The sequence below is a fragment of the Enhydra lutris genome, unplaced genomic scaffold (genome assembly GCF_002288905.1).
Source record: "Enhydra lutris kenyoni isolate GAN:26980312 unplaced genomic scaffold, ASM228890v2 scaffoldscaffold2, whole genome shotgun sequence".
Lineage (NCBI taxonomy): Eukaryota > Metazoa > Chordata > Mammalia > Carnivora > Mustelidae > Enhydra > Enhydra lutris.
The window spans coordinates 75294558-75366646 of NW_019154086.1; positions in this window are offsets into that span (position 1 = coordinate 75294558).

The window sequence follows — 72089 nt, forward strand, 5'->3', positions numbered from 1 at the left end:
TCTCTTCACAAGATCTTTGCCAAACAAAAGTATTAAATTTTGATGATGTTCAAATAATCTTTTTTTCCTTTTATGGAACACAATTTTGTTTTCAAGTCTAAGATCTCTTCACTTAGCCTGAGTTCCCCCAAATTTTATCTTTATCTTTCTTTTCTTTATAGTGTGATATTTAAGTCTGTGATCAATTTTAAGTGAATTTTTGTGTAATATGTGTAATATTATTTATTATTTATTATTTATTATTATTTTTATATTGCACAAAAAGTGAATTTTGTGTAATATGCATTCAATGATGGCTCAAACTCAACAGCATTGTGCTGAGTGAAAAAAGCCAATCTCAAAAGGCCACATAGTGCGTGATTCTATTTTTATAAAATTCTTGAACTGACCAGATTATAGAGATACTAAGTAGAAAAGTAGCTACCAGAAATTAAGAACTGAGAGGTGGAAGGAGAGAAGGATATGGCTATCAAAAGGCATCCTTGTGGTAATGGAATAGTTCTATCTCATGATTCTGGTGGTGGTTACATAAATCTACATATGTGATAAATTTGCATAGAGCTAAATGCACACACAATACATATATGTAAATGAGTACATGTAAATTTAATAAAATCTGAATACAGTCACTGGACTATGCCAATGTCAATTTCTAAGTTCGGATACTGTTTAAAATAAATATGTAAAAGTTAAGAAGTCATTCTTTAGATTCTATTTGCATCCCTTTGGATTGCTGTAACAGAATACCATAGAGTAGGAGGCTTATAAAAAAAAGAATATATTTTTCATAGTTCAGAGGCTGGGAAGTCCAAGAACAAGATGATGCAGATTCAGTGTCTGCTGAGGGCTATTTTCCTAGTTCATAGAAGGTTTTCAAATGTCAAATGGGGAAGGAATGTACTGAGATCTTTTAAATAAGGGCACTAATCTCATTTGTGAGGGCATCAGCCTTATGACTTACTCATCTCCCAAATGCCCCACCACCAAATACCATCACATTGACGATTAGGTTTCAACATATTAATTTTGGGAAACACAAACATTCAGTCTAAATCCTCAAGTTAGGACAGAAAGACAAAGAAATCTAACAAAAGAAGCATTTCTTAAAATCAAATTATGATATAATATTTCATTGCTCCTTAATTATAAGTTACTAACCAACTAATAAAGTTGGGGTTAAGGATTTCTGACTGGAATATGGGATACATACATTGGAAGGTAACTGATGATACAAGTCCTACTTTCTACTTGCCCAATGACTGGTTCTGGCTGTGAGAGCATGAGTTTTATTCTTATTTATTTATTTATTTATTTAATATTTTATGTATTTATCTGTCAGAGAGCAAGCGAGTTAGAGAGCATAAGTTGGGGGAGCAGTGGCAGGCAGAGGTAGAAGCAGACTCCCCACTGAATAGGGAGCCCCATGCAGGACTTGATCCCAGGACCCTGCAATCATGACCTGAGCTGAAGGTAGATGCTTAACTGACTGAGCCACCCATGTGTCACTGTGAGTTGCATGAGTTTTAGAGAAAAAAAAAAAAAAACAACTAAGCCTTTGTGATTATAGAATAGTTGGAAGAGCAAAGACTGATTTGAAAGGAATATCATTCAATATAAAAATTGTGCAAATAAAGTTGTGCCAATTTTTATTTGAAGGGTAGTAAGTGGTCGAGTGAATGTAGCTCATATTGAGAGCAGTGGGAAATTAACTTTGCAAAGGATTGTTGAAAACAGATACTGAAGTGTACTATTTTTTAGCAATTCTCTCTTACCAGCAATATTATTTTAGGCAAAGTCTCAACTACTTATTAAATGGTGAGCATGATGGAACATAATGTTGGAAAATGTTTTTTTTTTTTTCAATGTAAAGTAAAGATGTTAATTCACTATATCACCTTGTTTTTATATCATGTTAGATATTACCTGTCTTCTTACTAGGTTCTCAGAGATCTTACCTATCTTCAGGGTACAGTGTGGGGCGATGGTGTGGAAGAATATAAGGGGAAATAGCACCCTTTTCTTTTTTTATATAAGTTTCATTCTCCCAGGACTAAAATCTCCTCTCTGCAGAAAGTCTGCTTTCATAAAGGGATTAGATTGAACCTTTCATCTTTCAGAGCTCCATGGGCTGCATCCTTTCTTTCAAGGTCTTAATATTATTGGTATCTGTTGTGTTCTGGTCACTGACTATATTTTCCTCAGTCTCCACCAAGAGTCTGTAGCTTTTTTCTAGTGATTTTTCATTTTATTCTCAACTATCCCCACCTACCAATTAAAAAAAAAATCACTTATCAAGATTACTTTTAAACACAACCTCCCTTTCCATTATCTCTGGACGTCTAGTGGAAAGATTGCAGTACAAAAGGCCTTCATGCTTGTCTTCACATTCTCTCCCAACTTTGACCTGAAGCCCCCTTTCCCACCCATGTGTGAATAGGATTATCTAAAATCATTTCAGTAGTTGGATCCTGAAAAATTTTGTGAGTTTAGATTTTTTTTGATTATTTTATTTGCCATATAAAAGAAGAAGAAAGAAGGAAAGAACATCCTTTTGATTCTAATACCCACAATAGCCATTTTATTTCTAAGAAGTGAGGGTCTGTTTTATAAAACTCATCCAAAGTGTAACTCTAGAACCATGCTAATATTGCAAAAGTTGGCTAATGCTTGTACACTTTATTCAATTCCAAATCTGAGAACAAATAACTTAATAACTTAAACTATAGTCCTCTTAGTGCACATGCTGAATGAATCCCAACTGTAACAACCTCCCTTGTTCACAGGCATGGATGCAGTCATCAAACATGAGTCAGTGTGCAACTTGGAATTTACCCTCATTGTTTAATACAATCCATAGTGGTTTGAATGAAGAAAAGAATACTCATTAAATTTGTAGCTGATGCCATGTAATAGGCTCAGTATGAGTACTTGTGTCTCCTTTCCATTATTCCTTTATTTATTAGTGTGTGTGTATGTATGTCTATGTGCTTGTTGAGGGGGAAACTGCACAAATTAGACTGAAGCTTGCTTCTTGGAGTCAGAGGTTCCAGGTTCAACTCTTCCACTTTCTATCTTTTTTAAAAAAACTTTATTTATTTATTTATTTATTTATTTATTTGAGAGTGGTGTGGGGGATCAAAGGGAGAAGGACAACCAGACTCCATTCTGAATTTGGAACCCTATGCGGGACTGGATCTCATGACCCTGAGATCATGACCTGAGCCAAAAATCAAGAGTTGGGCACTTAACAGACTGAGCCAGCCAGGTACCCTGCCATTTTCTAGCTTTATAAACTTTGGCCAGTAAATATTTTTCTGCTTCACTTGCTTCATCTGTAAAATTATACTAATGGTTTTATCTCACACAGTTATTATAAATATGGAACTAACTAAATGTTACATAAAAATGTGCAGAAATCTCCAATTCCTAGTATTGACTTTGTCTTTATAACCCTGCTTTATTATCACTGTCTATAAGATCATCAACAGCATTCATAGATAAAACTACATGATATTTTTAAGTCCATATTTTTTCTGTACCTGTTAATCATTCCTTCCAACTTTCAACTACCATGATATTGCAATCAACTGTGTTTTCTTTTTATTTCCCATTCCTTTGTCCCCTTAAGAGGCTCTTATTCCTTCACTAAAACTGCTTCTATTTATTGTTCATTTATTATGAGTTGGGCTTTCTGGCAAATACTGATAAAGATCCCAGCCTCTGCCATGAACAGGCTGCTTCTGTAGTGAAATACGTGGAAAAATGTACAAAGTGCTCTTGCACAAACCAGGGAGATAGGAAGGTTTAGAGTAAGGAATGGATCCATACAGATGAGACATATACAGTGAAATAAAATTGGTGATTTACTACTGATTAGTGATTATTAGGTGAAAAGATTGGCAAAAAGTTGTTCTGGTATGGGGTACCTGGGTTGCTCAGTTGGGTGAGGTCTGCCTTCAGCTCAGGTTGAGATCCTGGAGTCTTGGGGTCAGATTCCCCATTCATCAGGGGAGTCTGCTTCTCCCTCTGTTCCTCACCCACTCGTTCTCCCTCTCTAACCCTCTCTCTCTCAAATTAAAAAAAAAAAAAGTTTAGTGGTGAGAGAAACTGTGAATTTGAGGGACTAAAAAAGATTCCACAGGACTTAATTTAAATATTGTGTTGTTATCAAGTGTGGAGGAGGGGCAAAATCAAGGAGATGAGATCATGTTGGTACCAGTCATTCAGAATGATTTTTCACCGTTTTCAAACAGTGATATTTTATGTTAAAAGCAGTGTGGAAAATTGAAGGGTTTTACACACCATCGTTGTTTCTGACTTGGATTTTTGCGATTATTTTCTAACTCATTTCCTTGCTTCCTACTAGACCAGAGGGATAAATTTATAAATTCAATCTTGACCATGTTGCTCTGCTGTTACACAGATATTCAGTGTCTAAATCTTCTGTGCCTCCCTCTATGAAACATTGCATAATAATAACCTCTGCATATGCTTTTCCCACCCAAGACCATGGACCTCTTAAAGGGGACTATTAACCAGTGTATTACTAGCGTCTAGCTCAATACCTAACACATGGTAGTTGCTTATATGTAACAATGAATTCACCATCAGGAATGATTAAAATTTGAATTACAGAACTAGATGAAATACCTTTAAGATCTTTTCAAAGCCATGACTGCACAACTCAAATTATTGATAATCAAAGTGTGATTCTTGGACCAGCAACATTAGCATCATTGAAGAAGTTTCTAGAAAGACAAATATTGTGTCCCTCTCCAGTCGTACTGAATCAGAAACTCTAGGGGAGTGCCTAGTGACCTGGGTTTTAATAAGCCCTCTAAGTGACTCTGAAGCCCTGGAAAGCTTCAGAATCACTGTCTATACCATTGATCTATCAGTGGGGAGTGGGGTTGTCTTACAATTTGGCCATAGGTGTATCACTGCTGCTGATTTGTTGGTCATTCTGCTTCAATATAAGGTATGATGCTTCTCTTCTTCCGCTGGTGCTAATTGGGATGTGTTCTGTGGTTTATTAAGGAAGTCTTTTTTATACATTTTAAATTTGCAAGTTGAGTTAATTTATTTGCTCTCTTCCATTATTATTCTTTACAAAACTTCAGGCGGAGTTAAACAGCTGATAAAGATTCAGAACCTGTCACCTTAACTCAGTTACTTATCAAACTATCTCTGCAAATGAATGAAGAAATGTGCTATAGAATGGTTTGAAGACTACTAATTAGCAACAAAACAGATAAAGAATTAGAAATGACAATTTGAGACCTTGAAAGCAGTAGAAAAAAACAGTCTGTCTTATTGACACAGGCATTCCTTTGACATCTGGATTAATGAGTCAAACATAACATAAAGTCATAACAATGTTTTTTTTTAATTTTATTTTTAAAGATTTTATTTATTTATTTTGACAGAGAAAGACATAGTGAAAGAGGGAATACAAGCAGGGGGAGTGAGAAAGGGAGAAGCAGGCTTCCTGCGGAGCAGGGAGCTCCGATGCAGTGTTCGACCCCAGGACCCAGGGATCGTGACCTGAGTGGAAAGCAGAGGCTTAAGGATGGAGCCACCCAGCTGCCACCATAACAATTATTTTATATTTCCATAACTAGTTAGCAGTATTTCTGGGTTTTATTTGCTGCTTTTGCTTGTTTGTTTTCACTCAAGAGTACAATATGACTTTTTGTCCTCTTGATTACTTTAGGAACATTGTTTAGAAAGCTAAATACATTTAGATCAAATTAACAGAGCAGTGTCATATTGAATACAATGGTCAATATCTAGTTACAAATTTTTATTCCATGGTGATCATTGCAGGTAGATAATTTCTACTCTAGAAAAGTCTTTTCAAAATATAATTGACAAAATACTTAAAGTTTCTGTTCATAATGGTGCATATGAATCAAACAAAACAAACAACAAAGACAGCATGGAAACCTTATTCTGTATATTGGCATTTACTTTTAGAAATACACTACACTATGATGCTTTAGGTTTAATTAGGGAATTATTGGCGCACCTTGGTGGCTCAGTCGGTTAGGCATCTGACTCTTAAATTTGGCTCAGGTCATGATCTTGGGGTCCTGGGCTTGAGCGCTGAACTGGGCTCTGTGCTTAGTGCAGAGTCTGCTTGTCCCTCTACCTCTGTTCCTCCCCCCTGCTCTCTCTATCTCTAAAATAAATAAATAAAATCTTTAAAAAAGATAAGAAATTATAAAACATAGTCATTCATAATCATCCAGATAGACTCAAAGCATTTTAGGTTGGAAGATGTTGTAAATTAATTCTCTGCTTCTTCTATAATTTTACATGAGTCAGTTGAATTCAGAGAGGTTAAGTGATTTGGTTGGGGATAGATAATTTGTGGCAGTGTCATAAGTATGAAACAAGTGTACTGACTCCAAGTTGAATGGTTATCAACTTGATTATATAAAAAGGTTTATATAAAATATATAAATGTATCGCTCTCGTGGTGTTCTTAAAGAGAATATAACTTGAATATAGGATGTATATTATATTCAAATATATTTTATATATACACGTTATATATACACATATATATATTATTATACATATATTTTATATTTTATATATAAACACATATATACGATATATAAACTTCTGTTAACATTTAAGATACTAGAGTTAACAGAAGAAAATTGGGAAGTAATTTTTTAAATGTTGGAGGGTTTGATAATTTGCTATAAACATTTCTAGAATTTTATTTTTGTTTTTTATTTTTTCTAGGATTTTAATAGTAATTGCAACATCCTATTCTTAAAAAATCTGTATTTAAGGTAGAAGTTATGGAGAGCAAAAAGGAAACAAATAATTTAGAATATCACATTTCACTTCTGTATGTAACAAAGAGCCAGATTCATTAAATATAGCATCAAACTTTCAGAAAAGGAAATATTGATTCATTCACTTTTTCTTCTCTATGTTTGTAAAGCTAGTATCTTTCACTCAGTCACTCAATAAATATTTATAAAAGCCTAAGAAGTCCCAGGTACTATTCATGGTGTTGAGGATAACTCAGGGAATAAAGCAGGAAAATTCCTGCCCTAATGAAGCTTGCATTCTGGTGGAGGAAGTGAGGTAATAAACAAATACTTTAGGAGAAGGTATAATACGTAACATGGTTGCAGCTGGAGAAAGTAAGGCAACGGAAAAAGAATAGAGAGCACAGAAATAATCTGGGATGTACCTGAGACAGAATGGTTAAAATGATATTTGAAAAACACCTAAAAGAGGTATAAAAGCCATATATATTTCTGCGTTAAGTGTATCTTAGAAAGAAAAGCAAGTACAAAGACTTTTAGGCTGGTGTGGCCTGCTGGGTTCCCAAGGGTCAGAAAGGAGGCTAGTATGGCTAGAAAAGAGGAAGTGAGAAGGAGAGTAGAAGATGAAGTCCAAGAGATTTCAACTGATTACTGCCTTTCTCATGTTCTTTCTGGTTTCTTCTCTTTCCTTGAATTAGTTGTTTTATAACCATTGCACCGGCCAACTGCTTTCAGTAGCCATACTCTCCATTGATAAGGCAAACTTTGAAACTTGAGGGATTCAGAGCAAATAATAATGGGTGTGGCTGAGGCAAATTACTTGTTTTCTAGATTATTTTACTTCTACTTAATGTTATTCCAGTGTAGAATCTCTAGATCAATTTTTAGAATTCCATGGATGCCAGGCAAAACCAAAAACCAAGATATAGACAGTATATTAAATATAGCCTTCCAGGATAGGCTCATTTCTGATTAGATTAAAAAAAAAAGATTTTGCAGAAAATTCTGTCTTGTTTTACATGTGCATCTGGAATGAAGTTCCAGAGGATTAAAATTAGATAAATTTCAGAAAATTGGAATTTTATTTGAGATGTAACAAAAATGTTGAAACTCCACTTTTATATTATTTCAAGAATGTTCTTGCATGGATGTAAACATTGTTAAGAAGTTGAATCTAATAAAATTAGTCAGTATGAAAGTATCTCATGAGAGATACTTTCAGCCAAATTTTAGTTTTTCTTTCTCATGTCATGCATGTTACACAATACTTTTACTAAGGTATTTAAAAAAATAAGAATTAATATTTTAATCTAAATTTCAGAGCAGTTTAAAGTTTACGGCAACATTAAAGGGCAGATATGGAGATTTCCCATATATCTTTTTCCCCTAGACATATACTACCTCTCCCATTATCAACTTTCCCTACTAGAGTGGCATATTTATTACAATCAAAGAACCTACACTGACACATCATAATCATCCAAAACATAGTTTACATTGGTGCTCATTCCTGAGTTTCAAATTTCATGGGTTTGGGCAAGTATATATTGATATGTACCCATCATTATGATATCATACAGAGTATTTTCACTGCCCTAAAAATCCTCTGTGCTTTGCCTATTCACCCCTCTCTATCCCTAATTCTTGGCAACTGCTAATATTTTTGTCTCCATAGTTTTGTCTTCCCCAGGATGAGATATAGTTGGAATCATATAGTTTGTAGGCCTTTAAGAGTAGCTTCTTTCACTTAGTAATAGGCACTTAAGTTTCCTCCATTTGTTTTCGTGACTTGATATCTCATTTCTTTTTAGTGCTGAGTAATATTCCATTATCTGGATGTCTCCATTTTTTCCATTCATCTACTAATGGGCCTCTTGGTTGATTCCAAGTTTTGGCAAGTATGAACAAAACTGTTAAAAACATACTTGTGTGGGCTATTGTGTGTACATAAATCTTCAGCTCCTTCTGGTGAATACCAAGGAGCACAATTACTGGATCGTATGGTAAGAGTATGTTTAGTTTTGTAAGAAACCACCAAACTGTTTTCCAAAGTGTTTGTATTGTTTTTCATTCTCATCAACAATGTATGGGACTTCAACTCCTCTTCAGCATTTGCTGTTGTTGGTGTTCCAGATTTGGGATATAATAATAGGTGTGTAGTAGTGTGTTAGTTTGCATTTCCCTGATGTCATATGATGTGGAGCATTCTTTCATAAGCTTATTTGTCATCTGTACATCTTTTTTGGCGAGGTTCTATTAAGGTCTCTGTCCTATCTTTGAATCAGATTGTTTTATTATTGTTGAGTTTCAAGAGTTCTTTTTGTATTTGGGATAACAGTCTTTTATCATCAGTATCTTTTGCAATTTTCTCCTAGTCTATGACTCAGTCCTCTCATTCACTTGATAGAGTCTTTTACAGAGAAGAAATTTAAAATTTTAATTTCCAGATTATCAATTCTTTTGTTATGGATTATGCCTTTAGTGTTGCATCTAAAAAGTCATCACCTAAATGTTTTCCTATGTTAACGTCTAGGATTTACATAGTTTTCTATTTTATATTTAGGTCTGTAATCCATTTAAGTTAATCTTTGTGAAAGGTATGAGGTCTGTATCTAGATTCTTTTTTTTTTTTTTTCATGAGGAGGTCCAATTGTTTTAGTACCATTTGTTGAAGAGACCGTCTTTGCGCTATTGTATTATCTCTGCTTCTTTGTCAAAGATCAGTTGATTATATTTACATGAGTTTATTTCTGGGGTCTATTATATTTCATTGATCCACTTTGTTATTCTTTTGCCAATACCACACCATCTTGATTACACAAGAGCATTTTAAAAAATGAATTTCAGCATACTTAATCTTGTTCTTGTATTTTATTACTACATTTGAATACTAACATACTAGATTGGTAAAAAAGAGTATATTTTTATCCTATCAAATGCTTTCTTAGATGGTAAAAGTTACCCGCCACCTGCCACATGGAGGTCACAGAAAATAAGGTGAATTTTTTGAAATTTTTTGAAATTGTCCCAGTCATCCAGCTCCTTTTTTTTTTTGACAAGGGCTCATGACCTTAGTTCTAGAGGAGATTTTAAGCTTCTGCATCATAAATACTTACATTCAAAATGAACTTTTGCCTTATAACCTTCAGAAAGTTATTTAGATTCTTTAAGTCATGGTCTCATAATTATGAAATTGGTATAATGATACTATCACATTCATAGAGTTAATATAAATATTAAATGAGGTTGTATATAATGTTATAAACATCAATGGGATATGATGCAGATTAAATAAAAAATGCACATAAGTGGTCACCATAGTGTCTTGCATGTGGCCAGGACTCAGTAAATAATACCTATGATGATGTCTTTCTTGTTAAATATTGAGCTTGTTTTAGCACATTAGACATCTTTATTTTAATTATTAGATATATCCCAATGCTATTTAGAAACAAAATCTTTATATCGTGTTTTTCTCAATTTAAACAATGTAAATTTCACAATGTAAATCAGGCATATTTTATTCACAATATGCTGGCACCTGCACTAACCTTTGTTTGCAGAAAAGAAAACGAGGCCAAAAATAGGATGATATCCCAACCTCAGACATATTAGAAGTCATGTTTTATTTATTTATTTATTTATTTAATTTTATTTTTTTAAAGATTTTTATTTATTTGACAGACAGAGATCACAAGTAGGCAGAGAGGCAGGCAGAGAGAGAGAGGAGGAAGCAGGCTCCCTGCTGAGCAGAGAGCCCGGTGCGGGGGCTCGATTCCAGGGTCCTGGGATCATGACCTGAGCCTAAGGCAGAGGCTTTAACCCACTGAGCTACCCAGGCGCCCCCATGTTGTTGTTTTAATCACCAAGCCAATAGTCACACTTCAGAAATATGAAGCCTTTTGCTTTTCCCTGTAAATTATGACTAATATATTAATAACAAAATACTACCATTCAACACAAATTCAAAGGTTTTCAAAGCACTTTCACATAAGATTTTATTTGATCTTCTTAAGAACTTTGTGATTCCCAGAATACAGATGCTTTCTTGGGTGAGTGGCCCAGAGATGAACAGGTAATAACCAGTGCAGCTAACATGGAAACTCCCTACTATCTTCTGATTCCCTGCCTGGATTTCTTTCTACTATTGCTTTCACTTCTCCTACAATAGGGGATTCCTGGCATCACCTAAGGACAAATTGAATGGGCTTCATTTTCTGAATGGTAAAGTAATCTGAGGAGGAGAGTCTTAACAAAATTATAAAGTTTCACAGTTTTCTCCAAAGGATACTTTATAGTTACACCTTGATATCCTCAGATTGTCTTTGAATTAACGGAAGGATAGTAAGAATATACAAATCTACTAGGTTGAACTTCTGTAGTCATTTAAATCCTTAAGAAATTGTTAAATAGCTTATTTTTAAATATTTAATTGGAAATGTGTATACACAGATATGTGTGTGTATATTTACTTTTAAATAAAAGCATACTGTGAGAAAGAGTAAATTATGCACCTCTTTGAGTCTTCTTAAAAGATTTTTCAAACTTCATTAAGTATGGCTGCTTCTGTAGTTTTTCCTCTTGACTGTTCTGATACAGAAGCATTCTTCCCTCTAAAAGTACAGTTGTTTCAAAGCAGAAAGGTGAAGCTGGGGATATGTATATGTGAATTATAAAAGATAACTCTTGTTTCTAATTCATTTTAAATAACTGGCAGTGAAAATACAAACAAGGAGGGTGCAACTAAACACAGTTTGGATTGAATCTTACATGACATACAAGCAGCTCATTGAGTGATTCAATCGCAAGTTAGCCTACTGAAATTCTTAATTGCAGTCACTTTTAATGAAACATGGTCATTGGAGCTTAGATGTATTCCATCAATTAGAAAGGAGCAAAAGGAATTTAAGCACTATGTAGGTTATGTGCTTCCCCCCCACCCCTGTGCTTATATTTTTGCATGAATCACAAAGCAGACATCTGTAAATTGATTTAAAATAGGGCAAAGTCATTCAATAAACCAATTCTTTAAACAGCAAAGTTTCAAATATACTCAACAATAATTCCATCAAATAACCTTTGAAAAAATAAACTACATAATGAGAATGAAAAGTTTCAACAATACCCATTAGGGTATTCTCCTGCACCATTGATTCCACTAGTATCAATTGCTTTCAGTTAGCTGAACTCTTGAGTGTTTATTGGAAAGCACTAATAAGCCACGATCAATTTTCTTTTTAACTTCACAAGGATAGCTTGAATGAATTAAATGTTTTCTCTCCCTTTCACACCCTGACCACTTCTTTCCATTTTGGACATATAGTAGGAATATCTTGAGCATTTATATTTCTTTTCTTCCAAAAATAAAAACAAGGAAAGGCATATTAATATGTTTTGTCTCTTATTAACTTCCCACCATACTTTAGATTATGATTGCACATATGAAATTCTAGGGATATGCCTCCCTTTGTTTCAGATTAAAAAAACAATAGGATCAGACTTTCAAATGCATTTGCTGTTTCTCATTAATGAATTCCATTTGCCTCATTTTTATTGAGATGCCATGCTACACCATATTTTAAATACATATAGATAGATAAACAAATAGATAAATAGCTTACGTGCCCAAGATCAATGCTCTCAAGTGCTTGGTAATGCAGAGCAATAGTGCTTAAAACCAATGATCTTAAGCCTTTAATCCTTTGTTCAAAGCTATTCTGTCACCATGTCAAAGGACAGATCTATTGTCTCTTCTTTTTTTTTTTTTTAAGATTATTTATTTATTTATTTATTTGAAAGAGAGAGAGAGAGATCACAAGTAGGCACAGAGGCAGGCAGAGAGAGAGGGGGAAGCAGGCTCCCAGCTGAGCAGAGAGCCCCTATGAGGGGCTCGATTCCAGGACCCTGAGATCATGACCTGAGCCAAAGGCAGAGGCTTAATCCACTGAGCCACCAAGGTGCCCCTATTGTCTCTATCTTTAAACATAAAATTAAAATGAATTTATAAGATGTGATAAAATATTATATTAAAATTACAAGAAAAAAGGTATATAGATGTTATAAGAAATTGATCTTATTTTCAATCCTAATTTGTTCTACAATAATATAACATTTAAGCATTAAACAAATGCTAAGAACGTATTTACAAAATACTGAAGAGAATTGGAACAGAACTAGTTAAGCATTTTTATTATGTCTTGAATGATTTGTATTGCTTGAAAAGTGTAGCTGTTATTAAAAGTTATTCTTTGCTGAAGTCTAGATGATGCCATTTTGTTGTAACTGAGGTATAGGTTTTTCAGGTATATTTGGTGATCTTTCCATGAAATCTAATTTTAAAACATTTTAACACACTATTTCTAAATTGTATGTGTAACTATAAAACTGTATTATTACTATTACTATATATTTATTTACTTTTAAGTGAGTTCCTTGTCCAGTGTGGAGCCCAATGCAGGGCTTAAATCATGACCCTGAGATCAATACCTGACCTGAGGTGAAGAGTTGGATGCTTAACCGACTGAGTCAACCAGGTGCCCCTAAAACAATTTACTATCAACAAATAGAAAACACTGACTTATGGTAATCAAATGAAGGTTTAGAGTCAGTCAAAATACTACCTAATACTTCTTGAAAGGGAAACATTTGGTTTAGGCATCATTTTTGAGATTTGGATGGATTGATGTTCACGCACATTTCTGATTTTAGAAAGTTCATCCTTCCCCAAATATTTACCCAGAGAATTCATTAGAATCTTGAAGTAAATTGCAGTTGCTCATTAAACGATCAAATCCTTGTGGACAAATACAAAACGTGTGTCTCTGAGGCCCAGAATGTGGCTGGTGCTCAGGAAATTCTTCTGGGTTGCTGCTGGCATTGACCCTTCAAAACAGTGATTGTTAATGATACTTAAGAATTTGTGAGCGTGTGTGTGTGTGTGCGTGTGTGTGATTTGAAATGGTATGTTTAAAACAACATGTAACAAAATGTGACAAAATACAATATGGTATAACTTAGAGTGATTCTCAACTTGAGAAAACTCTTCATTAGGACACATTCAGTGGTATGCTAGCAAATGTTTAACAACAGGCTGCCCGGCTTACCTCTTCTCTCAGACCTCCCACATTTGTGCTCAGAGTCCTGGCCTACTAATTATATAGCAATTGATTACCTATATACATGTATAAGTAATGGATATGGATTACTTCTATGGATATATATATATATAGCAATTGAGAGGTAGAACATCACATGTAGATATCAACATGAGCATGTATTTAACATGCCATCATTCATGCCTATATGAAAGCTGATCTCTATTTAATGAGAGAATTAATATAAATTTTATAATAATCTCTGACGTATAATCACACAATATTAATACAATTTATCAAATAGGTTAACAACTAACTCCAAAGAAAACTTTCAAGGACTTTTCTAAACACACAGGACAAGGTTTACTACTGAGAATTTACTCATTGAAATTGAGAAACTTCATCCACTTTCCATAAATAAATATCACTGTGGTGACAGACAGAAAAGTAAATTTCTATCTATACTGAATAATAAGTCGTTAGGAAAACTGCCATTTGGTAAAATGTCAAGCAGTTCATTTAAAACGAACGTAGTCTATGAGGTGGTAATGTGAGAGAAGTTGTCAACAATTTCTTCAAAGACAAATATATTAGTCTTTGGTTCTCCCTAAAGCTTCCTTGTCCTACTCAGTCACACAGACTGCTTCTGCCCGTAGGGAAGAATATTAAGATGGGTACAACATCTTGAATTTTCCAAGGAACGGCCACTGTAACAAATGAATGCCCCCAGTTAGCCCCGCTCACAGTATACGTGCAGAAGGACTGAATCATGGCTGTTATAAGGTAATGATTTTGCCTCACATTATTTCAGGCCATGCCCTGCATATGATCCCTTTTAATCTGTGGTGGCTAGCAACGCATGAACCGCTGTGGCATCAGAAGACTTTGCTGAGCCTGTATTGAGATGGGGCAGATAGTAATAATAAGTAATGGTTCATTTACTATCTCTAAATAAAAAGAAAGCTGAATATTTTATCTACCCCCAAATCCATTTGACTGAAACTTACATCCAGGTAAGTTATTTAACTCTTCTCTGTGCTTGGGGTGTGCGCGCATGTGCATTTTTTAAAATGACAAACCTCACAACAAATATCTCTGCTTCTTTACTTGTTTACCTTGTTTCCCTACCTCACCCACAATAAACCCATGAACATTTTCCTTGCCTATTGCTTGAAGTGGAAAATTAAAGTCATATATTTTCTCTCCCGTTGCTTCCAAGACAGTAATACTTTTGGTGTTAAAAATTGTCTCAAAGGATGTGCTGGAAATATTCGTTAGCTAAGTTAAAGGAGTCCACAACATGTAAATTTTTAAAGGCAAGGGGTCTAGAATAATGCAACTTTGCCTCATCAACCAAGAAGCATGTAAATTTTCCTAGTCCTCTCTTTATGCTTGGATTTAGGCAAAATAACAAGCTATAAATCTTTCATGATGCTTTCATAAAACGTGTTTATATTTTATATGAATAGATTAGAAGTATAATATGTAATATACAAATAATTTTTCTGTGTATACTTTATTTAACATATGTAATAAAATACATTTATATTTTCATTGATTCTACAAATACATAACACCCATAAGCTATGAGACCTGGGTCATAGATCATTAGGTTGTCCAGAGGACCCATCATACAATCTGGTGCACAGAGCAATGTGTAAATGAATAGTACAGGACATTGTGAGGTGTGCTGGCAGAGAGTATATAAAAGTATTACGGAGTATCAGAAGGAATGATGGCCACGGATGAAGTGGCATTAGAGCCGAGATTTTAAAGGGAACCTAGTATACCTCCATGTGGTCAAGTAGACAAAACAAAACAAAACAAACAACAAACGTGCATGACTCATTCAGAAACCGTGGTTAGTTACCTGTCAGAGCATGGGTTGAGAAAGACAGGTGGGCAATCTGGAAAGAGAGGTTTCAATGTCATTTGTATTTTGGACATAATACTGTGGTCATTGGAGAACCAAAAAATCTTTTTAATGAGGAAATGTATATAATTAATCATTTTTATTTTGGAAATATTTTAACACACAAAGTAAGCTTGCAATGGCAGAACGACTAGTTAGGAAGCTATTTTGATAGACCAGAAGAGAGATTAATTTAGCTAGCTAGAATCCATGGAGGTGAAGGAAAGTCTAATGCAAAAGGTAAAAATACCAAAGATTATGAAAGAAGATGGGAGATCATGGTAAATGTCATTTTGCTTTCATTAGTAAGTAGAAACTGAAAACATTCAGTACACACACACACACACACACACACACACACAATCAAGATGCTGAAGAGGAGAATGAGGAAATTTGAAAATTTCAACAAATTGATTTTTGTTTCTTTTTCCCTCTGGAGAATACAGCTTTTTGATCTAAAGTTTTATTCAATAATATAACTACTATTTATCATTAGTTATCCTATGTGCACAGATCTGTTCTAGGTGTTGAGATTTAGAAACAGAAACAATTCCTGGTGAGTATGGAATTTGCATCCTAGTAGGATGTCATTGACATTGCTTCACTTTAAGCCTGAAAGATAAATCAATGAAAGAAATTTAATTTAGAAGGCTTTGCTCTGTAATAACAAGTTGGACCTCCTTGGGACTTTTCCCCAAGAGAGTACTGATTTCATGGTAATTATAGAATAAAAAGTACCCCCAAATCCACTGTTGCATGGAAAAGATGTAGGAAGCAAATATTTAAAAATTAGACAAAATAAAAGCAGTAATAATAATGTCATGACATTATTAAATCACTCAAAATTGTCTTTGAAAATTTCACTTGTTAAGAGAGACAATTGTAAGGGAAACTGCTAAATTCCACCCGTGCCCCAACAATCCAGGTAGAAAGCATGTAGAAACTAAATCACTTAAATTTAGTTGTTTCACTGTAAATATTCTAACTAGGAGCAACTATGTTAAAAACTTGCAAGCAAGATTCTAATTTACCTGAACTACAATAAATTGAATATGAATAAAACAACATGCATATATGTGTACAGTGTTATTAGATATATCTATGCATGTTTGTAGACACACACACACACACACACACACACACACACTTTCTGTTTCCTGATCCTAGAAGTTTCATGTTAGATTTTTTTCAACTACCTCAAATACAAAAGAAAAAAAAAAGTCATTTTTACAGACCTCAGGCCAGTGACCCAGGTGAAAAGAGAAATGAAACAAAGCTTCCTTGATGGAAGAGTAAAAGCTTTCTCATCATCCTTGGACAAGCTTTAAGCCATTTAAAAAATGATATATTTTCTGAGAAAAAAACAAAAAAACATCCAAATTACTCAGTGGGGGAAACACAATTGGAAACTGGAATTTGAGGACACAGACACCTAGAGGTGTTTTGAATCATTATAGATGACATATCTAGATGCTAAGAAATTGTAAGGAAATTTTAAAGGGTAGATAGAATTCCCAACGGTGCCCCTTATTTCTCAATTGTTTTCACTGGTGAAATATATCTTTTCAAACATATCGTGGAGGCTTTTATATATCCTGTAGCTGAGTGAGATTTTGTTACAACAAACTGGGGATACTTTTGTAGACACACCAAATATCCTATATATCTCATCCTGTTTATTCTATTAACTACTTGATTTATTGAATCTGGAATCACTAGTGGATTTGTTTATGGTAAAAACTCATTCTCTTGTCTTCTATACAACATGTTGAAAGTTTGCTCCCATTCTCTGAAGAATATCTGCCACTTCTGTACCCATATTTCCAGATGAGTCAGTTGCTAATACATAACCTAGGAAGATTCACTCATGTTGAAATGGGGTAGACCATGAACTAACCTCCGATGGGACCAGAAGGTACAGGCTAATAACATGCATGGCACAATAACAGAGTTTATAAAATACTTAGTTAAAAAAATCCTGGAGTGGTACTTTGCACATATTTATACATGTTCAAAAAAAAAGATAAAATAAATACAACATCATATAATTGGTATGCAGGGAAATGTTCTCAGAATACAAACAGAATGGAAAATGGAGGTCATACTTCAAAATGAAATGGATCCCATTTATGCTCACTCAGATTTCTCTTCAGTCTTTCCTGATTCTAATGTTACTTAAATAAGTTTTCACCAAGTGAGTTTTAAAGTAAAACATGAAGAATGAGCACAGACATTTTGTGCTCCATGGAATAGATTTTCAGATTAGTTTTGGATGACTGCTTTTTAACATGAATACTATATTTAGGTGCTTAGTACAAAAGGTCATTCCATAAGCACTGCTTGATATAGTGATTTGTGTCACTTTCAGAGAATTTGGAATTATCTTGCTGTCTCAAATGACTTAATTCTGCCTGGCAATTCTACTATTAGACAAAAGGAAATTATACCCTTCTCATTATATCCTTAAGAGGCTAAAATTCACCACAGTCATGTTTTGTTCTACTTTATTTAAGTCCTGCATAGTTTAAAATGCAACCATTCATTATAATTTTAGTTAGCATTTATTTAAAATCTCTTGTATATCTTTATAATTCATGCAATGCTAGTAATAGTAACTGATAAGAAATCTAAATTGGGATCAAAGTGTTTTCATTAAAAAAATTGGTCTTAAAACTAATAAAGAAAATGATAGTGACAATATGAGTTTTAGAATAAATTTTATAAGGATCAATTGAAGTGACATAAAGTTAGCAAGTGTTTTTGAGTGAGAATAAATGGTAACATTTGAGCTTCTTTCATAAAACGAGTTATGAGACCAATATGTCATCATGTCATTTAAATCTTTTGTACGAGAGCTTCTCCTGAGATTTTGAATAGACTGGAGTGAATAGAAAGACAAAGAATTGAAGTACTTTTTAAGTCAAAATATTTTTTAAGAAAGCAAGGTTCTTGAATCTATAAGAAAATAACTAAAGAATTGGTGGACAATATTGAATTGGCTACTTGTAACTAGGCTGATAAATCTACAATTTGTGAATATCCATGTCTCTTTCAAGTTTTACTGGATGATCTTCTCAACGGAGTAAATGAGTAGTCATCAATATAAGCTGATTTTGGATATGTGGTATTTGTTATTCATATAGATGGTCTTAGTGTTTCACAAAATACCTTGAAGTTAATAAATAGTCTATGAAGTTTGGTTTAATCAAATTATGAATCAAAACCTTTTTCCTGGGGTGCCTAGGTGGCTCAGTCAGTTAAGTGTGATCTGATCTCAGCTCAGGTCTTAATTTCAGGGTCATTTAAGCCCTGCCTTGGGCTCCCTGGGTGTGGAGCCTACTTAAAAACAAAACAAAACAAAACAAAACAAATACCCATCTTTTTCCTATTTTTAAATCCTGATCAAATCACACAGATTTTTATTTTGTCCAATAAATTCACAATTGTGGTAGCGGCTAGTAAACTTTTTAACTTTTTATAAGTAAGGATTTTTACACCGTGGCTGTGTGTGCATGTGTGTATGTGCACAAAATCTACAAATATAAAAATTTTACTTGTTTATCTGTTACATTAGAGAAAGCTCAAATATCTAAGATTACATTCTCATAACACTTTAGTTCAGGAAATTATTTTAAGGAGCTAGATAAAATGATTTTAAAATAACATTTAGTGTTTCCCATTAAAAAATTAAGGTTGTTAAAAAATTAAGGTTGGTAACAACTAAGCTATAAGCAACTAACCGTGACAGTGACAGATATTCTGATTTCCAGTATTGGTGATTTTACCAACACTTAAACCTATATAATTATTTTAAATAATGGAGGAATTAATGCTTTAGTACCTCTTTCTAACAATCATCTTATCTACTTTGCCCAGGAGGTCTGAGTAAATGTAACTGATTCTTTTCCCCATCATATACATTATGAATATTCATGCTAAAGAGAGAACTAACTATTAAAACATATCATGAATTATTTACTGTGCCCAAAGCTGCATTAACTTCATGGAATATTCCCAATTCACCAAGGCTTTGAACATCCACCTGAGGTCAGTTATGCATTCATAATACATGATTCTAAAAATAATATTCTCCAAAGTATGCAATTTTCACTTGAAAAAGTCAATATAAATCTAACGGTAATGAATAGTATGATTGCATCCGGGTCCGAAAAAGGTATTTCTTTTTTCTCTGAAGTCTTGGAATAGAATGGTACTCCTGGACACAACTCTTGTGGAAGGAAACAAGGTGCTTGTTTTGGGACGCTGTCCTCACACCTATGATGTTTCACAACAATTGGAAAAGCAGGAATTATGTTCCACGCTGATGTTTTGATGGTGCTAGTGTCACAGCACAACATAGTGAGAAAACACCAGCGGGGCAGAAGTAAAGAGCTTCATAAAACACAAGTAACGAAATTTTTTCTCCCTTGGTTTCCAGGCAGAACACAAAATTAGGACTGTGCTAGAAACCTCTTCCCTCTAGAGTTAGCATGGTGCAGTAGAAAGAACACGAATCTAAAGCAGACTCATTTACGTAATTTCGTACAAATTAATGAATGCCTCTGAATTCTCAATTTCATCTGGGATATACCTACATCATCGGGAGGATAGGTATATGAAGTAAATTAATACATATTAATCACTTAATGTACTTCCTGGTGAGGAAGTGTGAGTTTTAGGAGTCAGACCCTTGGGTTCAAACCATCAGTTTGCTTCTTGAGCATTTTGGTAATTTAGGGGAAGTTACCTAATCTTTCTCAACTCCAGTTTCCTCAGCTGTGAAATGAGGATAATAATAGCCTCACTTAATGTGGTATTTGTTGTGTGGATTAAGGTCCGTGTGTGTATATGTGTGTATGTATAGCACAGAGAATAGCATACTGGAAAACTCAATTCAGGTTAGCTTTTACTCTATAATGATTGTTAGCTGGTTATTTTCATTTCTTTTTTTTTATGATTTATCTGGTGGTGATGAGTGTAAATGACTGGATTGGCAGGTAACATTTCAGTTTTAGGAGGAAGAAAATAGTTATTTTCTGATAAGTTAATAATGAATATTAATGGGGATACACAATAACTATTTAGGAGGAATATTTGATATTTCCACTTTAAATTACTGTATAGTAATAGTTTTTTTTATTTTATTTTATTTTTTATAAACATATATTTTTATCCCCAGGGTTACAGGTCTTTGAATCGCCAGGTTTACATACTTCACAGCACTCTCCATAGCACATACCCTCCCCAATGTCCATAACCCCACCCCCCTCTCCCAACCTGTATAGTAATAGATTTACTGGGTCATTGAATAACTATCTAAATGTGTGCCTCAATCTTTAAGAGACAATAAAAATATGAAGACTGTTTCTGAACTTTTTATAGGACTAGGTTGTAAGAAGAACCTATGACAAAAAGCATTCATTGCTAATTCCTTAACTAATCTCAATTTTACTTAAAAAGACAATTGTGGCACTTTGGTGGCAATATTACCAAGTTAACTGTAGGTATGCGTTCAGAGGAAGGAGGCATAAAATCCTACTTACTTATTCATTCATTCTAAAACTACTTACTGAGTGGCTACTATGGTCAGGTACTTTTCTAAACTCTGAGCATATAGCACTGAACAAAATAGACAAAGATCTTTGCCTTTAGAGATTTTCTTGAAGAAAACAGTAAACATGATAAATAATTAAATATAGTGTAGGTTAGATAGATTTTAGTAACTAAGAGACAAATATAGCAAGAATGGTTGATAGAATGTGACAACAGAAGAGAGCTGAAATCTTAGTGGTGCTGGGAAAACCTCCCAACAAGGTTCCATTCGAAAGAGACCTGAAGTAGGTAAGGCAGTAAGTGATGCGAATCTCAGAAAAGTGTGCTCTAGGTAGAGAGAGTTGCAAATGCCGAAGCTGCAGGAAGAGTGGGTCTGATGACTGTTCCTATAGAATGTACTTAAGAGTGCAGCCTTAGTAAGAGGAGTCCTCAAGCTGCCAACCTTTGCTATCTACCCAGCTTGATCAGTAGCTAGTCACTGGTATTGGAAGCTTCAGTCTGGAAATTACAGTAAGCCAAGGAGATAACCTGCCAAGATCTGAGCTCACACGGGGGCCCTTTCCTTCAGAAGCCCCAAGGGATTCCTTCCTTCCCACTTCCCTTCCTCCCTCCCCTTCTCCCTCCCTCTCTTCCTTCCTCTCTCCCTCCCTTCCTTCCTTCCTTCTCTCTCTCCCTCTTCCTTCCTTCCTCTCTCTCCTTCTTCCTTCCTTCGTCTGTTGTTGTTTAATTACCCTATAGGCATAACAGAGGTCCTACTCTTAAAAACAGATGAGGCATTGAGTTCCTAAATTCTCAAGTTCTTTATAGAATCCTCCATTTCACACATCAAGAGTAGTGCCTTTTTATGAGAGAAGCAGAAAAAGGAAACAGAAATAGCTGACAGGTACCAAGGGAGTGAGATCGTTTGAAGGCTGTTTCAGAATTGTTATTAATGTAGTGGTACAAGGATTATTTGATATAGTCTTATGTGGCCTTATCATAAAAAAGGAAAAAAGAGATGAACATTTTATCTTATATAGAGTAAAATATCTTGCAAAACTGCAAGCAATAGAGAATTGTTATCAGAGCAAGGGGACTGCCTTATAGGTAAAATGCCTTATTAAGAAAATTTTCTGATATTATTATAATTAATATACCATTTAATATGTCCCCAAGTCCCCGCTCTTTACCAAATACACTAAATCATCTGCATAATACACAAGTTTCAAATATGTTTCTTTAAACAAAGAGTGAGTCCAAGTTGGAAAATAACATTTAGTTAAAATCTTTGGAAGGATAGAAATAAAAACTCTTTGTTGCTATCTCTGGGTGGCGGGATTAGGAATGATTTTCTTCCTCTGTGCCTTTCTTGTCAAATTTCTCAATAATGAATATTCTTAAAAAGCATGAAAACAACTCAAAAAGCTGTATGTCAGAAATGTGAACGTTTAAGCAAGATTTAAATGTAAAGAAAAATTAGAGACTTCTGCATTAGTGTACTCCAGATGGCGTTCAGCTTGCGTTTTTGTGTGCGCAGCCTTTGAAAGTTATGACTTTCACATAAAATAATGATAATAATAATAGTCATAAGAACAGCAATCTCATGAGTTCCAGCAGATTCCAGCCAGGTTATTTGAAAGCGCGTGGAGGCAATGCCGGGTTTGCGCAATTTAACTGAGCGGTTCAGCGACCATTGTTACCATTGCAACAAGCAGATGTCACTGCAGACTGTGTGAAAATGTCAGAGAAAATGAAGCAAATCCAAGTAGTAGTAGAAATGAAATCTCACCCTTAAAGTGTGTTCTTTCCTACCCGGAAGATTGTCAATTTGAAGACTCTTTTGTTCGTTTGCGGCATTTACTCTGACTGCAACTCATAGTCTGAAAATATTTCCATTTATCTCGACCTGGAATCACAGCTTCCCTTCTCAGGCTCTTTAGGCTCTGAGGGGTCTCACCAAAGCGCGTTAACTGCAGAGGCTGACAAAAGGAGCTTGAAACCTGTTCAGGTGCCCAGGAAGCCACAGGGGTGGGGGCGGGGCTGAAGGGAGGGAATGTTATTAAGTTGCAGGACTGAGTATGACATATCATTTTGTGGATAGATGGGTTGAGTAATGCATGTGCTGATCTCAGCTCGGCAGGAATAAAGTACTTTTACTCCAATCTGTTTTTCACCACCACTACAAACAAGCCTTCTAGAAAAGGACTTTTTCATTAAAAGTAAAAGCCAAGAATCTCTGAGCTTAAGCTTGGAATTTGAGAGTGCAATCCTCTAAAATCAGACACTTTATAATACGGTAGTGGAATCCTCTTTCTGAGACTAATTTTCTATCCACTCAGGGTGGAGAGTATTTAAGTTTCCACAGTGAAATACTACCTGGAAACAGACTCCTATTTTTCTTTTTTCAAGTAAAAAGAGCTTAATAAAATGTTCTTAGGGTACATATTCTTTAAATTATAATTTTAGAATTAACCCTAATCTATAATATATGCACATATATAGTTCATGTTAATTTATTTTATCAATAACTAATTTGATCTCATAAAATATAATTTAGGCATAATAAATACCTACAAGCCCCATATCTGTCAATTTATCTATTATGATGATAACTCTAATCAAATTTTGAGGGTGCTAAAAATGTCATCAGTCATAACTCTGGTGAAAGCAAAATAAGATCTGAGGACAGTTTAAATATAAAGCTGCAGCAAATTGAGACATTTATAGAGCTCATGGAAGGAGAAGTTATTTATAAAAATCTGGAAAAAAAAAGATTCATCTCCTCCCCATGAAATCATTTTTTCATAATTTCATAAGAAATTGATTAATTATAGATGCAATTTTTGTAAAAGCAATTTTCTCACAGAACATTTTGGTGCAGCAGTGCCGGAGAGAAAAACCTGTGGAAAGCCCTGGACCCGGACTGTCAGTTCCATCGAGCCCACAGTGAGTTCTCTGGCTGCATCCAACCTCTCAGCACCCTCCGTAAAACACACCTCCTGGCCGCTTGGGAGATCATCTGATCACAGGCGCACACACAGTTTGCAAACTGCTAACACTTTAAAAATGTTAACTATGAAATATCATATGTCTAGTCTTCACCCCACTGAAAAAGAGAATACACTTGTGTCTTAACAGTCGTGTCCTAGGTCAGAGAATGTACGGTTTCGCTTACCAGCACATCTGCAAGTGCCGGCTGGAAGTTTGTGGACTTCAAATCTCTGAAGACACTGTGTGCCCCTGTGACAACTCCCAAGGTTAGAGGGGCCTTCTCTTACTAGTGTCTGATTTCAAAGCATGTAGAGTTGAAAGGAAGAGAGGAGAAGGAAGGAAGGAAGGAAGGAAGGAAGAAAGAAAGAGAAGAAAAAGAAAAAGCCAAGGCAAGGATTTTCTATAGCAATGAAGAAAAGTCTGCTTTTATAATTAAGGGCTCTGATCAGCTTAGGTTCACTAAAACAAAGCATTTGAATTGGGAGGAAGGAATGATTTCTCTCTTCTAATGAGGAAGTCTATTCCCCAGAAAGGATGGCAGAATGGGAATGGAGATTTCTGATTCCTGTTTTTCCATCCTCTTTACCTCCCTTACCTTATAAATTAGCAGATTTGCATACATAAAATATACCTCAAAAAACTCAATAAAAGCATGGTTTAAAAATATGCAGCTAATTATATGAGAATGTTCATTACTTTTCCCTATAAGGCAAATGAATATTTATCAAGTTAAATTCCAAGATACTTATTATCTCGCTTGCATTTTGAATATAATTACATTGGAAGGCAATTGTTCTGATGGGTGTAGGCAGAGATTAAAAGATTTGTATGCACTTCTTAAAAATGCAAAATAATCATAGTTTTTTTTTTAATCATTAACAAAGTAGCTCAATCCTTCCCTTCAGCTGAAAAATAAGTTAGCATTAAAGCATAACAGTTCTGAAGATATTACATAATAAATGAAAATGGCCAAATAAAAACTAGGTTGCAATTATTTTTTGGAACCTAAATTTATAAACATGAGAAAAAAATGCCGGAGATATTTAAAGGAGCTATTTAATTTGCTATTTTAAAACTCAGATTTAAAAATAACTGCTCTCAAATTGTTCCACTAATGTATAATGTAGATAAATAACATCAAAATGAATAAGATTTATGAAATAGCAAATAGGCTGCAATTGTCTTTAAATTAATAAATTTTAATTATGCTAGGGCAAATAAAATCAAGGTTTCCTACATCCACATGCATATAACTTCTATAATCATAGAAGTTTTTTCTTACACTGCATTTTATAATAGCATCAAAATGAACTTGTCCAAATACATACCTTGGTTTCCCATCTATATCTAAACTTCCAGAAGAAATAGATTTTGTATTATATTTCTTTTATTGATTCCAAATGATCGAAAGTGTCTTAAAGCTAATTGGTATCCAATAAATATCTTAACAGCTAGCAATAGAAAAAATGAGATAGAAAATTGAAAAATTATAACACAAATTATATAGGAGACTGAATTTAATTAAACTACAGGACAAATAGCTCATCTATTATGTATGCTTTGTCACATATAAAATCTATCTTATTGTATTCTTATTCTCTCATATATCTGCCAGCCTCCTATTGCAAATATTGTTAATGTCTTTCCAGACTAAATACAGAGCCTAGAAAGTCATGAAAACTGTTCAACTCCAAGTGTGCTGTGTCTCCTTTCGTGTTTGACCAAAACACTTTGATAATTTTAAGTAGCAAAGCTAAAATGTTGGGTGGTGATATGGGACTAAAACTCATATAGCAGCTGCCACTGAGGTAGGGGAAGAGTCAAAGCCTAAAAAAGGCTGAATCAATTTTAACTGAGATTAGCTCTAGAGAACTTTATGGTCAAATAGGAATAGAAATACATTACTGCTTAAGCATGAGTTTTGCATTTTTATAAAAATACTACATGTACATGTAGTTTGGTGTGAACTAGGGGAAAAGAAAACAATCTCTTGGACTCTGGAGCCCTTTTATGAAATTTCTAATTAATTTTGATAAATCCCTTTTAATATGGCAAGGAGTTCCACTTGGGCTTATCAATTTAAGAGTTATACTTGCACTCAGTGGACTAGAATCTGCCCTAAGCTAGTTATGCATAACACCTGCTAAAGTTAATAGACGTTCCACATGAGTAGCTGATTTTGCCAGAGAGTCATGTGGAATTAACTAATAATGAAATTTGGCTGACAATATCTTTAATATTTTCATTTAAAGAATATTTATTACCTTGCATGGCCTCCTTCCATAATTAAGTTTTTTTTTTTTTTTTTTTTTTTTTAAGATTTTATTTATTTATTTGACAGAGAGAGATCACAAGCAGGCAGAGAGGCAGGTAGAGAGAGAGGAGGAAGCAGGCTCCCTGCTGAGCAGAGAGCCCGATGCGGGGCTCCATCGCAGGACCCTGAAATCATGACCTGAGCCGAAGGCAGCGGCTTAACCCACTGAGCCACCCAGGCGCCCCCATAATTAAGTATTTTTGATGTGCACTCACCGTATTTCAGATGTGTCATCATTCTTTTTCTCTGATGCCATACAATCAGGCAAAGAAAACATTTTTAAAGTTTTTGTCTCCCAATATTCATTACAAATGATGCAGTGGCATACTCTCTCTCTCTCTCTCTCACACACACACACACACACACAACATATGTTTAAGAAAACTCATAAATGTATGGGAAACACATTATTTTTTAAAATCTTTCTAGACTCTCACAGACTGTAGAAGCTGTCCTCTTTCAAAGAAATGTCATTATTGATTTAAAGATGAAAGTACTAAAATCTTAAAAAACCGGTGTTCTTGGTTAAACATTGCACACAAAATGGCGGTCATGTCTGCCTCTCCATTGAGTCACTCTTCCCACACTAGTTTCCTTTACTGTGTTCACATTTTAATTCACATGGTTTGTCCTTCTTGGAAGACCCTTTCTGCAATCCCTGTCAAACAAAAACTTTAGTTTGAGTTCCACCTCATGTTTTTGGTTAAGTGTTTGTAACCCACAGAGATTACTTTCTCCATCAATTTGTTGCCTTACTTACTCTGTGTACATCTCTCACCATAAACTAAGGTTATATTCCCTGTGGGCTTTGTTTTCTTACACAAACTGAATGTTCCTAAAGTATGAGGGTTTTTATAGTAGGGCTTTCTTCCTAGGCTCTTATGCAAAAACTTGTATATGCTCAGTGCATGTTTACAGATGGATTAATGAAAAGTGATTTTTTATATTGATGTAAAATGAATCCATATGAATGTGAATCCCAGATGAACTTACTTTGGCCAGCAATACCAAGCACCATTTCCCTATATGAGGATAATTACTATAGAGTGGAGAATAGTATTAGGGATATTCATAGTGTGTCACTCATTTATTTATTAAAAAAAAACTGGTTACTGAGAGATATATGTTATTTCTACTATGACAGCCTGGTGATTTCAGATGGAAATTTGCCAGATATTATTCTTTTTTGTACAACTTTTTAGGATCTGTGTTTGTGTCATTTTATTTGATAATCATTGGTATTTATTTTGTGTATGTGCTATATATTTAACCTATTAAAGACTAAAATGAAATAAGAGTTATCACTCTCCCCACTGCCCACAGGGATTTTCAACTTGTTTGGCAAGATAGAAAAATTAACATCTAAGGGAATATTACAATTATTTGAAACACAAAGATAGAGGAGAATTGTGCATGGGTCTATAAATAGTTTAGGGAAATGATGTTATATGCTAAGACAGACAAGAAAAAGATTTTTAAAAAGGCATATTAGATTTCAGATGCAGATGAGGGATCTGAATAGAAATATACTAGGCAGATGTTACATAGCCTCTGAAGAGAGGATTATATCAATGGGGATAGAAATAGGAGAGTCATCAGCATATTGGTGGTAGTTAAATCCACTCGAGTATACACACCACCATAACAAATGTAATTGAAGAAGATTAGAGAGTCAAGCACTGAAAGTTCTGGGACAACCACTCTCAACAAACAAGATAGGATTAAGAAAAGAAATCTAAGCCAAGGGAACCAGCAGAAAACAGAACCCAGAAATTTTTAGAGAATTTCAAAGAAATTTGTTCAGCTAACATTCTCTGGTTTTGTCAACAACCCTCTCCCACTTTTTCTTTGTTATCTTTTTAACTTCTGTCCCTTCAACCACCACATATATGTTATCTTCATCCCAGATCTCTCTCCTGACTTCTGGACCTTCATGTTCAGGCATCTTTATACAATCTTGTGCTGGACTGCCATAAGACGTCAAATTTCGGTGAACTGATTAGCTGGGGTAAAGATAGTGATTTGTCTCTTGCTCTTCGGTAATAAAATATTTGGACTATATCTGGACATGGAACCAACAAAAATAAAGTCTACATTCTCCAGACCCTCTTGAAGAAAGGTTTAGCTTTGTAACTAGGTGTCAGACAATGGGATGGAAGAAGAAATTGTGTAACTTCCCAGAAATGTCTTTGAACAACATAGGCAAGCCTTCCCTTAGCTTGCTGTTTTTCCTCCCAGCTAGCTGAAATGCACATTTTATAGCTGGACATGGAGCTAGATAAATATGCTAGATTATGAGATAGTTGTGGAAACTCAGGCTGTGCAAACAAAGCAACAAAATCAAATGAGTCTTAATCTCCCACCCTTGTGAAAAACTTAGCCAGCCATGGATATATGATTGGACTTTGATGTGAAACAAACTCTTGTCTTATTTAAATCACTATTGTGTTGAGCCCTCTCTCACAACCCACCAAAAATAATTTTAATTAATACGGTATATTTACCACAAATCTCTTTTTCCTCTTATATCCCATATTTTGTGAATAGCATTGCCAGCAATCTAGGCATTGAAAACTGAGTCTTTCCTTTCTCCCTCAGCCCTCATGACACCATCCATAGTGTGGTCTCTCCTGTGATTGCCTTGGTCATGCTCTTGTCATTTCTTGCCAAGATTATCTAAAATCTGTTGCTTCCTATTTCCAGTTTTATTTTTCCCCTCAATTCAAAGTCTGTGCTTTGCAACTAAAATGATCTTTTTACAAATTAAAAGTCTTATCTTGTCATTTTTTTTAAATTAATTTAATGAATTCATTTAACAAATTTCCATTTATTGTCTATCAGCTTCTTCCTGATATGCCTCCTGCTATGTCTGCAATTCCATTGTTCTGATTTCCATACTGCTCCCCATGTCCAACCACATAGAATCTCTTACAGAAACCCACTTGGCTTTTTCATGCTTTCTTAGGAGTTGTTTCTTTTATGTGAAACTTCCTTTCTCTCTCTGTTATTTAGCAAAGTTCTGCTTGCCTTCAAGTCTATGTTTAATAATTTCTTCCTCTTAGAGAATTTTGATAAAGACTGGTCCTTTATTCATTCCCTGATACCCCATCACAGTCTAGGTAAAGTTTTTTTTTAATGTGATCTCAGTTCTCTATACATCCCCTATTATAGAAACCATCACAGTGTAAAAGATTGTTTACTACTCCACCTCCCCCATTTGTTTCTGGGATTTTTTAGAGCAGGAACTTGTTTTTCATTTCTGATTACCAATGTCTAACGGTGCCTAACATTCAATCATTCAACTGATATTTATTGAAAAACACCATGAATATGTGAAAGATCATGAGTAAGAATTCAGCAATTACTCTCCAGCTTGAACATTAAAGATCACATCTAATCTTAGAGGTGAAATATATTAGCTACACATGAATTAGAAGCTAAGAAATCTGTTACAGGCAAACCTTGGAGATATTGAAGGTTCAGTTCCAGAACACTGGAATAAAGTGAATATTGCAATAAGGCAAGTCAAATGAATATTTTTTTGGTTTCCTAGTATAAGCAAGTGTCATACTGTATTACAGTCTATTAAGTGTCCAATATCATTATGTCTAAAAAACAGTGTACATAACTTTAATTAAAAAAATATTCCTAAAAAATGTCAACCATCATGTGAGCCTTCAGTGAGTTGTAATTTTTTAGCTAGTGAGGGTCTTGCCTCAATGTTGGTGGCTGCTGAAGCCTGGGGTGGCTATGGCAATTCCCAAAAACAAGACAATAGTAAAGTTTGCTGCATCAATTGACTCTTCTCTCTTGAATGACTTCTCTATAACATGTGATGTTGTTTGATAGCATTTTACCCACAGTAGAACTTTTTACAAAATTGGAGTTAATCCTCTTAAACTCTGCCACTGCCTCATCAACTAAGTTTGTATGATATTCTAAATCCTTTGTTGTCATTTTAGCAGTCTTCACAGCATCTCACAGGGAGATATATTTATATTCCCTATAAAGAAGCCACTTTATTTTGCTTGTCTATAAGACACAACCCTCATCTACTCATGTTTTATCAGGAGACTGTAGCAATTCAGTCACGTCTTTAGTTAGGCTTGAACTCCAATTTTAGTTCTCTTACTATTTCTACCTCATCTTCAGTCACTTCCTCCATTGAAGTTTTGAACCCCTCTAAGCCATCCATCAGGATTGATATTAGCTTCTCCCAAACTCCTATTCATGTTGATATTTTGGCCTCTTCCTGTGAGTCACAGATGTTCTTCATGGCATCCAGAATGGTGAATCCATTATAGAAAGTTTTCAATTGACCTTCCCAGATACATTAGAGGGATCACAATCTTTGGCAACTATATTGCCTTATAAAATGTATTTCGTAAATTATAAGACTTGAAGGCCAAAATTACTTCTTGATCTATGGGCTGCAGAATGGATGTTGTGTTAGCAGGCATGAAAACAATATTCATCCATTTGTCCATCTCCATCAGAGCTCTTGGGTGACCAGGTGCTTTGTCAATGAACAGTCATATTTTGAAAGGATTTTTTTTTTTCCTGAGGAGTAGACCTCAACAGTGGGATTAGCATATTCAAAAAACCATGTGTATGTGCTGCTGAAGTAAGCACTTCAGTGAACCATGTAAAGACATGTACTGTCATCCAGGTTTCCTTGTTGCATTGATAGAGCACAGAGTAGACTGAGCATAATTCTTCTTTTTTCAAAAGATTTTATTTATTTACTTGACAGAGAGAGAGATCACAAGTAGGCAGAGAGGCAGACAGAGAGAGAGAGGGGGAAGCAGGTTCCCTGCTGAGCAGAGAGTCCGACACGGGGCTTGATCCCAGGACCCTGAAATCATGACCTGAGCTGAAGGCAGAGGCTTAACCCGCTGAGATACCCAGGCACCCTGACTGAGCATAATTCTTAAAGAATCTAGGATTTTTGAATGGTAAATGAGTATTGGCTTCAACTTAAAGTCCCCAGCTGCATTAGCCCCTAACAAGAGAGTCCGTCTGTATTTTGAAACTTTGAAGCCAGGCCTTGACTTCTCTCCAGCTGTGATAGTTGGAGATGACATCTTCTTCTAGCAGAAGGCCATTTTATCCAAAATGAAAAATCTGTTATGTTTAGTGAGCCACCTTTGTTAATTATCTTATCTAAATCTTCTGGACAACTTATTGCAGGTCCTACATCAGCACTTACGGCTTCACCTTGCACTTTTATATTATGGAGACAACTCCTTTCCTTAATTTTTATGAACCTCTGCTAGCTTCAAACCTTTCTTCCTTAGTTTCTTATCTCCCTCTGCCCTCACAGAATTGAAGAGTGTTGGGGCCTTGCCCTGGATTAAGCTTTGGTTTAAGGAAATGATGTGGCAGGCTTGATCTTTTACCCAGACCACTCAAACCTTCATCACATCAACAATAAGGCTATTTTGCTTTCTTATCATTTGTATGTTCACTGGAGGAACACTTTTTCACTTCCTTCAAGAACTTTCCCTTTGCATTCACAACTTGGCTAACTGGTCCAAGGGGTATAGTTTTGGGCTATCTCAGCTTTTAACATGCCTTCCTCACTAAGCTTAATCATTTCTAGTTTTTGATTTAAAGTGAGAGACATGTGACTCTTCCTTTCACTTGAACACTTAGAGGCTGATAAAGTTATTAACCGGCCTAATTTCAATATTGTTGTGTCTTAAGGAATAGGGAGGCCCGAGGAAAGGGAGAGAGGTGGGGGATGGCTGGTAGATGGAGCAGTCAGAACACATGGAACATTTGTTGATCAAGTTCACTGTTTTATATGGGTTTGGCTTGTGGCACTCTGAAACAATTGCAAGAGTAACCTCAAAGATCGTTGATCACAGATCATCATAACAATTATAATAATAATAAAAAGTTTACAATAATAATAAAAAGTTTACAATGTTGTAAGAATTACCATAACATGACATAGAAACATGAAGTTAGCAAATGCTATTGGAAGAATGTCAGTGGTAGACTTCCCTCATTCAGGGTTGCTACAAACCTTTAAAGGTTTAATTAATTTGTATAAAATGAAGTATCTGTGAGGTATAATAAAACAAAGCACACACAAATGAGACATGCTTGTACAAAAAATAAGACTCAAAGAAGTCATGACCTGTTCAAATTTATTAATTAGTAAGCTCATATGCATATAGGAGATGCTGTAATACGTATGTGTGTGTGTGTGTGTGTGTGTGTGTGTGTGTGTATATGTGTATAATTTCAGAAACCTGAAGACTAATGCATGTGGAGTGAAAATTGCCAGGGATGATACGCAAATAATTTGATTAACATAGCATTCTTTTTGCTGATGGTTTTTCTATATAAATAAAACTTGAAAGAACATATCTCTGTGACATCCTTTTTTTTTCAGTGACATTCTATCACCATATGTGTGAAACCATGCATGACTAGATTGAAAATTGAAGAAATCCAAATAACTGTGTATATATAGGTACTTGCTTCAGTCATTTTTAAACTGCTTAATCTTTATTCTATCTCTAGATTTGAGGAAAATAAAGCCTTTTAATTCAGCTTGAACCTCTTCTTAGTATTAAAAAATATTTAGGATTATATAAAAAGTGTGAGAGTCAAGTGATGTATAAGGTTTTCTTGTATGGCAAGAAATCTGCTTGTTATGGTCTTATATTTACATCTATGTACATGGGCCCAGCCTTGGTCCCTGGAACTTGAGAGCATCTTAGTGTCAAGAGTACTTCAAGATCCCTCTACTTAGCCTTTAATCTTTTCTCTAGATGGAGAGATTTGACTACTTCTAACTTAATAAGAATGTTGGATTTGGTTTACTTTATAGTTCTTCCAATTAGCTTTCTGAGGTTTTTTTTTTTTTTTTTTTTTTTTTTTTTGGTAGCCTTTAATCTTGTCTAAATTTGTGGGAAAGTAGAGGAAGAAAAAGAACACAATTACTTTAAAAAATGTATTACAATTAACTGTCAGTACACTTGGCTTAAATCATATCATGCTTTAACTATGTGAAACTTAGTTTAACTATATGATATATAACATAGCTTCTAAATGAGCATCATTCTATTAGAAATTGACTAGAGTTTGAAATGAAGGGAAGTTCTATAATGATATGAATGGGAAGAGAGTTGTAATTGTCTAAAGTTCAAATACAACATTTCTTTGATATTTCTAAAACCCCACCCCCCCAAAAAAAAATTAACGCTGATTTAAGTCAATTCCATTAAGCAGGTATCCCTTGCTTTCTGAAAGTTTGCATTATGAGACTTTACTTAATGAAAGACCTACATTCTGCCTGTTTTCGATAACCTAAAGAAACCTGAAGAGGATTTTCACTTTTAAGAAAAAAGGCATTACCATAATAATGTAGGTCTTCTTTCTTAAAAGCAAAAGTCCTTCTTAGATTTCTTTAGGTTATTGAAAACAGGTATTAACATAGGTCTTTCATAAAAGCAAATGGCATAATGTGAACTTTCAGAAAGCAGGAGATACTCTCTGTTCCTTCCATTTTCCTTACAAAAGTTTTATAGGAGCATCCTACTTATAGAGAGTGTGGGAAATCTGTCTTTCCAAGACCTACCTGTAGATATATGAATGTGCATGTATTTATACATTTTTTGAAGGATTAAGAGTTAGAGTTACAGTTTACATTTATCTTTGTTATCAGTAAACCAGAGTAATCTGATGCCTATATCACAGAGTGTTGCCACTTACCTATGGCAACTTCATTGACTCTTTATGAGTCCTAATTTGTATAGTTCTTCATTGTTCTGGAAATATCAAAGCAGGTCACACAGTATCTCACAGAACTTTTTGATACAGAAAGGGTTTATATCATTATATATTTGGCTCCAGGGACATCAAAATACAGTTAATAAATTATATGTCAGGACTTTAAGAAAACAACTGCTTCATTTCTTGAATTATATTAGCTCTTTCTTAAAATAGTTATAATAGGAGTATATAAATAAAATGCCAATTTAATTACCAGAAGCATTTAACTTATTGGAGGTAGCTCAAAAACACATATAAATTAATAAGAATCAACAAGATTAGGAGCTTCAGCAACTGGTTAATTACATTTGCTATAAACAGGCCCATTTATTAACTAATAGTAATGCTTAGTAATTTATGAAAAAAATAAATCAACATTTAAATACATTTTTCAGAGAAAATAAATGGAAATATACAGCTTTCAAAACAAAGTATATGCTTTGCTAGGAAGCAAATGATGCTAGGAAGGCCCAGTGAATCTTACACTTGAGCCTAGGCCCTATTGGATTTAGCCCAAGACAGGGCATGCATCCTCAGTTTGGCAAATTGTTGCCAGGTCTTACAATTATACTCTGAGGAGCTGTCCCACCATGAAAAGTGACTTGTAAAGCTCTGCTTGTAGGCCAGGTGAACAACAAAGACATTTAACATCTATCAAAGCCATGTATGGGAGAAACAAATCACTGGTGAGAAATTGAAGTCTAGTCCTGTATTATGCAGAGTTGCAGGTTCCAAATTAATATTACAGTATGGTGCAGAAACCCAAGCCAAGAAATTAACATAAAACAGAACATTTACTTCCCTAGGGTTCTTGAGGAAGTAAACAAAATCATCTGTCCAAAACCGTTCACAACTTAAGGATAACAGCATTCTCATAGAATACAAGTCTTATTGAACAAGAGCTAACAGTATCACTTAAGACAAAGATGACAAAAACAAATAAACAAAAAAAATAAAAAAGAAGAAGAAGAAGAAAGGAAAGGTGGTTAATGAAAATAGAAAAAAATAAGATTTACCTCCACAAAATTAGAAATGAAGGAACCATTTGAAAAACATTACAACATAGATATGTTTTAGATGATTCAAGAGATAAAATATGATTCATGAATCATAAAAGGAATAGGAGAACATGAAATAAAACAACAAGTTTTGAAAAAAACTAAGCAGAAAGGTAAATTATATTTAAGAAACATTGTCATCATTGTAATAAAAAACCCAGTGAGTTAATTACAATGAAAAAATTAATTAATGACCTCAATGGCCATATCACACAGAATTAAATACAGGGAGAGACAGGTATGGAAAATGTTCAAGACAGATTAAAAATACAATGATAAAAGAAGAAAAAAGGTCTACTACCTGTGTCTTAGAACTTTCAAGCAGAAAGAAAAGGAAGGGAGAAATAAGAAGGTAGAGGTTATTTCTGACCATTTCAAATGCTTAAAGAAAGAAACATGGATTCAAAAAGAAATAGCACAGCCTGCCCCCAAATGTTTAAATAAATATCAATCTACATCCACTCATGTAAGGAAGAACTTAAAATATAAAATAGCACTCTTAAAAGCAACATTAGGAAAAAGGTGTATTTTCTAAGGAAAGATTGGGAATTTGAAATAGGTAGACATCAATAACAACAAATGACAAAAGAAAAGAGACTATTTTGTGAAAAGGAAACGTGTCACTCTACAATATTAAATTCTATCATTAACTCAAGAATAAGGATGAAATAAGGTATTTTCAAAAAACACACAGCATGTTATAACAAATTTTAGGAGACTCTAAAGTGAGTAAATTTATTTCATAATCAAGTACAGTGTATGTTTTCTCTACTAGATATGAAATGCTTAAGCTAGAAATTTTCTTATTATCTATGTACTTCCAGAGTGCTCAATAAATCCTGCATGAATGCTTAAAAAGTGAATGGATAGATATATTATGGTAAAATCGTGTGCCTAACAGTAGTATGATTCCTTGTGATGGATATTTTTGATAGATTATTTTTTTAAAGATTTTTAAAATTTATTTATTTGAGAGAGAGAGAGAGAGTGAGAGAGTATGAGAGGAGAGAAGATCAGAGGGAGAAGCAGACTCCCTGCAGAGCTGGGAGCCCAATGCAGGACTCAATCCCCAGACTCTGGGATCACGACCTGAGCCGAAGGCAATGGCTTAACCAACTGAGCCACCCAGGAGCCCCTTTGATGGATTATTTTTAAAGGATTTATTTTTAATATATTTCATTACCTCTCAAATTCTAATCTTTATTTCTTAATGTTTAATATTGGTTTTAGTTTACATTATACCGAATTATTAAATTTACTCATTAGATATTGCCGTTGGCTATATTTCTGAGTTGATAGTCCAGGTTTTGACCCAGATACCACTTTCATCTCTGACACAATTATGGAACATGGTAAAAAAAAATATTAAAAACTTTCAGTAAAGAAATGTAGTGTGGTTTGCCCACAGTAAATATTTGATAAGAGCAGTTTAACTCTGCTCAGTAAAATTTCCAGGTAAAATAGGTACATGGTCATTCTCGTAAACTATTCTAAATTTAGAAAGGCTGGATTATAGCCAGGTCTAAAATGTCACACTACTTTTGGCATGACTCTCCAGGAGGCACACTATTCACAGAGATCCAGGGTCACAAACTCAAAACTCTGTAGGTAATAAATAGGTCTTTGAATGAATGAAACAGACTGGCTGTAAGTTATGTCTTCTTTGCTTATTATTCACTTTAATTAATAGAGAAATGGGCTCTAACATTTTTCTTGAGACACACTGCTTTCTTGGATCACTCTTTATTTCTCTGCTCTTGAAGATTACTTCTTTACTGCATACAAATGTAAATGTAAGAAGAGTGATCACAAATAACTGACACAGAGCCACTGCTTCAGGAAACAATAAGGGAATAGTAGGAACTCAGAGGAATTACCTGCCCCATCTAAAGGAAGCCACCGTTATTCAGCTCAAACAAAGTGAGAGAATTATAGAAATGCAGACACAGATCCCAGCTAAACAGAGAAACCAGAAACCTGAATGTGGAAGTGTTGATAGGACACAACAGAACATGTTTGTTGACTTCTGGTTTGCTAATCTTTCTTTCAGTCTTCAAACAAAGCTATAATAGTTGTGTTTCAGTCACTTACCCCAGAGAAATGTGGAGGCACCCTTTGAATATCCTATATTGGCCTATATGACATTGCTGAATTTTAACCGATTTAAGTTTCTTGAGGCCTGGGTCCTGGCAACTGCTGCCCATGGTGTTTTGTGACTTCCTCACTGTGGTAATCAGATTTATGCCCTTCTCCAATGCCCCCAACAGTATCCACATCTTAATGTTTAGAGTCTGTGAATGTTACATTACATGGAAAGGGGAATTAAGGTAGGAGATAGAATCCAGTTTGCTAGTTAGGTGACCTTAAAAACAGGAGATTATCCTAGAATATCAGGATCAGATGCAATCATAGTGTCCTTAAATGTGCAATAGGGAAAAACAGGAGTCAGTGTTGGATAAGAGTTGGAAATCAACTGGCCATTGGTGTCTTTGAGGATGGAAGGGTGTCATGATTCAAAGAATGCAGGAAACCTTTAAGAGCTAGAAAAGGCAATAACATTAATTATCTCTGAGAGCCTCTAGATCTTTGGTTTTAGATTAGTGCTACCCAATTCAGACTTCTGACATCCAGAGCTATAAGATAATACATTTATACTGTTTTAAAGCACTACATTTGTGGAAACTTATTACAGTGGCAATAGGAGACAAATACACTCACTGATATAAAGTTGATCTTCCAGTTGTTGGCTTACCCTGACAATTGACCATTGATCGACCTTTTATATGTCCCATCTGTTAGTCTGCATTATTGACCTGTCCAATTAGACATTTCTTTTTACCTACTCCTGTGGTCCTAAAGTATCTGAGATGGTCTAATGTTAGTTTAACCTGGATTTTGATCACACTTCTGCCATTTATTGTCTCTGTGCTTGGGTTTCATAGTCTATAAAATGGCTACCTCACAGGCTTACTAGGAAGGAAAATTTAAATATTGTGTGTAAAACAAGTGTGTAGCCCAGTGACTAACTTATAGTGAGATATAAAAAAATCTAGTTGATATTGTTTTGTTATTATTTTATCCTTAAATTTTCACATTGTTTTGTAAGGTGATATGACTCCTTAGTTACAACTCTGCTGCCTCATTCTGGAATACCATTGGGAGTCCTCCAGACAGCCTTTACTTTGTTTAATGACATTCACCTTCATTGTTTTTTTCCATACTGACTTCCATATATAGGCCATACTTTCACGTTTTTACTCTAATATAAAAATATCTCAGTTGGCTCCATTCAGCAGTCAAAGGAAGCCCCCATCTGACACACTGACACTTCTGATGTTAAAGATCAGAGCAGTGAAATTGATCTCATCAGTATAGTTTATAAAACTGAATGACGGAACCTCATTTAAAATGGAGACAGGAAGCCAGAAGGGATGCTCTCATGCCCTACCACTTGTGGATGTACCTTGCATTCTCAACAGGAGGAAGCTTACTTTATTGCTCCAGTAGGAGAAAGGAAGAATTTCTTTTTGCCCAGCAACAAGCTTAGCCAATAAGAAAATATCATACCTCAGTCATGACTTGATAAGAAACCATCACCACCCTGAACTTTCACTTTCCTTCAATGGACTTTCCCTCAGAAGAGCCCTTCCTAAATTCCTCCTTTTTTTCTATAAAAAAAATGTTCCCCTCCTTTTATCTCCAGACTGACTTTTGGTTTGTCATAACTTGCATGTCTTAAATTGCTATTCCTGACAAAAGCATTTTATTGGTAAAATAACTGACTCCTTTACTTTTGAGGTTGATAGTATAAACTTATGTACTCAGAATATTACAGAATGATACACAATTCAAAAACATATATATGATGGACATCCAGAGGAATCAGGATATTTTGCTTCCAAAATACCTAGTTTCAGTTTATTACTTGTTCATTTTATCACTGTAGACCCAAGTTTTAGACAACCCTTGATAAAATTTTTGACAAACTATTTAATAGGGTATCTAGTATAGGAACTAAGGCCAGTCACTTCCCCTTTTTTCTCCCTCATTCTCCTTAAAAAAAATTAGAAGTGATAAGTAATAATAACAAGTATTTATTGAGTGCTTATATTTTTCAAAATTACTGTTCTAAGAGTTTAATTCATGTTAACTCATTTAATACTTCTCATTTGAGAAGGCAAAACTAAATCACAGAAAGGTTAAGTGCCTTCCTTGTTCAAGGCCAAATAGTAAATTATAAGTCCAGGAAGGAACCCTGGCATAAATTTCAGAGCTTGGACTTTTATTTCTTTTTCTAAAATTTTATTTTTATATGATCTTTATACCCAAATTGGAACTCTAACCCACAACCCAAGATCAAGAGTCACATGCTCCACTCACTGAGCCGGCCAGATGGTCCTCAGAGCTTGAACTTTTTTTTTTTTTAAATTAATTAATTTATTTATTTGACAGACAGAGATCACAAGTAGGCAGAGAGGCAGGCAGAGAGAGGGGGAAGCAGGCTTCTTGCTGAGCAGAGAGCCCGATGTGGGGCTCGATCCCAGGACCCTGGGATCATGACCTGAGCCAAAGGCAGAGGCTTTAACCCACTGAGCCACCCAGGTGCCCCAGAGCTTGAACTTTTAAATGTTACATAATTCTAATTATAACCTCAAAATAATATTTATTATTATTATAGTCATTATGGACTTAAAGATTTTGTACACTGCAAAATTTACGTGTTGAAATACTAACCTCCTGTGTGATAATATTAGATTTGGGAGGTAATTAGGTCATAAAGGTGAAACACCCATGAATGGCATCAGGGCCCTTGTCAAAAGAGACATGACAATTGGCTTCTCTCTCTGCTCTCTGCCATGTGAGGATACAACGAGAAAGAAGACGGTTATCTGCAAACTAGGAAATGGGCCCTCACCAGACATGGGGTCTACCAACACCTTGATCCTGGACTTCCCAGTGCCTGGAATTATGAAAAAAAAAGTAGTTTATTATTTAAGCCACAGAGTCTATGGTAAATTATTATGACAGCTTAAACTGACTAAAACACAGGACTTGAAAGTGATTGCTATTTATTGAGGTGTATGATTTTTATTTTCATGCTTTTAAAAAAAAGCATCTGATCTAGTTTTTATTTCAAAAGAAATACAGAGGCTCTATATTACAGAGTTAAAGAACAACAAACTATAAGGAATAAGTTGATATAGTATTATCATTACAAAGAAGAAAAAAAGAAAATAATTAAGTATACTGAAAAAGAGTACAACTATCTGATATTAGTGGGGTCTTAGCATTTTATTAGGTTTATTGAAATATTGTCAAAATGTAAGCCTAGTAGCTACTAAAAAGACTTAATGGTACAGATGAACTAAAAACAAAACAAAAAAAAAAATCAGGAATCCAGGAGATATCACCGTTGACTGATACCTTCTAACATTTTCACTAACTACATAGAAAATTTTTATTTTTTATTTTTTAAATTTATTTTATTATTATTTTTTACAAAGAACATTTAAAAAATATCACTTTCCTTTTCTCTGTTAATAAACACCAACACAATTATGACTACAGATATTGTTAACAATTAGATTTATTCATTAATGACGCATTTGAGTTCTTGATTTTCTAAATGTTCCATTATTCACAGTTTTCTACTAATTTCAAAAAAGAAGCATAATCAGATTGAGCAGACTCTAAGTAGGTTTCATAGTTTAACCATATATAGGGTAATATGTATTTCCAATGTATTTTATATATGTATAGTCATCAAACAGTTGTCTAGAGAATCACTAAGAATAACATTAGATATGTGCGCATGTCCGTGGGTGCACCCGCGCATGGGCGCGCGTACACACATACACACACATACACACACACACACATTTTAAAGATGACAGTCATTGTATTGACTTACGTTATGTTCCTAAATACCACTGTCTAGAAAAGTAGGATTTACTTTTGATGCAATATTGATACTGACTGATAGAAAATTTGTAGAGCTATTTCCATGGAAAGAGAATTTTGATATGTGCACTTTGGTAACCATGAAATGTGCTATTCTTTGTCATGTGAAATGGTTAATCACACAGATAAAAAAAAAACAAATAATATATAATGTCTTTAGGTAAGAGAAGAAACAGTATATGCATGGAGATGTTTATTTGGTTTATGGGATTCTTGCATTTGCTGAAGTCTTTTTCTTAATCGCCATAGGATGGCACTGCATTTTATGGAGCTACAACATATATTCCTTTAAGGAATAAGATCAAGAAATAGAAGCTAGATCATAAAATACAAAACATTTCTACTCAGCAGGGTTGAGATCAACTCTTTCTATTGACAACATTAAATCAACTATATTTTAAAACCAGAGTTTTTAATGTTAATAGTTAACATATTGAAAAGAATACAAACTTTGGAGTGAACTCTCTTTAATCATGGCATTGACATTTAGTGAATAGGCAAACATGTACAATCTACATCAACTCCTAGAACATGATTTCTGTCTATAAAATGAGTATAGTAATATCTACAACATCAGAAAATATGAATATTAAAATAAGTGTCCTCAAAGTAATGTCTGGGATCTAATATGCACTGAAAAAATGACCTATTCACAATAAAGAAATGCTGTATAATATATTCTTAAAGAAATGCACATAATCACAAAATGAGTGGCAACAAGTAAATATAAAATACTTTTTTCCACAGGAAATTTTGTTATGTGTTAGACATTGAAAAGTTTTTTAAATTATTAAAAAATGTGATTTGTGGTTCTTTGTCTACTTAAAAAGTAGAATGCACACAATTTGTTCAACTGTGTCATAAGCCTCCCTAAGTGGACAAGTGACAGTTGAAATGTTACTTTGCTGTTCTCCATGAGGCACAATGTATATGAGAGTCAGTCACCTTTTTGAAGACATTCTGTCATGAATTCTACCAGAAGCATACCAGAACAAGGTTGATTCTCTCCTGATTATCTTAATCTTCTTTATATATGATCTTAGAATTAAACATCATAAGCTAGGCAGGAAGAAAATATATTTGGTATGATTTTAAATCCTTCGTTTATGAATAAAAAATTGTCACATTTTCCTCTAAGCTATGCCACAGGCATTCTTAAATTATCTTGGTGGATATGACCTTAATGTGTGGAATGGAAAGGAGCAAATTTCACTAGAGTAAAAGAATGATATTGAAAATGTATTAGGACTAAGGTTAAAAAGCTGGCAACAGGTCATATTATGGAGAGCTTTGTGGGCTAAGAAGATGAGCTTAATTTAATAAGGTTGTCAAAGAGAAATACTGATAAACCATATTCAGAGAACATCATTGTGAAAAGAATACTTGAAGAATATTGATCTGCTGGTGGGGAGCAGTATGGATTCTGAAAAACTGTCTTCCCTCATTCATTCTATTATTTAATTAGAAGAGTCTTAAAAATAAGTGCTCCTTTCTGAAAATACACTTGCATTCTCTTAAGCCAAAGCAAAATTTCCTCTTCACCTGAAAAACACTTCTAAGGTGCACTGGTGTATGTAAAAAACATATTTGGGGGGAGAGTCTTAATATTTTAAAGAGTAAACAGAAAGGTAATGCCAGGTATAAATTACTTGTATTTTACTTGGGTATGGCTGCAAATTATCATTGCAAACAATCATCCTAACACCCTCAGAGAATTCAGTCTCAAATAAATTACATTTAGATAAGGTATCTACTTTGAATAACTCTGCATTTCTTCTTGCTTGGTTATACACCTCAGATATTCAATTCTGATATCTGAAATGGATAATAATTTTGCTGATTATCCTATTGCCAATTTATATTTACATGAATGGTAGCCTATAAAATTGTACAATAGTTTAATTCAGGGGGACAAAAGACCTGGCAAGTGAAGTCTCATACTCAGATTACAGGAAGTGTCCTGTCTTTACAGAAAGGCTTCTAAGGGATTCTGTGCATCAAAAATCCATGAGTATCTATTTCCTACATAAAATGCTTCAAGCAGCTGCTTACTCTTTATGTGTAACCTTCCTTTCCCATGTTCTTTCATTTTCTGATTACATTAGGGGAAATCCTTGATTAGGAGCCAGTGGTCTTTAACACCTGCTAATCTCCTTTTGAACAAGGAGAGTGTTTGCCAGGCCGGGCATCTGCAGGCAACAGAGGGCTAGAGTGGCACCAGGGGGGCAGGATGCAGTGGGTATTCAAATCCGCATATCCTGAATCTTTGAATCAAGAGGGTTTCCTTCATTGAACACTTGAGTGGGGTCTCCTAGCAGCTAAGGAAGCCCTGGAGATGTGTAATTAAAGGAATCCATTATGCCTTAAACACAGCGAGACTGTAGCTACTCCTAATTCCCATAGAATTGAGCCAGCTCCTTGTGCCCAATGCAGAGTTTGGGCTCATTCTCCAGGAAGTGCCCGGCTGCCCCTCCACTGTGGGAAGATGACTGTGAAGGGCTGTAGTATGTTTCCTTGCAGTGGAAAGCAGCTCATATATTGTTGAAAAGGATATAGGGTTGAAGCCAGCACCTGGGCTCTCCTAACATCCATGCCTGTCAAGCCTGGCTTAAAATTTAATGAAGTCTTTGGGGAGAGGACATTCTACATATTTTTAGTACACCAATTCTTAGTTCACAAGTGCAGTAATAAAAACCCCAGGCCCGAGTTGCACCTTAGAAATGATTTCATCTACCTTTGTCATTTTCTCAGTAAGGAAATGTAGCCAAAATCAAGACTTATTGACCCAAAGTTCTCTGTTTTCTGTTTCCCAAATCTTTCATATTCATATTGTCCTGGAATCCAATAAAAAATGCTGATTGTTCTTGCATTATATATGCTACACTCTCTGCTCCTATTTGGGGATATAATAGAGAATGCGGTAGAAATAGTCCGTGACTTCATAGAACATATAGGCTAACAGTAGAAGACAAACAAGATTTAAGAACTACAATAAGCAAGAAAGTTTCTATGGAAACAAGCAAACAAAAAATCAAATAAGGAAGAGTAAATAACCTAGATTAGCATCAGAGTTAGGCTTTTATTACCAAAACAGTACATTTTAATATTAAAATACAGAACTACTTGTAAAATTTATGAGGATATACTGAGGATTTTGATTACTGAGATGTTACATATCTTCTTGAAAGAATATTATAAAACTTAAACAAAAATATTTTCCAACTTCAGATCTTGTGATTAAGGGGGCATGGATTCATTAAAAATGTATAAATAAATCCATTAATTCAAACAGGTTTTCTTAGGTTAATTAAAGTACTTTCACACCTTATAGGAGTAAGTATTCTTATTTTGTTTCGCTTTGTTTTTAAACAAATCATTGTACATTGTGTTTCTTTTCTGTGAAACTTTTTACTTTTAAGTAAGGCATTTGCTTTCTGTGGGTAGTAAATATAATACTAAAATCATGCCTAAAAGAAAGCCATATAATACAATAGATGGATTGATACTAGTTTAAGTTCAGATCCAATGTATTTGATTATTGACTTATTTTTTGAATAGTAGGTTCTTAAAATATGGGGATAGGTGGAGTCTCAAGGTCCATTTAAATATCATATTAAAGTTCCAAATAACCTTCTTTAAAAAATGTATGCACCATTTTTGTCCCCCGATAGGCTCCACATCCTGATCAAGAGAGATCTATAATTATGTAGCTTAGGTTTTATCACTGACCCTCCCTTGTTTGTATAAATATATCAAATTATAAATAAAAAGCAATCTAGCAAAACTATAAATGACCTATTCAGGACAGAGGAGATAAAGTAAAATATCTTTGGTCATATAAAACAATAGACTCAAAATAATAATATTGAATATATTAAAGGAGAAAATATAAGGGTCTATATCTCAGTTAAACTAATCAAAGCAATGACTATTTCCACTTATTTACAACATGAGTGTACACAACTCAAGTTCCAAGACTAAGTATTGGTTCCACATCTATTAAAAAGGGTGGCCAAACCAGAAACATTAAGGTAACACTACAAAAGATAATGATATCTAGAAATAGCACTCGAGCAACAATTTATTGACCCATAGATTTCTAGCTTAGAACAGAGGAACTTAGATGCACACATCCCTTCAAATGCCGTAAGACTGCATCTGTAGAGTGGTCAAAATTAACAGCAGTGAGTGAATTTTGCCACTTGACTACAGATTCTTACAAACAAAGTCTGTAGTTATTTATTGCTAGAACAGTGTTCCATAAACATCTGTTGAGTAAATTAATATATTTCACAGGGAATAAAACTATAAAATAAAGAGAGATGTTCAAATTACTATCTGAGAGAGACTAGTAAGTTCACATCTCTGGAAGTGCTCCAGTACACATTAAATGATCATTTATTAGAACTTGAAGAAGAAATTCTTAAATTGGACACGAGAGACAAAGAGATGATTTCTGTCTCTATTTAAATAGTTTAATATTCCTTTATGAAAGGGACATTTCCTTTTCTTCAGATAATATGGTCGATTGACATAGAAAAGCAAGAATTTATTTTTCATCTAATAATTAACATATTAAAGATGGCAGTACTTCTATGTCTTAAAAATTTATGAACTTGTCAACACAACATACATTTAAGTCAGAAAATCTTATCTTTTGATACAGTGGTAAATTACAATATTCTGTTTTTTGTATTTGTAGTAGTAATCATTATAATACCCCTCCAACTGATGGCTATGGAAAACATATAGTTATAAACTGATCTTTAGATGAAATCTTTCTCCAAGGACCTTAACTCTAGGAAATTATAAGCAATCAACTCTATGAAATCTGGAGGTTGCTGAGTCTAAAAGAAGAGATGAAAACATCAAAGACATAAAACCCACCCAAATGTTAAAATAATTTTTTTTACTAGTGTCAATTAACAAAATAAGTTGTATTCAAAATTTTTTTCTGGAATATATTAGTTTTTTTTCCTGTTTGAATTTTCAACATGCAATAAAAATACAAAGCAAGTACATTTTTTATAGTGGATATCAGTGAAATATGACTGGTATCACACTATTTGCAAATATATTTCACATATCTGCTCTTGATCCATGCAAATATCATATTTTGGTAGGAAGCATGGTTTGGTCCATAGTTAATAACAATTTGTGTGTGTAACTGTGAGATTCTATTGCAAATTCTTCCAAAGAATTGGTGTTGACAAATTAAGGTAACAAAATTACTTCATGTGAATCAATTCTAAGGGTAATAGAAAAAAGAAATGAAGAAAATATTAGAGGAGAGAAGTCATCTATATGTATAAATTAACACATCACAGGCAGACAGCTAACCCAAATGATGATGATGAATAGCTTATCTAACATTTTTGAATGCCACCTGTAAGCTTATGAAAAGCTTATACAAAGAATTTGTTTTTATTCTGTATTGTTATGTTTTTACATTAACACTACTCAAAAAAATGGTAGACTCCATATGCAATTTTAAAAAGTATAACTACTGGGGACGCCTGGGTGGCTCAGTTGGTTAAGCAGCTGCCTTCGGCTCAGGTCATGATCCCAGCGTCCTCAGATCGAGTCCCACATCGGGCTCCTTGCTCAGCGGGAGCCTGCTTCTCCCTCTGCCTCTGCCTGCCATTCTGTCTGCCTGTGCTTGCTCTCTCTCCCTCTCTCTCTGACAAATAAATAAAAAATCTTTAAAAAAAAAAAAAAAGTATAACTACTAGATAGGATAAGGAAGGATAACTATGTCACCATATGTCTCTTAAAACTTTCTGGTTTCCTATTTTTAACTATCAGACTTATTCACTAGAGACTCCATAAGGAGAAATATATTATCTCTGCAATCTATATAGCACAAAAGTTTATTAAAAAGTTAAAATTTACTAAAAACTGTCAAAAAAAATTGGGCTGCCATTTTATTTCAAGATGACAGGCTGTAACTTGTGATAGACAAACTTTCAAAACTCTTTTGACCTTGGTGTTTTCTTTTATTGTTGCTGTGTCATCTGACTTTTTAGATAATCATTATTGAACTTTAATGTAAACTCCAAAAACTAAATGATTGTGGTGAAAAATAAGGACAATGAAAAATATTTGTTAACCAACTGTTATATATGCTTGGCAGTTAATCATACAAGTAAAACAAAAGAAGTAAAAATCTCAATTTTATTTGATAAATATTTACTGGCTTAACAGTTTTCTCATCTTAATTTGGATTCCCAATCAGAAAGAAGTGTGCTAGCTAATGAGTTGATACAAATTTCTGGTCTACTTTGCAATTATAGTTTTCAAAATGAATTAATGCATAATTCTTCTGGATAATTAACCAATCATTTATTTTAACATTTTATTTGCATGAAACTATTCATCAGAATCTACTCTTACTTGATAAACTAAAAATGTGTTTCAAGTTTCTAAAACTGATGCTTGTGTCATTGAAAAGAACAGACAGTTAAGAAATAAAAACCCAAAGGCAATAAATATAGAATATAGTACAGTGACATATTCTGGAATTCTATTCCTTAATCTCTATATGTCATTTAAAATGATTTGCTGTGCAAAAGATCATATATTATACCAGGAAGTGATGATAATTTAGACAATGAACTCTGAAATCAATAGTTTCCTTGGTGGATAATTTATAGAGGAGTGTACAATTTAAAAGAGAAAACATATGTAGAGATGTAAATATTATGAACCCTTGTGCCTTCTGATTGTATATCTTTTTTAGTTTTCTCTCTAGCCATCGCCACTGCTCCTCTATTATAAAAATATGCACTCTTCCTGTCAAGATTATGGATTCACAGAGAAATACCCGAAACCCCCACTGAAAATTATAACAGTGATAGCTGAAACATATGCCAAAGAATTTAAAAAAAAATACATTACCATGGTCAAAAATAAAACAAGATACATTTGTTTACATAAGACACAGAACAGTGAGAAACAGCAGAAGCCACAGATCTGCTACACTTCAGATTAGAAAAAAGAATGCAGAAACATCTCATAAATGGTGAAGAGGAGAACCAGGCTCACTGGGAAGAGCTGGAGCTGGTGTGTGTTCTTTCTGTCTATGGAAGGACACGAACTACTTAAAATTATTGCTTAGGTCTATATCTAGCTTTAAGCCACTGCTCCAGTAACAGGAAGAGTGGGGAAAGCCACATGATGAGGACCATCCATCATCATGCCAAGTATAGTCAAAAAAACTAGATCAATAATATCTTCATAGAATGGAGCCCTGTATTACCAATATAAAGTCAGATTTTGAAATGGAAAACCACACTTATATGGTGGAGGGAAGCATTCTTCTAGATACGAAGGGGATGTCATAATGTTGTGAGGTTGGAGGGAAATAGTTAATAAAAAAGGGGAAAGAGAGAAGAATGAGAGGAAACTCTCAAGATGAGTTTGCAATCTAAATTTCATAATATACTAAAAAAAATTCATAATATACTAAAAAAAACTAAAAGAACAAAAGCCAACTAATTCAATAAGGGAGTTGATTCAGTCCAATGAATTAACTTCAATGCATTCATTCCAATGAACCATCTGAAAAGGACATAAAATAAGTATGATAATGAACCCAAAGATATGAAAGTAGAAATAATAGCCAAAAAAAGAGAATCATAGTTTATAAAGCAATTAAAAGTAGACATAAATCAAGACCAGAGAAAAATGAAAAGAAGCAAATAGGACATGATATAGATACAGACTTTTCTATTTATATCTATCTTATCTATATGTCAATAGATATAAATTCATCATTAATATGATAGAAGAGACACAGGTTGAATTGGTCACAGCTGCAAACAGAATTAATTATAAAGAGAGATGAGAAAATTAAAATATGAAAACAAATTTGAGAAGTGAAGAGATTGAAGTGCCCCAACAGATGTCTAATAAAAGTTCCAGAAGTAGAAAAGAGAACACAGAACATTGAGGTGCTACTCAAGAAGATAATGCCTGAGAGTTTTCAAGAATTAGAAGAAAATTTAAATGCTGAAAGAGAAAATACACATCCAGTTTTAAAGAAAAAAAAAGTAAAAATACATCCAAACTCAGAAATTTTGCATTGAAAATAATTGCATTGATTACAAAAAAAAGTTATTCAGGAGGTAAAAAAGATAATCTAAATATGTAATTTATGCAATAGATTTTTTCTTAGTAAAAATTTATTACAGAAAAATAATGGATTAATATTTCCAAATTGATGAAGGAAAATGACAGTCAATTTAATATTCTAAATCCTAGCTAAACTATCACCCATTTTAAAAAATGGCAACATTTTCAGGTATAACTTACCACTTATAGATTCCAGAAAAAGAACTACTGAGGTACCCTGAATCTAAAAATTTAACTCAGAGGCAATGCAAGCTAAAAATTTGTCAAAAGAAGCTGGAAAATAGGAATTTAATAATAAAAATAATAATAAATATACTTAGTAGAAAATGAGTTAAAGACAGATAAGATTCACATCTTTTAAGAGGGGGATTGATGTACTGAATGTCCTTAAATCCAACAAATTATGAAGGTAAATATGTTTGATAAAATGCTAAATATAGTAGATAAAATATATAATATCCAAATCAGTTAAGCAAAAAATCCAAGAGTAGTCTATAAAGACATCTAAGGAAAAAATTATCATAAAGATAAAACGTATTAGGAGATAAAAGAAATGAGTCTAAATATATCAGTAATCACAAGGTAAAACAGATTTTAAGTTATTAATTAAAATAAATTATCAGAAATTATTTTTTATATCTTAACAACATAATGTTTACTAAAGATATACCATAAACAAATATGCAATTAGCACAGAAAATATGAAAATGTAAAAGTTACAAATACATTCACCAGACAAATGCTAACCAATATAAAGTTCTTATGATAATATTAAAATCAATCAAAATTGAATTTAAGGTGAGAATTATAAAATTGTATATAGCCAACAATACCATCAAAAATGTATAAAAACATAGAAATAACAGGAAAAAATTGGTCATTTTATTCAACTTAAAAAATGAAAGCAATACTTTTGCCACTTATTCAAGGGCATTTAAATGGTAACAAAAGAATATTTTAAGTCATTTTACAATAAAAATGCAAATTTAGATGAAATATGCAAACTTATCAAAAAATAAATCTAAAAAAATTAACACATGAAAAAAATATAAAATCCAAATAACCCTATATCTATAAAGACATTAAATTCATAACTAAAGTTTCCAAATGAGGTATACTGGCCATCAGGGTCCAATCAGGAGACAGAAATCCTACTAGCAATTTGAACATAGAAAATTAAATATAAAGCAGTATTAACTGGCAAAAGGAGATAATGCTATTAAGAAGGGATAAAAGAGGATTCTAAATTATAAGGCATAATGAATGTAGGGAGCAGCTACTACTTCAAGAACAGAGGAAGAACACCAAGGGAAGAACATACTTGGAAGTAGGACTCCCACAAGGTTGAAATTCACGTCTTTGGAGAAAGTATGACTGTAGCTCACAGGATGATGAAGTGTGCTAAGGCGCTACAAACAAGAGCTCCTCTGCTATTAGCCACTTCCTGGGGTGCACAGGAATTCACCCACTGGGGTGCCAGAAGTTCGGAGTTGATCCACAAGAAGCTACTTCTTTGCAGTGCAGTAAAAACTCAGTGGAACGTGAGTTATCACCAGGTTTCCTGCATGTGGAACGCAGCTCTGGCACTAAAGGAGGAAAACCACCCCGAAATGAGGGTAAAAAGCCCCTTCCACTACTATGCCTTATAGTGTCCTTGAGCATACTCTGTTGGCAAAGTCTGACATTGGTCCAGCTGCCAAAGAAGAAATGGCTTCCAGGTCCAGCTCCACATCACAAAGCAGGGCCAGGAAGAGTTCATGTGAAGATGAGAAGCAGTACATTGAAAGGTAATTGGCACAAAACTGTCAGTCCAGATAGTGAATTCTATCAAGACCATTGAAAATATCAGAAAAACATATACCTAGGAATAAATTTAACAAATAATTCAAAAGACCAGAAGCACAAAATCACCAAGGCAATGCAATAAGGAAAGAAAAAGTCATTCCAACAAATGCACTGGAACAATATTTAAATGGGCAAAAAAATGACACTTAATACTACTCCATAAACATAGACAAAAAAATCTAAATGGAAAAAAGTTGAGACTTGATAATACCCCCGTAAAATACACAAAATTATTGGAGATAAATTGTAGACTTAAAGTCTTTGGGATTTTTCAGAATATCTTTGGGAACTTGGTCTCATCAAAAATTTCTTATTCAGAAGTCAAAAATTACTAATCTCAAAAATAAAAAAAATAAACTGTACTTCATAAAAAAGTCTACTTATTTGAAGCTCCTTATAAAAATAAAATCAAAACAGAAATATTCAAAATACATATATCTGACAAAGAACTCACATTCAGAATATATAGATAATTATCACAATTATAAAGACAAACAAGGCAACTAAAAACAGGCCAGAGACTTACACCCAAAAAGAGCATGTTCAAGTGGTTAAAATGTGTATAAGAAATTGCTAAACATCATTAATCATCAAGAAAATTGATATTACAATAAGATATAACTACACACACATGAAGTAGATCAAATTATGAAGGGCTAAGTGTGAACTATTAGAGAGGATCAATCACAATTTAAATTTTCACTTATCACTAAAGTAAAATGTATACAAATCTTTTGGAAAATGTTAGTTCCTAATAAAATTAGACTTGTTCACGATTCAGCAATTTCACATCAAAACACTTAGGAAATAAAAGCATATATTTACAAAAAAAAAAGAGAAACTTGGGCAAGCATGCCTATTGTTGCTTTATTCATAATGCTAAAATTTTTGGCACATTAATTTATACTACTCAGCAGTAAAATAATAACTTATCAACATCAACATTGATAAATCCTAAAAAACAAAAATGATCTCAGAAAGGGGCCAGACACAAAGTATACATGGATTATGTGAATTTCAGAATTAACCAATGTTAACTTACGGTGATTGGCATCAGAATAGTGAATGCTTCTGCCCTGGGGCTAGGGGCATTAAGTGGAAATTTCTTTGAAAGAACTTCCTAAGATATGAGAATGTTCTACTTAGAATATATTTTTTTAAAAAATATTTTATTTATCTATTTGACAGAGAGAGAGAGAGAGAGAGAGCAAGAGAGGGAACACAAGCAGGGAGAGTAGGAGAGGGAGAAGCAGGCTTCCGCTGAGCAGGGATCCATGCAGGGCTGGATCCCAGGACCCTGGGATCATGACCTGAGCCGAAGGCAGACACTTAAGGACTGAGCCACCCAGGCACCCTAGAATATATTTTGTCAACATTCCTCAAACTATACACTGAAGATCCATGTATCTTATTATATTATACCTCAAAAAAGAGAGAAAATGTTATGAATGCATTCTATGTTCTCATAAAGAAGACTTGGCCAGCATGGATATTAACCTCTTTCTAAATAGTCATACATTATTATGAAGACTAGAAAGCTAAGAACAATTTACCTCAGTACTTTTTTTTTTAGGATTTTTATTTATTTATTTATTTGCAATAGAGAAAGAGATCACAAGTAGGCAGAGAGAGAGAGGGAAACAGGCTCCCCGCTAAGCAGAGAGCCCAACGTGGGGCTCGATCCCAGGATCCTGAGACCATGACCTGAGCCGAAGGCAGAGGCTTAACCCACTGAGCCACCCAGGTGCCCCTACCTAAGTATTATTTACCTCAGAACTATTTAGCTCAGAATTACTAGAAGCTTAAGACCCACAAGCAGCCAAACCTGCACAAAATATCAAAGTTAACAACATGTGATGTCAACTATTCAGAAAAGGATTGGCTATGTAGCAAACATTGTGGTTCGAAGCATCCAGTATTTCTGATAGAGCCGTGACTAAGTTTTGGGAGATGAGTGACACAGTCTAACCCAAGGTTAAAAAACAAACAAATCACCAAACAAAAACTTTAATGAGACATTTTCCCTGATTGTTTTACTTCTGGTTGTGTATATCCAAGTGAAGTTGCCTGCTCATTCTGGATATCTCATACACAATCTAATATCTCTAATAAATCCCCTTTTCAGTTTTCCGTTGTCTGTGACTAAGGTAATTCACTGGTACAATAGTGAAGGGATATAAATATTCACAAATTTTTAAAAGAAAAACTTGCGCTATCAGATATGGAGACTTATAGTATAAAACAGGGTACTATCGTCTCAAGGAGTAAATAAAAAATGTATCTTAGGAACAAATCTGCAATTACATGGATAATGTCCAAATGTGTAGGGATTGCAAGAAGAACAACAACAAAGACAATTTTATTTTATTATTATTTTTTAAAGATTTTCATTTATTTATTTGTCTCAGAGAGAGAGAAGTAGCACCAGAAGGAGGAGGGGCAGGCAGAGGGAGAAGCAGGCTCCCCGCTGAGCAAGGGGCCCCATGTGGGACTGCATCCTAGGACCCTGGGATCATGACAAGAGCTGAAGGCAGATGCTTAATGACTGAAACACCCAGGTGCCCCAATAAAAGGAATTTTAAATCAATAATTTAGGGTCCATTGCCTTTCCATGAAACAATAAAGCTGATGTATTTAGGTGCTTCAGAGCTATACACAAAGAAATACACTACTTTCAAAGGAATGTCAAACTTACAGCTGACGTAGGAGAAAATGTAGGAGAAAGATTTCAGGTTAGGATAAAAAAAAAACACACACAAAAAAACCCTGAAGTAAGACCCCCCCATTCAAAAGATAACACATATTGAAAAACATGAATAATTTTATAATAATATAAAACATGGATAACAACAAAATTACAGTTTTCTGTATGGCAGTACTGTTAAAAAAATTAAAACAGACTGAGAAAAGATAGTTGTGATATTTTAACCCACTTTTTTTTTTTTGAAGATTTTTATTTATTTATTTGACAGACAGAGATCATTCCTAGGCAGAGAGGCAGGCAGAGAGAGTGAGGGGGAAGCAGGCTCCCTGCTGAGCAGAGAGCTCGATGCGGGGCTCGATCCCAGGACCCTAGGATCATGACCTGAGCTGAAGGCAGAGGATTTAACCCACTGAGCCACCCAGGTGCCCCGATAGTTGTGATATTTTGACCAAAAATTGGTATACACAATGTCTAAAGAATTCCAAAAATAAAGAATTAAGATGAAACGATCCTGTACAAGTGGACTAACAGACTAAAAAGGTTATTCAAAGAAGAAATTGGAACTGCTAGTAGGTATATAGAATGAAGTTCAACCTCATGCATATTTAAAAAGACAGAAAATTTTAAAAGATTAAATTTTAACATCTAGAAGTATGACTTACCCAGAGTTGACAACACAGTGAAATTGGAACTTAGTGCTTGGTGGGTATCTACACTGGCACAAACTTCTAAACTCATTAGTGATATTGCTTCTTTTTCCATCTCAACTTCCTTGCTTTGAAGTCTGCTCTGTCTGAAATCACTGTACATTTAATCTAGATGTGTCTTTATATTTAAAGTGGGTTTCTTATAGACAACATATAGTTAGGTCTTGTTTTTTGATCTACTCTAATGGTCTCTGTCTTTTAATTGGTGCATTTAGATCATTGATATCCAAAGTGATTATTGATATAGTTGGATTAATATCTACCATGCTTGTTACTGTTTTATTTTTGCTCTAGGTCTTAGTTTCTATTTTTGTTTTTTACACTTCTTCTGCTTTTTGTGTTTTTTTTTTTTTTTTTTACTAAGCATTTTATGACTCCATTTTCTCTCCTATCTTAGGGTATCATTTATACTCTTTGCATTTTTTAGTGGTTGTCCTAGAATTTACAAAATACATTTAAGGTATTATATTAAATAAAACTATACCACTTCATGGTTAGCACAAATATCTTAAAATAACAAAATAACTCTTATCCCTCCTTCCCGTCCCTTGAAACATTGCTATCATTCATTACATTTATATATAAGAGCACAAGTGGGGCGCCTGGGTGGCCCAGTGGGTTAAAGCCTCTGCCTCTGGCTCAGGTCATGATACTGGGGTCCTGGGATCGAGCTCCACATTGGTCTCTCTGCTCAGCAGGGAGCCTGCTTCCTCCTCTCTCTCTCTCTCTCTGCCTGCCTCTCTGCCTACTTGTGATCTCTGTCAAATAAATAAATAAATCTTAAAAAAAAAAAAGCACAAGTAAGCATATATATGTATGTATGCATGTAATACGTATGCATAAGTTATATACATATGCATGCATAGTCAAATACATCATTGCTGTTATTAATTTGAATAAACTGTTATGCTAGATTAATAAGAAAATGAAAAGTTCTTATTTTACCTTCACTTATTTCTTCTTGATGCTATTCATTATTTTACGTAGATCTGGGTTTCTGACCTATAATAGAGGTCCTTCTTTCTAAAGAATTTTATATATTTCTGGCAAAGCAGGTCAACTGGCAACAAATTTCCTCAATTTCTGTTTGTTTGACAAAATCATTATTTCTCCTTTGCTGTTGAGGTATAATTTTGCAGAGTACAGAATTCTACATCAGAGTTTTTTGTTTGTTTGTTTGTTTCCTCAACACTTTAAATACTTCATTCTTCCCTTGTTTTCATGGTTTCTGGGAAGTAAGATGCAATTCTTATCTTTTTTCTTCTCTAGGTAAGGTATTTATTCCTCTGGCTTCCTTCAGGAGTTTTTCTTTATTTTTGATTTTCTGCAGTTTGAAAATGATATGCCTGAGTGTAGTTTTAGGTATGTATGTATGTATGTATGTATGTGTATGTATATGTATGTATATGTGTATGTACTGGCATTTATCCTCCTGAGTCTGTGTTTTAGGGTCTTACATTAATTTGGGGAAAATTCTCAATCATTATTGTTTCAAATATTTTTTTCTGTACCTTTTTTTCTTCTCCCTCTGGTATTCCCATTGTGTGTATTTTAATTGTTTTGTAGTTATCCCATAGTCTTTGGATACTCTGTGTTTTTTTGTTTGTTTTTTTGTTTGTTTGTTTTTGTTTTCTGTTTGTTTTAGTCTTTGTTCTCTCTCTCTCTCTCTCTCTCTCTCTCTTTTTTTTTTTTTTTTAATTTTTGGGAATTCTATCCATATATACTCCTTTAGATCAGGGATTCTTTCCTCAGCAGTATCCAGTATTATTTATTAATAAGCCCATAAAAAAGACATTCTTCATTTCTGTTAAAGCATTTTTGATCTCTAGCATTTATTTTTGGTTCTTTATTAGGATTTCCACCTCTCTGCTTCATTGCCCATCTGTCTTGCCTGCTGTCTACTTTATCTATTAAAGCCCTTAGCATAGTAATTATAGTTGTTTCAAATTCCAGGTCTGATAATTCCAACATCCTTGTTATGTATGGTTCTGATACTTGTTCTTTTTCCTCAAAGTGTGTTTTTTGCCTTTGGTAAGCCCTGTATTTATTTATGTATTTATAACCAGACATGAGATATCAGGCAAAGAAACTGCCATAAATAGGCCTTTTAACAACGTGGTGAGGTGGTGGAGGAGGAAAGTATTCTGTAAACCTTTGTTAGGCCTTTGTCTCCTAGTGAGCCTATGTCTCTGGACTGCAAGTCTCACAAGCATTTCTCATTTTTCACCTCACTTAGGTGAGACAAGCGGCTAGAGTGAGTTGGAGGTAGGTTTTCCCTCCTTCCACCTGGAAGACTAGAGCCAAATGGAGTAGGTGATTTTCCTTCCTCAGGTAGCTTGGGCTCTGATAATGTGCATTAGGGTCTGGTTAACTAGTTGCCCCTGGAGGTAGACCTTGTAAAGAAAAGCAGAGGGGGGACGCCTGGGTGGCTCAGTTGGTTAAGCAGCTGCCTTCGGCTCAGGTCATGATCCCAGCATCCTGGGATTGAGTCCCACATCGGGCTCCTTGCTCATCAGGGAGCCTGCTTCTCCCTCTGCCTCTGCCCGCCATTCTGTCTGCCTGTGCTTGCTCTCTCTCCCTCTCTCTCTCTGACAAATAAATAAATAAAATCTTAAAAAAAAAAAAAAGAAAAGAAAAGCAGAGGGCTCCGGCATATTTCAAAATGGTTCCTCTTCCCTGCCCCGCTGTGAGAAGCCCATGGTGAGTTTTTTCAGGTATTTACTATGGGAAACTGGTCCAGATTCTGGAGATAAATGTTACAGTATAGTAGGGGGTCTCTAAATTACTTGGTCTCCCTGGAATTTTTAACTCTCAAATCTGTCCACACTGAGCCTCCAGCTATTTGTCAAACGAGTTTAGGTTTTCCTACTGCAGTGGGGTCGTTCCCAAGGTGGTTTTTGCTCATGAGTCTCCAGGTAAGCTATCTATGCCTCCCTGTATTTGTGTATATGTCACTCCAGTCTCAGGGGCATTGCTTGCCCTGTGTCCTCTGTTCTTTTATGAATCCAAGGATTGTAGATATTTCAGTCCACCTACTTTTTTTTTTTTTTTTTAATCTGCTGTTAGGATGGAGTGGTGACTTCCAGGCTCCTTATATATGGAGTTGGAAACCAGATATGAGCAATAGGTAATAAACTGAAAAACACTGCATGTCTCTGATGATCCTGAAATCCAACTTTTAGATTTATATTCTAGAGAAATTTTTCCTGATGTGTCCAAGAATGTACGTACAAAGATATTCATTGTAGCATTTTTTAAAGTTCAAGAAACCTAAAAATGACTTAAATGCCCATCAGTAAGAGAATGGATAGAATACAATTAGTGCATGTCTTGAATATTTTGTACAAAGAAATTAAAAAATAAAGTAGTTTCACATGCATCAACTTGGCTATATCTCAAGAAAATGAAATAAGTGCATAAATCAAGCTGCAGAAGGATTTCATGTAGTTTTATAATATGTAAACATCTCTCTGTGTTTATAGAAATATTTACATATAGACAAAATATGAATACAAGGATTACAAAGTATTACGTTAAAGTGTGACTGCCCAACTATCCCTCTCTCCTCATCCTTATGGAGAGATAGAATTAAAATTTTACTGGGAAGAATGGAATTAAAGATTATTTGTAATATTCTATTTTATTTTTTAAAAATTTTATTTATTTACTTATTTTTTTAAAGATTTATTTATTTATTATTTATTTATTTGACAGAGAGAGAGAGAGAGATTGAGATGACAAGTAGGCAGAGAGGCAGGCAGAGAGAGAGAGAGGAGGAAGCAGGCTCCCCTCTGAGCAGAGAGCCCGATGCGGGGCTCGATCCCAGGACCCTAAGATCATGACCTGAGCGGAAGGCAGAGGCTTAACCCACTGAGCCACCCAGGCGCCCCTATTTTTTCTTTTTTAAGAAAGAAAAAATATGTTGACTAATGTTCAGTTAGTCAACATATAGTACATCATTAGTTTTTGATGTACTGTTCAACGATTCATTAGTTGCTCATAACAGTCAGTGCTCATCACATCACATGCCCTACTTAATACCCCTCACCTGGTTAGCCCATCCTCCCACCCACCTCCCTTCTGTAACCTTCAGTTTGTTTTCCAGAGTCCAGAATCTCTCATGGTTTGTCTCGCTCCCTGATTTCTTCCCGTTCATTTTCCTTCCCTTCCCCTGTGATCCTCTGTACTATTCCTTATGTTCCACATAGAGTGAAACTATATGATAATTGTCTTTCTCTGCTTGACTTATTTCACTTAGCATAATACTCTCCAGTTCCATCCATGTTGATATAAATGGTAGGTATTCATCCTTGTAATATTTTAAAGAAAAATTATATAAAGTCAGAATTGAGATAATCAGTTTTAATTATGAAAGATACACAAGCTTTCAAAGTGTTTTGTAGCATACTTTTCTGTTTAATATAAATACAACATTTTCTCAGTTAACATATTCTAATTGTACAAAATTTAAAATGTGATAGCCACTGTACTTGACTCTTTGCAGGTCTTCATAAAGTTTGGTTGAAATAAATGATATGGAAATTATATGATATGTACAGTAGTGTGTTCTGCATTTTTTTTCTCACTAGCCTGTTATGAGAAATAGTGAAGAGTGGATATCTGGAGTTAGGTTACTTTTGTTCAAACACCATATTCATGGGTGAACAATTTATTTAACTTCTTTGTGCCTTGGTTTCCTCAAAAGTAAAATGAAGTGGGGCAACTGGGTGGCTCAGTGGGTTAAGCCTCTGCCTTCGGCTCAGGTCATGACCTCAGGGTCCTGGGACCGAGCCCCACATTGAGCTCTCTGCTCAGCAGGGAGCCTGCTTTCCCCCCTCCCCTCTCTCTCTCTGCCTGCCTCTGCCTATTTGTGATCTCTGTCTGTCATATAAGTAAATAAAATCTTAAAAAAAAAAAAGTAAAATGAAGAAACCCCAAAATGAGGTTGTATAAAGATTAAATGAAATAATAATACATGTAAAATATTTGGCACAATAGCTGGCACATAGGAAGTTATGATACCTGTTAGACTTTGTTATTACTCCTCAGGTAATTTAAAACTTTTTGAATATATAAGATGAACAGGTATATAATATTTTAATTTCATACTGTTTTACAAGACTTTATCTTATACCACGAAATTTCCAATTCGTAATTAATAGATTTAATATAAATTCCAATTAGCTATGTTTATATCATGTTCCTTTCATTTATTTATTTTTATTTTATTTTATTTTAAAGATTTTATTTATTTATTTGACAGACAGATTACAAGTAGGCAGAGAGGCAGGCAGAGAGAGAGAGGAGGAAGCAGGCTCCCTGCTGAGCAGAAAGTCCCAATATGGGGCTCGATCCCAGGATCCTGGGATCAAGACCTGAGTGAAAGGCAGAGGCTTTAACCCACTGAGCCACCCAAGCGCCCCATATCATGTTCCTTTTAAATGGGGGTTATAGGTGGTAGTAATTATTGAACGTTTATTTATTCAATGATCTTTTTCTATTGTGCACAAAGAGAATAAATTATTGGATCAAAACTTTTCTCCTCAAATCTCTGAAAATATGTGGTCATTTTCTTTTAGTATTTATGAGAAATTCAATGAAGACTTAGACAAGTCTAATTTTGTCCTATTATACTTAATTTTTGGTGTTAAATATAAGATCTGCATATGGTATATAAGAGATGCATATTTTGTATCTGAGTGTGCTAAATTTTTATTGTTATTTAGTGGGACATGATGAAGCCTTTATACCAGTCTTTTCCTTTCTCTTTCTTTCTTTTAACTTTTTAAAATTTTAATTCAATTATTTGGATATGTTTTTGTTCTTTTTATTTATTTATTTTTTTAATGGATGTTTTCCCCCCCTGCAGGATTCCTAACATGTATAACGCTCATTACTTCCTTTATGGTTATCTTCCTCGCAACTAAAAGCTCCATGAAAACAGACAATCTCTTTCTCATTAGCAACTTTAAAGCTAAGCAGTATTTTTGGAATGAAGTAGGAACTAAGACCCTCTCAGTCTGTGTGTGTACATGTGTGCTGTTTCTAGCCTAGAAGGGTTGTCATCTAAGTTGTCATCATAATTCTTTTCCTTTGTTCTATAGAATGTTTGATAGTCTCTGCTAAGGACTGAATATTTGTGTCTCTCCTCCCCCTAGATTTATATTTTGAAGTCCTAATGGTGTTAATGATTGCAAACTTTAGGACATAATTAGGTCGTGAGGGTGGACCTTTCTGAATAGGATTAGTGCCCTTATTGGCAGAGTTCCTAACTTGAAAGATGATTTCTCTCTCTCCAATATGTGAGGATACAGCAAGGTGTCCCTCTGCAAACCAGGAAGAAAGTTTTTACCAAGAAGCTAATCTGCTGGCACCTCCATCTTAGAATTCTCAGCCTCCAGAATTGTCAGAAATAAATCTCTGTTGTGTAAGCCACCCCTGTGGCTGTCTAGGGTATTTTTGTTAGGACAGCCTGAACAGAGTAAAACAGGCTCCATTTCAACATTTTATTCATGCTATATTAATGTGCATAGTGATGCATTCTTACAACATTGTGAATTATGTCACTTTATTTCATTAGGCTTAATGAAAAAAATCATCATTCACATATGTTATATAATTAGATCATATATTGTTTGGAATAAATTCATGTCAATGAATGGTTTTTCAGTGATCTGCTCTACAAATTAAAACATAACTTATTCTTAGCAAACAAAATGAAACTATCCAGACATGTATTTATCTTCAGCTCAGTTACAACCCAGTACTAATGGACATTGCTGTCACAACTTCCTTTGCTTGTTCAGTCATGGTTTCTTTTAGTTCTTTGAACATACTTTTAGTGGCTTACAGGCTTTGTATTTTAAATGTGGCATCCGTTTGCTTCCACAGGCAGTTTCTAGTGCCTGCTTTTTTTCTGTTGTGTGGGACATACTTTCTTGTTTCTTTGTATGTCTTACAATTTTTTTGTTGTTGGAAAATGGACATTTTAGATGATATGGTTGATCCTCATTATTCACAGATTCAGTATTTGTGAATTTATCTTTTCACTAAAATTTCTTGTAACCTAAAATCAATATTCACTGTGCTTTTGTGATCACTCATGGATATACCCAGAACAGTGAAAAATTTGAGTCACCCAATGTGCGTGTTCCCAGTTGAGGTTGAGCAAGGTGATTGATGCTCTTCCTTCAGTGTTTCCACTCTCATATTATAAACAAGTGTCCTTCTCAGAATCTAGAGCTGTTATTGTGCTTTGTGCTGGTGATTTTTGCTCTTTAAAATGGCTGCAAGCATAGTGCTGAAGGAGGCTGCGATGCGTCTTACGGAGAAAATACATGTGTTAGATAAGCTCTGGTCAGGCATGTTGGTTGTGAGTTCAATGTTTATGAATCAACAATATATATTTAATATCTATTGTATATATGTATATATATGTATGTATATGTGTATATATATTTAATATCTATTGTCTATTTTATATATATATATATATAAAATAAAGCATCTTTAAACAGAAACACATGTATGATAAGGTTGTGAATTGATGCATTGACAAAAATGTTGTGACAAGAGCCTGAAATTGCAGGAATTTAGCCCAGTATTTTCCCTATGAGCAAAAAGTTCCATATTCACCAATACAGTGTTTGCAGTGACTTTGTGAAATATAACTACCATGAATAACGAGAATCAACGGATACTGCAGCAACCTTGTGTTCTGACCTTCACTCTACCCTACCTCACTGGGCTGGTTTTGTCTCAGAGCTCCCTTCCCCTGACCATACCCAACAGTTAAACCCAAGATTTGCTGGTTGATTGTTCTGTTATTTTCAACAATGCCTTTAGGCACAAATTGATTCAGAGACTGATCCAGGTTTTGAAGGGATAGTTTCTGAGGTCAGTGGTTCAGATTTATCTGGCCCCAAGAAGGCTCTTCTCATCCATCTCTTTTATTCTTTCTTTCCACAGACTCACAGGCCTACAGCTGATCAATCTCCTTTGGTTGCCTTTCACTACAACTTTCACTGTTTTTAAGAGTGTCCTTAGGGTTGATCTTTTCCATGTACTATTGTAAATTAAGTCCACTTTCTTTGGGGAAGTATTGGGGTTCTCTTCTACAGTTTACTTTTCCTGCCGGAGCAAAATTTCTGACCCATTGCCCTGGTGCTGGTAATGAGAACCGTGGTATACTTTTCTCTGAGTGACATCCCACTTTAGGAGCTGAGCACTTGGTAGATGGGTGGGGCAGCAGTGCCAGGTCTCTGTTTGCCTCTCCCAGTGTGTCACCCTTATCCTACTAGTCAGGGCAAGGGCTTTTAGGACTCCACTGTTCTCAGCAGTGCTGCTGTCAAAGTAGTGCTTAACTACAAGTAAGGGCTGTGTGGATGAAGGGAACCCTAACCCTCAGCTGCAGTGGCACAGAACTTAGCTTTAGTAACAGGTAGCTGGGGGAAGGTGAGAATTGCTGATGCCCTGCCTATCTTAGGAGGTTTGTCCTCTGACTGGGAGCTGGGAGGAGAGAGAGCCCTGTGTTCTTGGCCATACCAACTGGAGTTTCTGTTTTGTTGAGCTGGGAGGCTGGAGGGTATAGGACTTGTTTGAAACAATGCAGACTTTTGTAGTTCTTACAAAGACTAAATATTTTTCATTTGTTATATTCCATTAGGACTTACTTTAAAATATTTTAAAAAACACATTGGAAATGCATCTTAAGAAAATATAGAAATATCATGTAGTTTAATATATCAGAACCAAATTAGCAATAAAAAACTATGTTAAGATTGCTGATAAAATTTTAAAGTCTCATTGTCTCTTTGGATTACAAAGTCTAGATTGATTTACATTTTAGAGAAACATTTAAAATAACCATAATGTCAAATGTGTTGACTATTTGAAAATATTAAATATAATATTTTAAAATATTAAATATTATAGCACAAAGCTAAAAATCTTAAAACGATCAGAAGATATGCTATCTGCACTTTAAACAACAGGTAAGTATCTCCCAAATTGGCATTTTAATATGTAATAAGCAACTTTTAATTTTAATATAATAAATTGTCTAAGGCTTCTGACCTGATAAGACAGCAAATTTGTGTCATAAATTATTGATATATTTTTTATTGATAGTCTTTAAGATATTAATGGCTTTTTCTCTTTGCTTCCCTTATTTGGTGTTTAAATTAATGTTAAACCATTACATGTCTATATTTTCCAAATATCCAGAAAATATATTTATTCTTTTAATAAAAATCTAATAAATATTATTTTAAAAGGATATATTTTATCACTCTATATTTGGTAACTATTTCCAACAAATCAATTAATATTTTCAAATATTGTCTACAGCTATAACAACAAAATATTACAGTGATAACATGGGCCAACTATAACAAATTTTATAGTTGGACTTTTGAATTATAATGTTTTATTAAATAAAATGAGCAAGTGATGTCCATTTTCCAACTGCTAAATTTTTTATTTCCTGCCATCCTCTTTTATGATGCACTTTTAGCTTTCCTTTTCATTTAGTTGTACTTTCTTCAAATTCTTTTGACCAATAAAGTAAGTCTATCAACTTCAGCTGACTCAACCAGTTTAACAAAATTTGAATTAGAACAGGATCCTGGTATATAATCACTATAGCAACTGATTTGCAACTAACAGCTGAATAATATTGATTACAATCATGATTGCTGTAGGAAGACTTGGAGGGAAAACTGAACATGAAGAGATCTTTATACCTCTTTACCTAGCCCATGTCAAAAAGAATTATTTTTTTGCTCCCTTTTTCCTTCCCCTTTGTGGGTTTCCAAAGTCACTTTCTAATTAGTGAGTTGATTCCAAGTTCTTTAATGGTTTAGTATTGAGTATTGAGAAATCCATATATCTTTCCCTATAAGGTTCTAATTTACTTAATCTTCTAATATTTCTCTAAGACTAAAATTAAAAAAAAATTTGGACCCAGATCCACTCCAAAGACCTTCTAAAATGATAGGTTTTGTTATTTGTTTTTCTCTATAACTCTGACAGATCACTTAATTTTTTTTTTTTTTTTTTTTTTTTTTTTTTTTTTTGTTAAAGATTTTATTTATTTATTTGACAGACAGAAATCACAAATAGGCAGAGAGGCAGGCAGAGAGAGAGGAGGAAGCAGGCTCCCCGCGGAGCAGAGAGCCCCATATGGGACTTGATCCCAGAACCCTGGGATCATGACCTGAGCCGAAGGCAGAGGCTTTAACCCACTGAGCCACCCAGGCGCCCCAGATCACTTAATTTTTTTCTTCATAATGTTTCAATTCTTTTTTGTCCTTTGTCGAAAGTGCCAAGGATCCTTTGGTCATAAAGTTAAGTATTTCTCTCATCTTCTTAGCCAATTTGTCATCTTCCTATATCCTAACTTCCTTAGATTAAGGGTAGATAACATGATTTTAATATGGTGTACAATGTGTGTTTTGTTCTCAAAAGCCACGTTTACTTCATTATTTTAGATAATGGGATGACTATGTTGTTACAGAAAAGACCACTGGCATCAAAGACACCAAGAGATAGAATATGAATGCATGCAGTGATGCAAATCCATCTCCTTCCTGCAAACCTAACTAAATTGAATGTCCTACTAATGAAGATCTGATCATATCATATGTAAGTACTTAACAATTTATTAAAAATTAACTAATGGAAAAAGTACACAAATCCTCATTTGATATTACTTGAAACTTTAAGAAATCTTGATTGATGTGCTAGTGTAGTTTTTAGTAACAAGGATTTGGAGTTAAACAAACTGGACTTCAAATCCCAACTGTAGCACTTAGTGGGTGACTTTGGAAAGGTATTAAACTTCTCTTAAGTTTCAAGTTTCCCAGCGGTAAAATGGGAATAAGAACATCTGCTAGATTAAAATAGATGTGCAGAGAGACAGAAAGTAGGAGACGGCGCTCTGTTCACTCCTGATCCTCCTGTATCACTCCTGACCCTGCTTTCTTTCTGGAAGACCAGCTGCATACTTCCCTCTTGATTTTTAGAAATGCCCTAACAAGAACAAGAATAGCTCAAGAACTTATTATAAACAGTCATATAGCACTAAACATTTAAGCTCTGTTCTGTATCTTTTGAAAAACAAGGTCATTTAATGGTCACAATAACTTATGAGATAGGTGATACTATTATTTCCATTTTACACATGAAGAAATTGGCACACAGAGTGTTTGTTAACTTGTCTGGAGTCATACAGAAAGTAAACAGCAGAGTTGAAACTCTGAACAACCGTTAGTAATCCTTTCCATACTGTTATCCTTTCAGTATACATCACTTGCTCTTGATCTGCTTGTCTTTGGTTTTTGACTCTTGCAACCAAAATTCTCCTAATGTGTACTTCACACACAGTATTTTAAATGTCTTCGAAAAATAACGAATTAGTCATAGCAGCAGCAATCCTTCTAGCACTGATGATTATTATTAATTTTAATTTATTTTTACGTTTTAGTATTAAAATTGAGTTATTTACTCTATAGTATGGTGATATGTGTCAACATGTAAGATACTCTGAATTGCTTATAAGCAAGTTTTTATTATGTAAATTTACAATGGAATTAGGTGATAAACCGACTGCTGTATAACAACAAAAAGATTAAAAAAGGGACATAAAATAACTCAAATAGCTGAATTAAGATATAAGCATATGTGCAAAGTAACTGAATAGTTTATGAAAAACTGTCAACATGTAGTCAGTATAAGAACTGAATCAACTAAGTTTTAAATTTAAAACTTTTTTCAAGTAATTTTGCTTTATTTCTTCTTTACATTTTCCTTAAATTAATGCAGAAAATCTTATTCTTAGGGAGAAATGTTCTATAAATTATTGCCCTAAATGTGACAACACATTTGCAAGTTATTAATGTGCTTATTAGAGAAACATTCTGTATTTCCTTTGAAAATCTCATAGTGCTTTTTTCTTGTTAAGAAAATCTTCAACCTTTTGCCGCAAGCATTGTTTTTTCTGGGTGATATAATCCCAAAGAGCATTGGTGATGAACAATTTTAATAGAGAGAATAAAAATACCTTCTATAAAGGATATACTCCAACAGAAATAATTCCTTTTCTAACAGACAATATTTTTTCTCAGCCTCCTTGGTTTTATCTTCAAGATCAAGGCTGTAAATCTCACTTTCCCTTTCATCCTCTCCATTTATGGTTGTGTACAGTTTTTGGTCAATTCAGTTAGAGTGCCAGATAGATTACCAGCTAAAAGCTGCGAAAGATTAACACACACACAAGCACATACATACACTAAAACAGAATAAAATTAGAGATGTCTAGAAGATAAGAATTTGAATCACTTGTTCCCTTTGTTTTATCCTCTCTCCTTCTTTCAAATATTGGATTATTAAAATCTCTGGGGGTGTGAAGGTGGTTTATTTACAGGCATATCAAAATACAAAACAATTATTATATGATGTAATTATATAATCAGGCCAAAGTCACTACATTTTATGAAGCTGAGGAAGAATGAATAGATTTGTGAATTGAAGTAAATTTGCATTCATGAACAATATTAAGGACATTCCTTAACAAAAAATTGGTGAGGCTTTCCTCACTCTACTTTTACTGTTCTATTTTCCCCTTGCCAGCTTGATTCAATTTTTACTGTAATTCTTATCTATCTCTCATCTATTTTTCCTTTAATAGTACCCTCTCCATCTAATAGAATATTCAAGAGAAATTTACAATCTTTAAAGAATTCTTATAAAATTAAAATGGACTGAACAATTTGAAAAATTTTAGGCTCTCTTAAAAAACCTAAATAACTTTCAAATAACTTGACATTCTTTACAGAGATACAATATTTTACCATGATTTCAAAATTTACAAATTTGCCTATATTTGTCCTACATCTGAGACTTTAGTAAAAACCAGAGATTTTTTTGTTTTTGTTTTTGTTTTTTAGATTTTATTTGTTTATTTGACAGAGAGAGACACAGTGAGAGAGGGAATAAATGCAGGGGGAATGGGAGAGGGAGAAGCAGGCTTCCCACCCAGCAGAGAGCCCTATGTGGGGCTCGATCCCAGGACCTTGGGATCATGACCTGGGCCGAAGCCAGACACTTAACCACTGAGCTACCTAGGTACCCCAAAAAACCAGAGTTTTAAGGTTATGGGAGCCAAGCCTTTGAACAGCTGTGTAAATGAAACAAGTGGCTGAGTAGATACCTACAAACCATCTCACTTTTTCAAGTATTACCAGAGACAGCAGTCACAAGCCGAAGGTATTAGCAAGATAAATTAAAGAAATCAATTAAAGAAAAAAATTAAAGAAAAATTTCTGCTAGAACAAGGATCTAGATTTGACCGGAGACATTTTCTGATAAAGTGGCAATAATATCAAATTTTATAATATTTGAGGGCTTGGGAGGTGAACCAGACCTTGTGGCTTATATAATTGAGTCACATTAACCTAATCCAAAAAACAAACCATAGAGTAGCCATGTAATTCAGTTATTTTCTGTATCTCTTCCTTATTGTGAAAACTAAAGACACCATGAATACTCAGTATTTACTGGTCTGGTTAAGTATCTAGTAACCACATTTTAATTTGTTTTTACATATGCTGCTTTTGACAAATATAAAAAGATAGATCAAATTACATAACTAACTCTGTTGTATCCCTCGAAATGATATTAATAATACATCCTATGTTTAAGGAAAAAAAAAAGAAAAATAAAAAGGAAAGCCTAAGGTAGAAAAATTCTGCAAATGGGCTCTACTTGAGCCATTATTTGAATTATTTGAATAATTTCATAGAGAACAGTTCCAGCTCATGTGGAGACCTGCAGATAAAATATATAGAATTCTGGTTTCTCTGAGCTATGACAGGGAGCTTTATTAAGAATGGGGTTCAAAATAAAGGTGAATACAGTCTAAACATGTGAAATTTATACATGCACTTACCTTAACCCAGTGGAAATAAGTAATGAGGGCTGATTATTTGTGTATTTATAGTTCTGAGATACACTGTGGTGGAATTACTCTCAGTGTGTACATTTGATGATATTCTTGTAATAGGTGACTGATTCTAATATGCTGGAAAATACACTACACAAAGGGTACACTTAAAGTAACACCAAGTAAAAATAGAAATTCTAATCCCTGAGTAATGATAATGAAAAATTATTCAAGCAACAATTAAACAGAGAACCTCTTGTTTGGAAAACTGCCTCAGGTCATGTTTAGTTACTGAGGCTGTGGTGGCAAATCAATAGAGAGCAATGCCCCATTTATTCTGCATTGCTGGGTAATGAGGTATTCCAACAAAGAGAATTTTCCCAGTGAAGTTTACCCTTTCAAAAAAAAAAAAAGTTTCTGAAAGCCACTTTTTAGCCTGTGGTTTACCGGCCCTGAAACCTCTAATACTGAGATTGTCGTCTGCAAGTTTGAAAGGTCCACTGCTAACTAACTCCAAAGCAAGTGTTTTTGAAATCTTTCTAAATAGTTATGTCTACCTTTTATCCTAAGCAGAGCTATGGTCTCTAGAGAATAAAGAACTCAAAAGTATTAAAGGCATAACTGTTTTCATTTCTCATGTTTAATCTCGATAACACCCATACACAAAGAACACAAAGAAAAGAAGTTTCTTTATATTTTCTCTTATTGAGAACTTCCCCTCCCCCTACCTCTCCCCCACCCCTCCCTCCTGGCAAAGAGGACACTGGAGAATCAGTATCAGTTTCTTAACCCTAGAGCTACGCTTGGAAGTATCTCTAGAGACCATTTCTATGTGTGAACTTAGAAATGCAAAGCTGGAGAGTCCTTCTGGCTTCCTTAGTCTAACCTCATTTTAGGATGAGGAAACTGAACACTAGCAAGAGGAAACTCTTACCCACCCATTAAGGGTCAGTGCCATTACTATATCCTACATTAAGGGTTGGAAAACCGTGGCCTGCAGGTCCAATTCAGTCTTTCTTCTGTTTTTGTAAATGAAGTTTTATTGGAACATTGCCATGTCCATTAGTTTATATATTACCAATGGCTGTTTTCATGCTACAAGTGTAGAGTTGATTAGTTATAACAGAGAACAAATACAGAGACATTTGGTCCACAAAGCCTAAAATACTTACTGTCAGTCCCTTTTGGAAAACATTTTCTGACTCCTGTATTAAATCAGCCAGTTCACTGTCCAAAACTTTTCCCACTCTTTCCAAATACACAGCTTTTGTTTGCTGGATTTGCCTCAAAAATAGGTACAAATAACACACAGAGACCTACAGAACTTATAAAAAGATTCATGTGTTAGTACTTTGTCTACACATCTGCTTCCATAGGGCAAAAATCTGAAGATCAGACTGCTTTAAACTGCACTACTCTTAAACCACATTGCTTTAAAAATATACTATGTCACATTGCTCCTCTCCAAATTAATGAGGTGGGAAGGATACAGAAAGAATACATCTCCCTTTAATCTTCCTACAGTGCATGTTTAGATCATTTAGTCTACTGGAGGAAGAAAATATATGAGTTAGTTGTTCATAAACCTTGCTACATTATTATCACAATAAGAACTTTGGTAATAATTTTTGATGTGTGCTATTTGTTTATGAGTGTAAATATAAATTGCACCTGCTTTAGAATTGAAAACTCATATGAATTCACTTATGAGTACGAATTAAAGGAAGTCTAACACAGTATGTAAGTGTGTCCACCGCCTTCCCCCCCAACCCCATGGCACAGCTATCTATATGGAAGCCTGGGTAATGAGCAAACTCCTGATGAAATTCAAAACACTTCAGACCAGCTTTCTCATGCACAAAATACTGCTTTTAATTGGTTCTTAACTAAATTAATTAAGCTGGTATGACTCACTCTCCAGTCACAACTCAACTTGAAAAACACAAAGGAATATGGTTGGGATAACAAAAGCTAAGAGTCCTGAATTGCTCCTGATTTTCATATTAACAAGGGAGTTCAGACTAGAGAGAAAAGGTTAATTTGTTTTTTAATAGGCTTTTGAAAGATGTGATCAGGTCTAGTGTGATAATTTATGGTTAATCATATGTTTAGAGGCAAAAGGGATTAATCTTTTAATATTAGAGCCATTTTTGGTTAACATAAAACAAAGTTCTTTTCATAGTAACTTTAAAAGTCAGGTCAGACTTCCTTTTTGAGCAAAGGTGCCAAGTTGATGTAAAAAGAGAAATGTTGTCTGAGTAGCAACACAGTAAGAACAGAATGACAGAAGTACTCCTTGAACAAACCTTATTCATAGTCTGTCTCCTCCTTCATTTTGTTATATCTTGTGACTTAAACATTATTTTCACCAACTTGTATGTTGGTAGTATAGCACACTGAAAAAATACGAACTGTGTTCTGGACCTTCACAAGCCAAATGAGAGAGAAAAAAAATGTGTTTCTGTCTTGTCAGTCAGTCTTTACCCCTGGAATTGTAAATCCTCAGGCAGAAGTTTCCTAAATTCTATCACAGTTACTTTACCACATTGGAATCTTGTGAAAAGCACCCACAAAGTGAGATACCAGTGTGCAAAAATAGCATATGACCATAAAAGTACAAACACTGCATGGAGGGCTTTTTTAGGTTGATTAGTGTCTCCCCAAAAAGATATATTAAAGTCCTAAGCCCCAGTGCCTCGGAATGTGACCTTACTTGGAAATAGGATCTTTAGAGAGGTAAAGCTCAAGTTAAATTAGGTCAATAGGATAAGCCCCAATCCAATACTGCTGGAATCCTCATAGGAAGGAGAAATTTGGTCACAGACAAACATCCACACAGGAGAGATGATAGGGAGACACACAGGAAGCAGACAGCCCTGTGACTGGAGTGATGCATTTATAAGCCAATGAATGCCAAGGATTACTCCAAACATCAGAAGCCAGAAGAGACAAGGAAGGATGTTCCCCTAGGCTGTTAGAGGAAGCAAGGCTCCGCTGATACCTTGATTTTAGACCTCTCGCCTCTAGGACTGTAAAGCAATAAATTTCTGTTGTTTAAGGCCACTTGGTTTTTGATGTCTTGGTACAACAGCCCCAGGAAACTAATATAGGACATTAGGCACAATCCTTTTATTTCATGGCCTAGTGAAAAACTTCAGGAAAAGAGTGAGAAAGATAGATAGAAATAAACGATGTCCTATTGTGTGAGATACCCACATTTGGAAATTTAAAAATCAATCTTCCGTGGCTAGAGCAGCAGCACCACTTCAGAGATGTGAGACCATCCACTTTGTGCATCTCCTCCTATTGGATCAGTC